The 72,089-nt window shown below is 38.2% G+C and overlaps 2 protein-coding genes and 1 non-coding gene across 5 annotated transcripts; 2 read left to right on the forward strand and 1 right to left on the reverse strand.

The window, feature by feature from the left end:
* The first annotated feature begins 17,668 nt into the window (after positions 1 to 17,668).
* Positions 17,669 to 22,440, forward strand: LOC112710998 (probable prefoldin subunit 4). 3 transcript variants are annotated; one of them, XM_025763504.2, is made up of 4 exons: positions 17,723 to 18,108; positions 19,000 to 19,032; positions 19,139 to 19,249; positions 20,289 to 20,668. In XM_025763504.2, the coding sequence occupies exons 2-4, from the start codon at positions 19,024 to 19,026 to the stop codon at positions 20,544 to 20,546; spliced, it is 378 nt and encodes a 125-aa protein (XP_025619289.1). In that variant the 5' UTR covers positions 17,723 to 18,108; positions 19,000 to 19,023; the 3' UTR covers positions 20,547 to 20,668. The 3 variants fall into 3 exon arrangements, with proteins under 3 accessions (XP_025619287.1, XP_025619288.1, XP_025619289.1); XM_025763502.2 differs by lacking the exon at positions 19,000 to 19,032 and having other exon boundaries at positions 17,669 to 18,108; XM_025763503.3 differs by lacking the exons at positions 19,000 to 19,032; positions 20,289 to 20,668 and adding an exon at positions 22,023 to 22,440 and having other exon boundaries at positions 17,718 to 18,108.
* A 3,121-nt stretch (positions 22,441 to 25,561) lies between these two features.
* LOC112710999 (PRA1 family protein F2) lies at positions 25,562 to 26,227 on the reverse strand. Its single transcript, XM_025763505.3, has one exon. It carries the CDS (start codon positions 26,225 to 26,227, stop codon positions 25,562 to 25,564), a length of 666 nt encoding a protein of 221 aa, XP_025619290.1.
* Positions 26,228 to 55,046: 28,819 nt separating this feature from the next.
* On the forward strand, positions 55,047 to 55,154 carry LOC112714236 (small nucleolar RNA R71). Its single transcript, XR_003159189.1, has one exon. It is a non-coding gene; the product is annotated as a small nucleolar RNA R71 (small nucleolar RNA).
* Positions 55,155 to 72,089: the final 16,935 nt, after the last annotated feature.

Genomic DNA, 72,089 nt, shown 5'->3' on the forward strand with positions numbered 1-72,089 from the left:
AAAATAAATAAGTTCTCCAAGACAAACATAAATCAGATTTCACTAATTCAAATCATACAGTGAAAACAAGTAAACTTGTAAGAAGATAGCTCATGAATGTAGGGAACATAGAATCAAGCATTGAACCCTCACTGGTAGTGTATATCACTCTAATCTCTCTCGTGTATAGGGTAATCACTCTACTCTTCTCTAGTCATGCTCTCTAAAACTTTGTTCTTCATCTAACCAATCAACAAATATTTAGTATACTAATGCAAATATCATGAGGTCTTTTCAGGGTTATAATGGGGCTAAGGTAAAGGTAGGGATATATATATATATATATATAAGGCTAAGTGAGCTAATTAAGTGAATCCTTAATTAGTCTAAGATCTCACCTAACATACATACTTTGTAAAGCAAAGCTTCTTTACCTATTCTCCCATATTTTTTCCACTTTTGATGTTACATGCTCATGCATTAGTTTTAATTTTGTCCCATGTGCATTGCTTTATTTTGCATTTGGGGAATTCTTTTGTATCCCCTTTATTCAAATACTGAATTATATATTTTTTTAATGCACATGGTAATTCAATTATTTTGATTTCACATGAGCATGCTTCCCAAAAATTTTATTTTGAATTATTTCATTCTTTTCAACTTCCCACCCTTTGTTTTTATCATCCATGTTCCCATAGGTTTCCCACACTTAAACAATTACACAATTTTTTTATCTTAAGCTAATCAAGGATTCAACTTGGGATTTTAAATTTGTTTTTCTGCTTAAGGCTAGTGTTGTGGTTTATAGAATAAGAGGGAATTAAAGGCTCAAGGGGGCTAACAAGGGTGATATAAAATGTAGGATAATTTTTGGGATAAGTGAGCTAGAATCAAACAATGGCCTCAATCATATGCAAGCATGTAAATATATTAAATATTGGACATATATAATGGAACAAAGCAAAGATTACAATTATAGAGAAGAAAACACACAAGAATAAAAATTTATGGTTAAATAATGTAACCATGTAAATAAGCTTAAAATCTCATAGGTTGTGTGTTCTTTGGCTCAAAAACCATGTTCCAAATACAACTTCAAACAAATTTAACACAAAAAATTTTCAATTTAAATTAGTGAAATAAAATAAAATCTTGAAAAGAAATTCATTACTTCAACCAAGTGGTAAAATATGCAATCAAACATGCAAATGCAATAACTAACAAGGAAAATAAACCATTGGTGTTGAGATAGAAGAGTAAATAACCCATGGAGATCGGTATCGACCTCCCCACACTTAAAGATTTCACCGTCCTCGGTGCATGCTAAGATGTGCAGGTGGACGGGTTGCTTCAACTGATGCTTTTCTCTAAAGATTGAGCAGATGAACTTGTTTGTCTCCCCAGTAAGAAGCTTTTCCTCTCCCTTTGTGGTAGCCATCCTGAAAGAAGAGGGAAAAGAAGAAAAAGTAACCCAGAAATAAAAATAAGAATATAAATAAAGTCTGGGTGGGTTAATGCCAAATAATGGAGGTCTTAATTACATGGTAGCTACAACATGCAAGTGAGAAAATAGTGGAGACACTTGGCATATCAATAATGTAAAAATTTTCAAAAAATGAGGGAAGAGAGTGTGGGTAAGGAGAGATAATATAAATTCAAGTCAATGCAAAAGTGATACAGGTATAAAAGATTGGCATTGATATAAATAATATTACCTAACCAGAATAAAACAAGTCACTAAGCATTCAAAATAATTCAAGAGAAGATGCAACAGTTAAATAAGAAAATTCAACACCAAAGGAAAAATAATGAATTCAGAAAAGAAGGAAGAATATACACTAAATTAAAATGCAATGAATGGAATATGCAAATAAATAAAATGAAAGATAAGAAGAATGAGAAGGGAAAGAAGTGAGTAAGAAAGGAGGGAGGGAAAAATTAGGATTGGGGAAGAAAAGATAAGATATTTGGCAAATTAGGATAAGCTGTGCGGCGCAAGCGACGCGATCGCGTGGGGCACGCGGTCGCGCGACTTGCGCTGATACTGATTGACGCGGTCGCATCGGTCACGCGGTCACGTGACACGTTTTATGCTACTGGCGCGAGGGCAGCCTCGCGCTCGCACAACTCTCTGTTCAAAATCTTATTTTGCCAAATTTTGGGTGATGCGATCGCGTGGGGCATGCGATCGCGTGAGTGGGCTTTAGAAGGAGATGACGCGGACGCGTGAGCCATGCGTCCGCGTGGGTAGAATTGTGCATTCAGCACCAATCCAGCACCACTCTCGCACAATAATTCGTTGTGCACCCTTTTTACGTCAAAAATCAGGGCACGCGGCCGCGTCGGTCACGCGGTCGCGTGGGAGGCCATTATTTCCATGTGACGCGGACGCATCGGCGACGCGGTCACGTGGGTCAATTTGTGCCACTGGCACGCCTCCAGCCACGCTCCAGCGTGACTCTCTATTCGTTTTTATTTTCTCCCCTCTCGTTGCGATGCGGACACGTCGCTGATGCGATTGCGTCGCATGGTTTTTTTTTATGCAAAATGCAAAATGCACTGCTTATATGAATGTTATGCAAAATTCCAGGTTCAATACAATAAAATAAAATAAAACTCGAAAACAAATAAAACTAAATAAAAATGAAAAAGAAACGATCATACCATGGTGGGTTGTCTCCCACCTAGCACTTTTAGTTAAAGTCTTTAAGTTGGACATTTGAGGAGCTTCCTTGTCATGGTGGCTTATGCTTGTACTAATCCGGGAATCTCCACCAATGCTTGGACTTCCAGTAGCCTCCGGGGTCCCAAATCTTGTTTCTGCACCCGTCTTCTTGTTGATCATCATGATTCCATTCGGGTAGCAAACAATCTGAATTCTCACTGAAGCAGTCAGACAACTTCCTAGACCCATTCAGTTGAGCTCTACACCAACCTTTGCGTTTAAATGTTGAGCACACAACCATGTTGAACCTTGCAGGATAAATCTTATCTCTGACCATCTTCTTCTTACTCTTAATGCCACAGAGAGCTCTAAGTTGACCATCCGTCTCCAGTAGCCCATATTCAAGTGGAATTAGAAAGCTAAGGGATATGAATTTCACCCACTTGAATGTTGTGAAGGATGATGGCAACTTAGGGGGAGGTGTTTTTAATGAACGTGCAAGCTCCACTCCCTTGTGCTCTTCTTTGACATCTTCCACCTCTTTACAAGCTTCTTCAATTTCAACCTCTTCCTCTTGGTAGCTTGCTTCCAATTTAATCTCTTCTTTATTGCGCACCAAGGGCATGGGAGGTTGTGCCTCTTCTTCTTGAATCTCCATCTCTTGATTAACCTCTTCCAAGTCTTCTATTATGACATGCCTTGGAGGTTGTACACCCTCCTCAACATCAATTTCAAATACCTTGAAAGGAGGCTTTATGACTTGAATTTCTCCTGGAGGTTCTGCATTTCCTAAGTCTTCAACCACTTCTTTCTCTGCAAATATTATGGCTTTCTCCACTTGTTCCAGTACAAAGTCATGCTCCTTATTGTCCACTGGAGTCTCTAGTGTCTCCTTCATGCTACGTTCTTCATTAGATTCTCCACATGAAGCCATGGGGGTCCCTTGAGTGTCCGAACGTCCGGAAGGTAATTGACTTATTGCTTGCTCCAATTGATGAGGGGTTGCATGAAATTGATCTACGGTTTCCTTGAAATGATCCCTTGACTCTTGCTCCTCCTTGATGATTACCTTTCCATGACAACTCCCTTCAATTACTCCTTCACCTTCAAGGATCTCTCCTACCTTCACCTTTAGTGCCTCCTCTAGCTCCTTATGAAGTATGGATTTACGAAGATGATCCTCTCTCTCTTGTTCCATATCAATAGCATCATTTGGATCATCTTGCTCTTGGATTGATGGATGGGAGTGCTCTTCCATGGATGGTGGTGATGGGATGGGTGGATCATTATGTGGTTGAAAAGAAAGTGCACTAGAGCTTGAGGGTTGATTGTTGAAGATATTTGATGGTCTGATGCGGGTGGCGAGAGCTTGTATAGTAGAGTTTAGATCGGTAAATGCTTTCTCCATGGAGGTTTGGGGTGGATAGGAGGGTTCATTTGTTGGGAGAAAGGGTTCATGGTAGGAAGGTGGTTCATCTTGATAAGGATATGGAGATGGTGAATATTGAGGTGGTGGTTCTAAGTATGGCTCGTAGGGTGGTTAGTGTGGTGGATAAGGATTAGGGTCATATGGATGTGTTTGGTGGAAAGAGACTTGTGAGTATGGTGGTCCAAAGTCATGTTGAGGATATCTATCATTTTGGTATGCGTTGTAGAATGGTCTTCGTCCATGATATCTTGGAAGGTGTTGTTGCCTAAAGGGTTGATCAAATCCTCTTGTCTCCATCCATCCTTGATTGGTCTGACCTTGATGTATATTCCTGCTGTGATTTCTATTTCCTTCAATAAAGTTAGAACCAAACTCAAAGCGAGAGGGGTGAGAATTCATAGTAGTCATCAGAAATAAGGGGAAAAAGGAGAAACAAATAAACAAGTAAAAGAAAAATATCTTTTTTTTTAAAAAATATTTACAATAACCAATAATAAGGCACACGTTTGCAATTCCCTGGCAACGGTGCCATTTTGAAGAACTGAAGATTGATGGTTTAGAGGTTATAGAGAACTCTCGTTGTAAGTATAGTTACTAAACCACGCAATCAACCTTTCTTACAAACGTTTTGGTTGTCACAAGTAACAAACCCCTTTAAAATTGATAACCGAGTATTTAAACCTCAGGTCGTCTTCTCAAGGAATTGTAGGGAGGTATGTTCTTATTATTGGTTATGAAAAAGTGTGTTTTAGGGTTTTGGATTAAGGTAAAAGGTTAGTTGAATGACAAGTAAAATAAAATAATAATAACTGGAAAATAAATCTTTGGCAAGGTATGAGAACTGGAAGTCCTATCCTAGTTATCCTTATCAACTGTGATGAGAGTTGGATTTTTCTCCCACTTTGTTAACCTCTAACTATGAAGGTAAGTCAAGTGAATGAATTAATTCGAATCCTCAAGTCCCAGTCTTTCCTTGGGAAAAGTCAGAGTTATTGGATCTCGAATCAATTCTTAAAGAATTCCAATTTTCAATCAATAATGAGTTTGATAACTCAAGAGTCACCAATTAATCAACCAAAGCCACAAGGTAGAAAAATCTAAATTATTTATATCATAAATAAAAGAAACAAATCATAGATCTGAAAATATCTCAAATTGTATTTAAATAAGAAAATCAATTCAAACATGGAACATTGAAAATAAATAAATACAAAGAATATTGAACCTGAGATGCAGAAGAAATATTCATAATCCTAATAAAAATCCTAATCCTAATCCTAAGAGAGAGGAGAGAACCTCTCTTTCTAAAAACTACATCTAATCCTCAAATTATGAATTATGAGAGCATCCTTGTGAATGGATGCATTCCCCCACTTTATAGCCTCTAATCTGTGTGTTCTGGGCTGAAAACTGGGTTAAAAACAGCCCAGAAATCACTCTCAGTGCTTTCTGGTCCGTACAGGTCACGGAAGAGTGACGCGGAGGTGTCGTCCACGCGTTAGCGTGGGTTGTGTTCCTGCCAGGCCACGCGGCCGCGTAATCCATGCGTTCGCGTCACCTGGCGTCAGGGCAGCTATGGCAAATTATATATCTTTGCGAAGCCCCGGATGTTAGCTTTCCAACGCAACTGAAATCATCTCATTTGGATCTCTGTAGCTCAAGTTATGGTCGTTTGAGTGGGAAGAGGTCAGGTTGGACAGCTTAGCAATTTCTTCAACTTCTTGTATTCCTTCCACTTTTGCATGCTTCCTTTCCATACTCTGAGCCATTCATGCCCTATAATCCCTGAAATCACTTAACACACATATCACGGCATCTAATGGTAATAAAAGAGGATTAATATTAACAAATATAAGACCAAAGAAGCATGTTTTCAATCATAGCACAAAATCCTGAAGGAAAATGTAAACTCATGCAAATAGTATGAATAAGTGGGTAAAGAGTTGATAAAAACCACTCAATTGAGCATAAGATAAACCGTAAAATAGTGGTTTATTAGCCAGCCTGGGAGTAGAATATTTAGCCAATGCCTAAAGGACTATACCAACTGAAAGTGTGAAAGGCCCACTTTGAGAAACTAGCAAGTACACCTAAGAAGCCAGTGAATTTGTATAAATAGGTGGCACCTTGGATCATTGGGGAGGTTTTTTTAGACATTTTTTACACTTTTTAGACTTTTAGATTTTTATATTTTTTTGACTTTTGGACTTGTGGACTTTTGGAGCTTTTACTTTTTACTCGTCCTTTACATCACTTCCATTTTTCATTTTAGCTTTGTAGTTTTCTTCTTCTTTTACTTTTGCACTTAGTTTAATTTCCCGTTTTGAATTTCTATTTGTACTTGGAGCTATGAGTCACTAAACCCCATTTTCACTAGGGGGGAGGAGCTCTGTTGGTTTTAATGAATTAATATTTTCTTCTTTTATTCTCAATTCAAGTTGGTTTTTCTAATAGGAAACTCTTGTGCTTTATAGATTCAATTACTATCGAGAGAAGGATTGAATTTACTTGAATTGTGTGATAAACTTGAGAAAGGAGTCATAGAACTCAATTTGGGGTTTATCCCTTGATTGATATATTCTGGGTTTTGGTATGTGAGATTTAACCACCTTGAATTGAGATCCTGAGAGTTGTGTGGTATTTGGAATAGCAATTGATCTTCAACTCTTCTCATGAGCAATTAGATCAAGAGATTGGCAATTGTTTGTGATAAGAGAAATTGAATCACCAAGAGATTGGGACCCAATTACTCACAATCCGCCATAGATCTATCCACATGATTGAGAAGGAATTGATCACCATTAATTCATGAGAAATCAATATCTCTGATCCTTAGCGATCTCGCCCATAACAAATCTTCACTTCTATTCCTTCGAGTTTTCTTAATTATCCACATCCCAATTTCCCTTTTACATTACTGTAATTTATAATTTCTGCCATTTACATTTCAACTCTTACTTACTTGCAATTTACGTTTCAGCCATTTACATTGTAGTTCTTATTTTCTTGCATTTCAAGTTTCCGTTCTTACATTTCCAGTCATTTATTTCATCCTTTTACTTTCAGTCAGTTAATTTCTTGTCATTTATATTTTTGTATTTTACTTTCATGTTGAATATACCAAGAAATCACAAATTGTTTGCCTAACTTGAATATCATTTAACTAAAATTGCTTAATCCACTAATTTCTGTGGGATCAACCTCACTCTTGTGAGTATTACTACTTGATGCGACTTGGTATACTTGTCGGTAATTACGTGAAATTAATTTTTTCGCATCAAGTTTTTGGCGTCGTTGCCAGGGATTGGTAAAGATTAACAATGATTAAGTTAGTGGTAGTCTAGATTAGGCATTTTTCTTTCATTTGGTTTAAAACACACTAACTGTTTGACACTTGGTGTCACCTAACTCTCTAACAGCACTCTAGCATTAGAGTGTCCATTTTTCACTTGGTTTGTTTGTGATTGTGCATGCCAGGAGGAAGGAGAGGAGCACTACTTCCTTACTTCCTTTAATTCTGAGCTTGAAAGAACCTTCCTGAAACTTACAAGAGAAGCAAGGGGGAAGGGGGTAATTGGTGAAGAGGATTCAGAAGAAGAAAATCAAGTTATGGAGGACAATATGCATAACCCACTTGAGGAGGTTGCTAATAACAATAAACCACCTGCTAGAAGAATGTTAGCTTCATATACCATTCCTAACCCAAGGAATTGTGGAGGCAGCATACTTACTCCAAATTTCCATGCCAATAACATTGAGTTGAAGCCTCAACTCATCACTTTGGTACAGAATAATTGCTCTTATGGAGGGGGTCCTCTTGAAGACCCTAATCAACACTTGTCTGTCTTCTTGAGGATATGCGAAACGATTAAGACAAATGGTGTGCATCCAGACATATACAAGTTGCTGTTGTTCCTATTTTCTCTTAGGGATAAGGAATTTCAATGGCTGGAGACCTTTTCCAAGGAGAGCATCAATAATTGGGAGGATTTGGTGAGCAAATTCCTAGCTAAATTATACCCACCTTAAAGAATCATCAAGTTAAAAACAGAGGTGCAAACTTTCATCCAAATGGATGGAGAATCACTTTATGAGGCATGGGAAGGATACAAAGCTTTGATAAGGAGGTGTCCACCTAACATGTTCAGTGAGTGGGTAAGACTCCAGAACTTCTATGAGGGCCTAACTCTAGAAGCACAAAAGACATTAGACTACTTTGCAAGACGCTCACTCCAGTTGATAAAAACAGTAGAAGAAGCTCAAAATCTCATAGACATTGTTGCCAATAATCAATATTTCTATTCTTTTCAAAGGCAACGCAACCCAATTCCAAAGAAGGGTGTATTGGAACTTGAGAATGTAGATACTATATTGGCATAGAACAAAGTAATGCATCAACAAATCCAATAGCAAATGGAAATGATGGTCAAAAGAATAGATGGACTTCAACTAGCTGCAGTGAGCACAACAAGCCAACTTTCAATTGAGTGGGGCCAATGTGAAGAAGGTTTTGAGAAATGCAATAACGGGCAGCAGCATGAGCAATTTCAATACATGCACAACACCTTAAGCTCTTCTCAAAATGACTTCCATGGTGATACATACAATTCATCATGGAGGAATCATCCTAACTTGAGGTGGGGCGACAATCAAAATCAATGGCAAAGGAACTCCAACTCTAACAATTTTTGCAACACAAACAACCAGAATCACCCATCCGATAACACTAACCAATACAAAAACCCACAAAACACATATCATCAACCCCACAACAACTCACACGCCCACCAGAATAACTTCTCCACACCACTATTCAACTCACAAAACACCCACCTCAATACCCTAAACAACTTCCAGCAACAACAATCGCACCCCAACCAACCACCTATTGACCACCAAGAAGCCAGAATCTCAACTCTTAAAGCCACTTTGCAAGCTCTCAACCAAACCACACAAGCACTTGCTCAGACTACATAAAGCCTAGCTAAAGGTAGGAACGACAAAATGTCACCATGAAAAACCTTGAAAGACAAATGGGACAAATGGCTAGACAAATCACAGAGATGGGTGAGAAGCGAGCAAATGTCTTTCCTAGTGACTGAAAACAACCCAAGGGACATAGGAAAAGCCATAAAATGGGAGGAGTGTAAAGCAATCACTTTGAGAAGTGGAAAGAAAGAGGAGAAAGAAACCATCACTCAGAAATAGCACAACGAAGAAGGCTCAAAAAAAGAAGTGAAGGAGCAAAAGCAGGAGCAAGGAACTTCTACAAAGAGTGATAGTTCAACTAAGAGGGAGGCAGTGAAAGCATACCAACCAAAGTTACCATATCCTCAAAGGTTCAAGGGAGAAAACAAAGAGAAGCAATACTCCAAATTCCTGGAGATATTCATGACACTGCACATCAACATCCCTTTCATAAAAGCACTTGAACAGATCCCACTATATGCCAAGTTCATGAAGAAAATGTTGACAAAGAAAAGATCCTTGAAAGAAGGACAAATGGTTGTGATGACCAAGGAGTGTAGTACCATCATTCAGATAGAATTGCCAAAGAAGAGAAAGGACCTAGGGAGCTTTCATATGCCCTGCACCATAAGCAACATGATAATTGAGAAAGTATTTTATGACCTTGGTGCAAGCATAAATCTGATGCCTCTATCCTTAATGAAGAAGCTTCAAATTCATTAATTGAAACCTACATAGATTATCCTCCAAATGGCAGACAAATCCGTCAAGCAAGCACTTGAACTTGTGAAAAATGTATTGGTAAAGGTGGGAAAATTTTTCCTCCCAGCTAACTTCGTCGTCCTAGACATGGAGGAAGATTTCAACACTCCCATCATTCTAGGGAAACCCTTCTTAGCTACGGGCAGAGCATTAATAGATGTTGAAAAAGGAGAATTGATGCTAAGAGTTCGTATAGTGTTCCATGTCTTCAAGGGTTTGCAAGATCCCACTCAAGAAGAAGAATGTATGAAGATTGATTCGAGAGATCTATACTTGAAAGAGGCACCTGATGAGTCACTCCCGATGCACTTAAGCTCATGCTGGAAAGGAAAGGAAGAGGTAAAAGTGTTGCAACAAGCTCAAAGAGTCGAGAAGGAACTACAACCAAAGCCTCTATATGAAATCCTCAACAAGAACCTTCCAAAAATTAAGACCCTAAAACATGAACCACCTCCGGAAAAAGAAAAGAATTCCAAGAAGAAAGTGCCAAGAGGGTGGAGAAACAAAGATATTCCTACTGAAGGCTTCATACTAGGGATAAAGTGATTCTAACCTACCAACCAATGGAAACATCTCCACACTTCTTCGGATACTACACGGTGAATAAAATCCTCTCACTTGAACATGTGGAAATCATCAAGAAGGATACTGGGAGAAAACTTACGGTGAGCAGGGAAGGGCTAAGGCACTATGATCATCATCCTCCCTAATAAGGGACAACCGTCAAGCTAGTGACGATAAAAAAGCGCTTGTTAGGAGGCAACCCAATCTTAGGTAACTCTTTCATACTCTTCTTAGAATAAATGGTTAGTTCAATTTTTGTGTACTGCGAGGAACTAAGTTTGGTGTTCCACACCAATGTGATTGGATCAACATAGAAACAAAATCACGGGTGAATGTATAATACTAAGTTTGGTGTTCCACCAGTAACATCAATTGAGCACAAAGTAACCCTTGAGACAATCTTGAATAGTCACAAATTCCAAACAATCATAGAAATTGACTAAACTTGCATTTCACTTGTTTACCTTTTAGTTCTGTAGTTCATCTCCTCTTAGGTTTAAAGCACATGATGTAGTATGCATGCATGAAAGATGCACTCTGTTTTGGCATATAGAAGTAAGCAAGGAACTATGTTTGGTGTTCAGACACCACTTGTAGTTCAAGAATTCATCAGCATACATGCATGATAACTATTTTTCAAGTGCTTGGGGACAAGCAACTTTCAAAGTTCATTGTAGGCAGTCACTTCAGTTTTTGGAAGAACTAAGCATCATCAACCAAAGAGACTAAAAGGGATACAAAGACCAACAATGATGATGATAAGGAGTAAAGCAAGTGAACACCAAGAGGTTGTATTGATAAGTGATTGTCTTGTATTCAAAATTGCTATAATTGAAAGTGATATTGTGCCCTTGTTTGTTTGCTTAGTATAGTTTCCTAGTGGCTTAATAACCAGGATGCTTGATATCTTATAACACCATACTCTTGAAAAATTGCTTGCACCCAATATCTCTAAGAATGCGAACAGAGAAGATTTCTTTGAAAAGAAGGATTGAGGAATATTAAAAATTTTGAGGCAAGCAAAAGATTAAGAGAAGTGGTGGTTCTGATTATATGACTGTGTATTGAGGTTGCATGTTTGTGAAAACTTGCATGGGAGCTCATAGGCAGGAAATAAAGTTTAGAGAAGTATTGTAGAAATTCTCAAACATCTATTGATCCAAGAAGCAGCAATAAAAAGGAACAAAAGAAATAGAAAAACAAAGAACAAGGTCTAAAGCTCTAAGCATCAATTACTAGGAAGAAAAAGAAAGAAATAAGAACTCAAAGAGTTATTATCCTAGTTAAATGCTTGTAGTAGATTTGTGTAAAGAGAGAGGTTGAGCAAGTAAATCCTAAGGAGTGCTTCAACACCTAATACCTTAGACCAACTGGTTTGGGAGTATTGATTGAAAGCTTATCTTAAAAAGCCACTTTGAGACATGACACCTAGAGTCGAGGCCAAGATACAAAAAGAAAAGAAAGATGCGAGTAAATAAATGATGCTTCAAGGTGACTATTTACAAAGAGACTTTCATAATATCATTTGAATGAAAGTCCTAAGACCTAAGACTTCTGAAATGTAGGGACTAATAAGCACTGGAATCCTTGCATGAGCATATAATTTCGAGTTCACACCACTAACACTTAATCACTTCACTCACCAAGGCAATATAAGCTATTCTTCAACCCATTCCAATTAAAAGAAACCTTTGTGCATAGTTCTTTTCTTGCTTGAGGACAAGCAAGGTTTTAAGTTTGGTGTTGTTATGCATTTGCATCTTAGCTAGATTAGCTAGTTAGTTTAATTAGTTTTAACTGAGTTTCATGCATTTTCTTTGAAAAAAAAAGCATTTTGATGAATTTTATCTTCATGCACTAATGTGTCAAGGACTAAGTGAATTTTGATTAATTCTATGCAAATAACTCAAGAAAATTTGGAATGAATAAATTATCAAAATTGGTTACATAGGATGGCAGAGCTTTGATGCAATTCTATTTTGTAATCATGACAGGGGGAGAGCGCCTTTGGCACTACGTTCTCCTCAAAAGCACTACGTTCTCCTCAAGAGCACCATGCATATCCAAGAAGAACGCCTTTGGTGCTATGTTTTTTTTACCAAGAGCGATTGTGATAGCGGAGTGGGAAAATTTAGCTGGTGACACAAACGCGTGGGTGACGCGTACGCGTGGAAGAGCGCCTTTGACACTAATGCTACGGCTTTGACACTAACACTGCGCCTTTGACGCCAACGGTGAAGATGACGCATACGCGTGGGTGACGCGTACGCGTGGGTAATGCGTACGCGTGGAAAGTGCCTGAAAGCTTAATGACGCGCACGTGTCGGTGACGCGTACGCGTGGGTGCACGAGCGCTACGCTTTCCTCAAAAACGCTACGCCAGCCTGGGAGTAGAATATTCAGCCAATGCCTGAAGGACTGCACCAACTGAAAATGTGAAAGATCCACTTTGAGAAACTAGCAAGTATACCTGAGAAGCCAGTGAATTTGTATAAATAGGTGGCACCTTGGATCATTGGGGAGGTTTTTAAGACATTTTTTACACTTTTTTTTACTTTTAGATTTTTAGATTTTTTGACTTTTGGACTTTTGGACTTTTGGAGCTTTTACTTTTTACTTGTACTTTACATCACTTCCATTTTTCATTTTAGCTTTGTAGTTTTCTTCTTCTTTTACTTTTGCACTTAGTTTAATTTCCAGTTTTGAATTTCTGTTTGTACTTAGAGTTATGAGTCACTAAACCCCATTTTCACTAGGGGGAGGAGCTCTGTTGGTTTTAATGAATTAATATTTCTTCTTTTCTTCTCGATTCAAGTTGGTTTATCTAAGAGGAAACTCTTGTGCTTCATATATTCAATTACTATCGAGAGAAGGATTAAATTTACTTGAATTGTGTGATAAACTTGAGAAAGGAGTCATAGAACTCAGTTTGGGGTTTATCCTCTCATGATTCCCTTGATTGATATATTCTGAATTTTGGTATGTGAGATTTAACCACCTTGAATTGAGATCCTGGGAGTTGTGTGGTATTTGGAATTAACAATTGATCTTCAACTATTCTCATGAGCAATTAGATCAAGAGATTGGCAATTGTTTGTGATAAAAGAATTTGAATCACCAAGAGATTAGTATCCAATTACTCACATTTTACCATAGATCTATCCACATGATTGAGAAGGAATTGATCACCATTAATTCATGAGAAATTAATATCTCTGATCCTTAGAGATCTCACCCATCATAAATCTTCACTTCTATTCCTATGAGTTTTTTTAATTATCCACAACTCAATTTCCCTTTTACATTACTGCAATTTATAATTTCTGCCATTTATATTTCAGCTCTTACTTACCTGCAATTTACATTTCAGCCATTTACATTGCAGTTCTTATTTTCTTGCACTTTAAGTTTCCACTCTTACATTTTCAGTCATTTATTTCAACCCTTTACTTTCAGTCAGTTAATTCCTTGTCATTTATATTTTTGTATTTTACTCTCATGTTAAATATACCAAGAAATCACAAATTGTTTGCCTAACTAGAACACCAGTAATTACGTAAAATTAATTTTTCCTTATCAACTTCTCTATAACAAACCATAGAAAATACCACTCTACCCTGTCGTAGGCTTTACTCATATCAAACTTGAGTGCCATTTCGTATTCCAAACCTCGTTTCTTATGTTTAAGGTAGTGCATACATTCGTGTGCTATAAGAATATTATCAGAAATAAGTCTACTTTTCAAGAATACACTTTGAGTAGAATTAATTACCTTGTTCATACACCCTTGGAGTCTATGGACTAGTACCTTCAAAATGATTTTGTATACAATAAAGAACAAACTGATGGGCCTTATCTAAGTCATATTGCTCGCATCTAGGACCTTTGACACTAGATAGATATTAGTGTGGTTAAAACTTTTCAAAATTCTATCTCCAGCAAAGAAACTCCTCACAGTCCGGAAGACGCCTTCTCCCACTATATCCCACTAGAATTGGAAGAATTTAGCCGTTATACCGTTCTCTCCTGGTGCACTTTGAGGGTGGATACTAAAAGTAGCTCTTTTTACCTCCTCCATAAAAACAGGTCTTCTGAGCCTTTGGTTCATGTTAACTGTAACCTTAGGCTTGAAGTTTGTGAAAAATTACTCAAGATTTGCCTGATTAGAAGATGTGAAAATACTCTTAAAGTAATCCTCAGCCACCTTAGCAATATCAGCATTGGTTGTTGCTATATCCCCATTATCCTTCCACAGATGCCATATCTTATTTCTTCTAGTTCTAGATTTAAATTTTTTATGGAAGAAGTTTGTATTTTAGTCTCCTTCCTTCAGCCATTTAATTCTAGATTTGTCTTTCTAATAAAGTTCCTCGTCCAAATATGCTTTTTTAAGCCGCTGTTCAAGCTCAAGTAATTTAGTGTCTTCCATGATACCTAATGCTAGTTTTTGTTCTAGAAGAGTAGTAACTTCTATAGTTTCCTTTTTAGAATTAGTAAAGTTGTTCTTTTGCGAGAGAACTAATCGGTGTCTAACTAATTTAAGCTTCTGAAATAATCTAAATATTGTTGAAACTTCTATATCTGAGTTTCAAACCTCGCTGAAGAACTTACAAATTTATTCTTCACCACACCTGCGGGATTGAAACTTGAATCTCCTCTTTGATCTCTTTGGTTGGTAGTTAGTGTCCAAAAAGAGGAGGACGTGATCAGAACCTATCGCTGATAGTCTAAAAGACCGTGGGATGAGAGTATAATTGGGACCAAAATTCATCAATAAGCACTCTGTCAAGCCTTTTCTGAATTAGTTCACCTTTCTTGCATCTGTTACTCTAAGTAAATAGTCTACCCACCATTCCGAAATTAATCAATAAGTTGTCTCCAATAAAGTAATTAAAGGCGGTGATAAAAGAATGAAATTTAGGATTACCACCAAGTTTCTCACCTTGATCAATAATGAATTGAAATCACAAATAATAATCGATTTACCTTGGAGTTGGGAGAGTACCAAAGAGATTTATTGAAACTAGGATAGCTGAATATTCTCATTGTAATTTAAATAAATGCCTACAAAGTTCTATTCAATGTTGAGAGGGATATCTTTTATCAAGACAGTAATATAGAACTCAGAACAACTGAAATTTTGAACAATAAAATCATCCTTCCATACCAATGCAAGTCCACCGCTCTATTAGAAGGATCAACAATTTTCCAATTAGAGTAGCCACAAACCCTGAATTTTATTTCCACATGTCGAGATTGGTTTTTAGTTTCACAAATAAGAACCAACTCGGGGGAGTGGGATTGAACAATCCTTTTAAGGTTGTGAACTGTCAGGGGTCTCCCCAAATCCTGACACTTCCATAATAACATTCTCATGGGTCTTGGGGTGCCATTGACTGGCTGGGATCCTCCACCCTCTTATCAGTAATTAGCTCTTGTTCAACACATATATTCTTGGCCACAAGATCTATACATGCCTCCAGTCCCTTAGAAAAGTCTTCCTCTGTCACAAACACCAATTCCTCCTCTTCTTCCAGTTTCTTGAATTTGGATGTGGATTTACTCCTCTTTTGGGTTCATGATACAAATGAGGATGTGATGATAGAATGAGAGAAAGATAGAAAGAATCAAAAGAGTGGAAGAAGGAGAGAAAGTTGTAAGGAACGGATTCAGATGAAAAAAGGATTTGGAAGAATAAAAAGAGAATTAAAAAATTAAGGTTGAAAAGAAACCAAAAAAAAAAAAGAAAAACCCATGGTGGTATAGCAAAAATCTTAGCAGAGCAATTTGAAAGAGTACGTACTCCTCGTACTTCCAATAAGCTATAGAGGAGTATGAATTTAAAAGAAGAAAATCCTCTCTCCCGAAAATGACGCAGTTTCAATTTTTTTGGGTGGGGGGAGGGGGAAACAGCAGAAAGGTCCCCTCTCACCGTCTCACCCATCTCCCATTCCTACATCAGAGAAGAGACACTTTACCTAACCTAAACCCTAGCAGCTGCTCACCTCTACCTCTACCTTCTCTGTTGCTGCCGGACTAGCCTCAACCGAGCCTCCTACTTCTCAGGTCGGCATCGCTAACGTGCAAAGAACCCACAGGCATGTTCATTTTCTCATCAACACTCTTTGTTTCTCCACCGCCGTCGTCCTCTTCTCAGTGTTGCAGTAGTTCATTCTTTCCTTGCATCTCTCCCTCTGTAAGCTCAATCTCTTCGCCACTGGTTCACTACTTCTTTGAATCATTTTTCTTAGTTTAATATTTTCTCATTTTTTATCTTTGAGTTAATTTTGTCTTTGTTGATTGTTAATTTTCTTGAGTTAATTGTTGATTGTTGTTGATTTTTTTGAGTTAATAGAGTTGTTTGTTGTTAATTTTCTAAATTAACAAGGGTCTGATTTTGCTCTGAGTTAACGGGATCTATTTTTATTTTGAGTTAATGGGATCTATTTTTGTTTTGAGTTAAAGAGTTGACTATTGTTAATTTTCTGACTATTCTTTTGTCTTCTCCAAATCATGGTATATTTGTTTCAACTCTATCCTAAGATCTGTTATAATATCCTCCGCCTCATTCAATTGCGTTTCAAGCTCTTTGATTTTTCTTTTCTGATTAATTGACGCTGTCTTTGCTTTGGCTGTCTGCATACAAAGAAAACATCGTTTATGGTACTTTGTCTCTTTAAAACAATAAACAAATGTAATATTTGAAAACAAAAATACTCAAAACTGATTCCTAAAGAACATTCATGTTTATAATTCGAGCCATTTTGGTAAACAATTCTACTTTCGATTATAGTTTTTATCCCCCTAATTCATTAAACTTTTAGGATATTGGTTAGTAGGTGCAATTAGATTGCTCAAACTTCATAATAGTTATTATCTAAATTTGAAGTATTTTTTGTCTTAAATTTGTTTCAAATTTGAAGTATTTGAAATTATATATTAAATTTTTAATAATTTTATTTTATATTTAATTAAATCAGTTCAACTATGGTTCGACGTTAGCCAGACCATTGAACCATTGAACCAATTATTTGACAAATTTAATAATCGGTTTGGTTCTCACAACTTTAATTTTTATAGAATGTATATATTATCGATCTAATTATTGAATCACAATAATATACAATGAATATCATTTATATTTTATACTAAATTATTCCAGTGGTACTATCAAATCTGCCTCGATCCGGCCAGTTTGACTAGAAATCCAATTATCTAATTATCTGACCACATCGAACTACTCATCGAATCGAACAAACATTGGATCCAATAAAAGTCGGTTCAACCCGACTGGTTTTCGTAAAACTGGTGACCCGGACAGTTCATTTAACCCCGTCTGGGTCAGGTTTTTTCTTAAGCCTGAAACCGGCGTCGTTTCAGGGTGGGCCTCTTCCGTCTTCTGTTGAATGAAACCCTAACCTAAATGGAACCTCCCAACCCCCAGCCTCGTCTCTTCTCTCTCAACGGTCCCTCACTTACGGCGTCACCCTCACCTCGTCACTCTTTCGTCTCTCCCCTCTCACCTCGTCAGTCATCACTCTCAGTCTCTCACGGCCTCATCTCGTCACTCTCTCGGTCGCGCACTCATTTGAGACTGAAGGTTGTCGTCGCGGTCTCGTGCCCCTGCGTTTGCTTCATCAGCGGCAGAAGCAGACGGAACCAGTCAAGCAGCATCTGCTCCTTTAGGTTGTGGTGGTCGTCGTCTTCTTGTTTCATCGCGGTCTCAGAACCAGTCAACCAGGTGAGCTCCCTTTGAGTTTTTGACCCTGTTCTTTCACTGGCTCAGTGTCAATTTCGGTGAAATTAGAATTGTTGTGGTAGCTGAGTAAAATTTAATTAGAATTATTCTTGAATCTGGTAGTTGTTGCTGTTGTATTTGGTTTTTTTAGAATTGTTGCTGAACTTGAGCAAATTTTTTTGTTGCTAGATAACATCATTGAGTTGAATTTTGTTGCTGGATAACAGAGTTGAATACTTGAATAGTTAAATTTGTTGTTGAATTTGCTGGATAATAGAGGAAATATACTATGCAGAATCCTTGGTGGATTCTATTGCAGATGAAATCTTTTTTAGGCCTGAATATAAATAAAACTCTAAATTCTATGGGAGTTCTGTGATTACATCTTGCACTTAATTATTAAACATTGTTCTAGTGTAAAATTTGGAATTAAGCAACATGGAAAAATTGCATTTTGAGCCTGCAACTCAGTTGGATCTAATAGGCATTCTCAAACTTAAAATTAGAAGGATATTTAAAATAATTGTTTCAAGTCCTCTGTTGATATCCTTAGTAAGACCAATTTTGCCTACATTTGATGGGTTGTGTTGCTTTAAAACATTTGAATATTTCATTTTAAAATGACAAATATACTCAAAATGTTGTATTAGATAAGTTTACTGTTCATTTATGCAAAATGTACATTAACTTGAATATATATATACTCTACCAAGGAGCTTTGCTTTGCTCTTATTTTTATAATTTTTATATTTTTATTTAATTATGATCGGATGAACCAGGTGAGTCTAACTCACTGGTTGGACCGGTGACCTAGTGACCCGGTCGTATAACTGAGTTAATTATCGGTTCGGTTCTGATAACTATGACTGAAAATGATACTGTGATTGGAATCAGGAAACCCTAAATTGAGTCAATAGCATGCAACAGGTAATGAAAAATCCCTAGCTTCAAATCAATGTTACTTTGTGGATCGCAATCTTCTTTCTATTATTTTCCCTCCTAGTTTATGATATTCCATTTTTCATCGTTGAAGGGAGGAGGATCCAACACGGAAGTGACATGGGAGGACCAGCAAAACATCAATAAGTTCGGAAGATTGAACAATCGCTTTCATGAACTTGAGGATGAGATCAAAATCGCCAAGGTAACCATATTTTTTGTTTCTTTTCATTTTTCTTTTGTATTTTTGTTTATTTAGCTCTGATTTGAGTTTAGTTGTTAGTATATGAGTAGAATAAGCACTCAAATGCATCCTTATAGTTTATAACTTGATGGTAGAAATGGATTGAAAGAACAAAAGAAATAATCGAATATGCATTAATTTACTTGTTTAGTTACAGGGTGGGGTTTTAGTTTATTCCTTAATCATCACTATAATAAGTTAAGAACTAGGACCTCACAGAATAAACCATCATTTTGATCTTTAAAGATTGATTAATTTGCAAACAAAAATGGTCCCCCAATGACTAATAATTGTATTCCTAAAAGATTCTTCCACTTGATCAATCTGCCCAAAATAAGAACCAGTATGTCGGCAACCTGATATTGCTTCGGCCAGAATAGTTTTTTACTCAACCAAAATGGAACATCTAAGGGTACTGCTAGAGTGTAACTATGGGCAAAACGCAGTTTACTTGCGAGTGTGTTGGTTTTCATTTGGCAAGAATGTTATGAGTGACGTAGTAGATACAAAACCTAGCTGGATTGATCAGTATCAATATGACATTAGATACTATCCCTAGATAATGTACACTCTTGCAGAGAATACATTAGTGATGAGTTTTATGGAGAACTAGGCATCTAATTGAAAAAAGAGAAGAAAGAAAAATGGTTTAACATTTTGCCTACCTCTCAAACTCATTAACAGTGGGCTAACATGCCGGTTTGTCCAATATACAAAACTGAGAGCAACAGAGTCCTGAGTAATTGATTAGATTATATGAAAAGGTAGAGAGGAAAAATATATTCAATCTTATTACATTATATATCTTCTAAAATTAAGTATGTGGACGACTGGTTGTGACATTTTGTATGTCAGATATGGAATTTATAAACTCATCTGTTCTGCAAGTCCTGTCCTAGTTTGATTTTTGTAGCCATACAACCTTCTTGCAAAGGCAAGCCCCTGGTTGGCATGTTTTTGATGTTGTGATACAAATGCAACGGGATGATTTCTTCTACAGGAAACAAATGATAATTTGGAAGATGCGAGCAATGAGTTGATTCTCACAGATGAAGATGTGGTTTGGTTTCAAATAGGTGAGGTCTTTGCACATGTGCCAAAGGATGAAGTCGAGAATAGGATAGAAAATATGAAAGAGGTGACAAGCCAGAAACTGACAAAGCTTGAAGGGGAGAAACAATTTGTGGTTGCTCAGATGGCTGAATTGATACGGAAATTGACAATTCAATATTCCACCGACAAGTATACCAGGTCGTAATCATGTAATAACTCACTTAGAGTGAGGTCGATCCCACGAGGATTGATTGATTAAGCAACTTTAATCTATTGATGATTCTAGTTGAACAAGCAAGATAATGAGAATTTGGTGAATTATAGCAACAAGAATTTAAGTGACTGAAAATGTAAAGGGGCGGAAGGTAAAGGACTGGGAATTGAAAGTGCATGAAAGTAAATTACTGAAGAATAAATGACAAGGGAATTAAATTGCGGAATTGTAAAGGAAATGTAAAAGAATCACAATCAGGGAGGGGAATAGAATGAAGTAAGGAAATGCTAATGGGTGAGGTTCATTAGAGATTGGAGATGCTTGAATCTTCCTGAATTAATGAACTTCTCTTCTCTCTTTGGCATGCAATGTTTAGATCCATGACAGATCATGTAATTGAGCTCCAATTCCTTAGTTACTCAATTTCTCAATTCATGATCAAATGCTAATTCCTTGATCCAATGCTCATGCAAAGAGATGAAGCACAATCTCTAATCCAAAGCCACACAACTCATAAGATCCCAATTTCAAAGTGATTATATGTCACGTATTAACTTTGGATCAAGATCAAACTCATTGTGAAAAGAGAATTTCAAACTGAATTGCTATGATTCCTTTTCTAAGGTTCACATAGAATTCTAATAGATGCAATCCCTCTTCCGATTGAATTTCTTTTGTATGGGAAGTTCAAGGATTCGATCAATCTCGAGGAGGATTAGTAGCCTTCTTGTCCCATGTTTTATTTCATTTCATGTTTAGAGTATTTTCTTGCTTGAACTCTAGTGGAAATGGACCTCTTTTTCTGCATGTCTTTGGTTTCATTATTCTCTTGTCATTATCTTCTCTAGTTTATCCTAAAGAAAATCTTTAATGACCTTTGTTGATTATGACTATAAAAAATCTGTCACTTTGGATAAGTAACAGCGATAACAGCATGTGTTTTAGTTGCATTACTCTTAAATCTTGTTGAGATAGAAGTGGCTGTCATATGAAAAAATAAAATAAAATAAAAAAATTGTGTTGAGCATTGACTGGTACGTTTTTTAGACAAATATAAGTTGCCATTTCATTTCAGTAATTCAGTTGATTGATATGTTCAACAATTGGACTTGAACTCTTCCATTAACATGATAACTATCAAAAGATTGGGTTAGTTTTGTCTAATTATTCCAATCTTTGATGGATATATATTTTATATTTTTCATTGTTAGAATTGTTTGCACTAAATTTTTCATGATTAAAAATAGTAACTTATCTTACTTCCGTGTACGCTGTTAACAATCAAATTTGAACGTGGGACAGCTGGGACCTTGTATAAAGTACTTAAATCTATTGTTACTAAGGTTGGATTTGGAAAAAAGATTGAGAGACGGAGATTAAGATTAACTTAAATTTTTGTATTGTGTTTGGTGTAGAATATGTAGAATTGAATTATGTCTTATATTGTGTTTGGTATAAAATGTGCAGGACTGAGATGTCTCAGTAACTTGTTGGAAAAGGAAAAATGGAACTAGATTTGGAATTTAAGAAGTTGAATGAGGATAATTTAAAAAATAAATATTATTAAAGTTAAAGTCTTTGTCCCCACAAAAATTAATTCCTTGCAGTTCTACTTTCTGAAGATACTAAAGGAATTGGATTGTGTCTTGAGACTGAAATTTTAATTCCAATCTCTAGTCAGTAAATATAATACTAAGTTTTAGTCCTCTAATATCAGTCCTTGTCTCTATTTTCAGTCTCTACTTCCAAACGCCAGCTAATTCTCTTATTTTTAATAACTTTGTATTAAGACATAATAAACAAGTTATATTTCATGGTCATGTATCTTTATTAGGATCGTAAGTGGAATATTTTATTTTTTAGCATCAGGTGAAAATAGCCATTATTATAATTCTCAAATTAGATTGCTTATATTATACTCTCTAAATGTGTGTTTTTTTTTTTAATCCTACGTTAATGCAAGATGCTTATACACCGAACTATCTTTCAGTCAGATTGCATCGTCTCATCCTCTTTTTTCATAATTTATTCAACTAAAATTAAAGACCTTCATAAAACCCAAAACCATGTACGTTCTTGAGGACGGCAAGATTTAAAAGAGAATATTATCACCTAAAGCCAAGAATATCCTACCAATATTTATATTCTATATTTTTTTATTTTTTATTTTTTGTAGACATAATATGATCAAATAATGAAAGTTGTTCTTAATAACAATGCTCCAGGTTGAGAAATTTCAATAGCAAATAAACACATGATACGTGTGCCCAAAAATATGCCCTATCATACGATATTGCGAAGAATTAAATTGGAAAAAAGAAGAAAAGCAGTATTCTAAAATGTGATGAAGAGACCTAACAGCCGAAAGGAAAGATCGAAACTGCCAAAATAATTGTTGTCCAAGGACAATAATACCAATATTAACTACCAAGTATCGTTAGTACCTCTCAGATGGACAATGTGACCGGTATAGCAATGAGATGATGACTTAGTATATGTAAGTTCGATATAGGATAGCGGTGAGTCATACAAATTTTATCCCAAATCAGACACATTCTTGGGCATCGAACTTATCCCAATATCTTATAAACTGGCAAAAAATGCATATGCGTTACATTTTTATTAGTTACGCATCAATTAAACAACCAAACATAAAGTACATCATTACGATCCGTCCAGGGATAAAAAAAAAAGTATACATAATTAGAGTAACTTTTTCTTTTATCTGAATATAATTTTCATTAGATGAAAAATAAATTACATTAGGGTCTGTAAAGACCAAAGCATGCAAGTTGAAGGGATATACCACCAAAATAACAAATACCCGAGTCCAATATGAAGAAGGGACTAAAAAGAAAACAGAGCCATCTCCAATTAAGCTCTTATACCCCCATCTAAATGGTGAAATTTGATTGGACTAAATATCTATAATAGTCTTTGAGATTCACGATTTTTACTATTTTAATCCTTCAAATTCGACACCATATTGATTCTTGGACTTTTTTCAGCATTGGGTTAATGAACAAAATAATGTGCTAATTTTGACTTGCCTTGATAAACACATGGCTAAATGATATTGTTTCGTTTTAGAACATAAACAAGACAAAAATGCGGTCATTTTGGAGAATACTAAGAAATAAAACGGTTTGCACATTATATAAACTCTTCTTCGTCTTCTTGTTTTTGCTTTATTTAAGTCACAAAACGAAATGATGTCGCTCAGCCATGTGTTTAGCGTGGCAAGTTAGAGTCGATTCAATACTTCATTTGCCAACTCAGTACTAAAAAGAGTCCAAAGATCAATATGGAGCTCAGAACTAAACCTCAGAGACCAATATAGTAAATTTTGAATTTGAGTAAGTAAACTGGTGAAATCTATAAAGAGTCAAGGCATCTCACTAAGGTTATAAATACTGAACTAATAATCAAACCAATACAACTAGAAGTTTAAAAATTTAAAGATTCAATCGGTATTAAACCGGATATAATGAAATAATATTTATATATAAAATATATAATTTTTTAGAAAAATTAACTTTTTTGTATTTTGTTATTTTAAATTGGTTAATTGATGAAAAAAAACAAATCAGTTCAACCAATTAACTAAATTAACTAATTGTTTGACCAGTTTACTATGGATAGGTTTTTACCATGAATCGAACCAATTTGATGGCCAATTTTAGATTAATATAGTCAAACCGGCCAATTCAGTCCGGTTCTTAGAACAGTGCACTCAAGAAAATGATAGATCCTCTTAATCAATCCTGCTAAACATCATCCTAATTTCTAAACAAGAGAATGTTTTCTATATATTGAATGCATTTGAATTCTTACTCTATTTTGGAATTTTGGGGATTGTTGGGCATGCTATTAAAAACCTTCTCACTAATACTCACTCAATACTGGCTCAAAACCATTAAATGATTGCAGTGGACTTCTCTTGCCTAACACATGAGAAAACCAGAAGATAGCAAAGCTCTAATTTCTAATTCTGTTAGACATGTGCTTCTAATCATTTCATCCACAACCACACTATTCCACTTACAATCATCTACCAAACCATGTTTTGGAATTCGCCTTTAAGTAAACTTATAATATTCTGAGAACCTTCTTTCCAAAATTCTCCATTTTCAGATTCCACCCTGTCTATCTCTTCGTCACTTTACCAGCAACTCGCAGCAATGATCAAAATTCACTCTCTTTAGAAAAAACCCAAAAAGAAGTGATAAATAAATGGCTCTACAATAATCACCAATCTGGTTAACAGTGTATAGCATAAGCGAAAAAAAAATACAATCAGAACTAACAGAAATACCTACAACTTTCTTCTGAATGAGGTCGATAGTTACATGGAAAGCAATACATTCCGGTACGAGAACAGATATGCAGTATGCCACTAAAAATTTATGTGAAAATATACTCACTGTATTCCAGTAAACAGATGAAATGTAAATTGGTGCAGTAATTGGTACACCTAAATGGTAAATTCATGTAACTATGGAATGAACTTCAATGACAAAGTAGATTGAAAAGATAACCCCCTAAATCATCGAAACGAGTTTATATCCTTGCTTTCGAGCTCTAATTGAACACAGAAAAAGAACTAGGATTTTGCCGAAAAAATTTTAAAAATAAAATAAAATAAAATTGAACAAGTAAAATAATAGATAAATCATGCATTGAAATTTTCAATGGAGCTTTTCTGTTAATCACTACAGACACCGCCATTAACAACATCCCTACTTTCCATCCTTATTGAACAAAAGATTCAAGGTGGTAGCATGAAACTACTGTAGTTCAGTTAAAAGTAAAAATAGTTAATTAACTAAACAACACACAGAATATCTTGAAATTTCAGAAATTCTCACACTTGAATTTTTTTTCAATTGTAACCTCTCCTCTATTGAAACCAATCATTTTACCTTACAATATTCAGGGAAGAAATTAAAAAAAAAAAGGGGGGGGGGGGGGGGGAAGAAAATCAAACTTTGAGGACTCAATTGCAATCAAATTCTGGTATAACCCGTTCTGAGATGCTGTTGGGTACCAACGACAGAGAGCAACCCGCCTGCTGCCGCATTCTCTTCGTCAAGAAACAAATCCTCAGTAACCCTAAACGCCGCGTGGATCCCAACCACCACAACCCCAACAATGAGCGCCACCAACACGTTGGTCCCAACGTGAGTGGACACAAGCATCACAACCGTCACAAGCGCGAGGGTGCAGAGAACTGTTGTATCGTCAAGAACGGTGCCGAGTACAGAGAGCGGTCTGTCACGAGAGAAGTAGAGGAAGTACCAGGCGACAAGGAGGAGGAGAAGGACGATCATGGAGAAAGGGTGCCATAGGAGGCTGAGGAAGAGAACCAGGAGCATCACTGCGGTGTAGTTAACGCGGAAGTGGGAGAGGTTGCGACGAACGCGGAGCATCGCGTCGGAGTAAGAGTAAGGTCGGGAGAGTGCGGAAGGGTCTAGAAGCTCCCGCCATGGGCGCGTCGTTGCGGCGGTGTTGGAGATTGTCGCTGTCGCGGCGGCGGCGGTGGCGAGGGTTGGGTTTATGGTGGTGGCTTCCTTGGCGCGTGAAATGAACGTGAGGTTGGAGGGACCGGAGGAGGGTTGAGTAGGAGTGAGCGTGGTTGTAGCACCGTAACTGGCGGTGGTTTTGAAAGACATTTATGGGATTGTTTTATAGATCTGAACTCCGAAGGAGTGATAATTGGGAATGTCGGATTTTGTGTAATGTAGGGTTCCAACTTTAGAAATAGGGGATTTTTATTGTTTTTTTTTTTTAGGAAAAAAAATGTGTGGTAATAGTTTAATATTCAATTTGGTCCCAAATTTGCACATGAGTTTAATTTAGTGTATAGAATTTTAATTGTCTTTATTTAATTTTCAAACTTTACAAATTTGACTGATGTTAGTAGGACAATTTTTAAACGTTACAACAACAACAACAAAGTCTTCTTCTACTAGGCGGGGTTGGTTACATGAATCAAATGATGCCATTGTGCTTTGTCATGTATTATGTCTACAGAGAGATCGTTTATATGCAGATCTCGTTTGACCACCTTATGGATAGTCTTCTTAGATCTTCCTCTGCCTTTCGCTCCTTATTCATCTTCTATCTCATCCACCCTCCTGACTGGGTGTTCTATCGGTCTTCTTCTCACATGTCCAAACCACCTGAGATGCGATTCAACCATCTTTTCCACAATGGGTGCTACTCCAACTCTCTCCCTTATATCTTCGTTTTTTATTTTATCCAGTCACGTATGACCCCTCATCCATCTCAACATCTTCATCTCTGTCACACTCAACTTATGTTCGTACTCCCCTTTAGCCGTCCAACACTCCGTATCATAAAGCATAGCCAGTCTTATAGCGGTACGATAAAATTTATCTTTAAGTTTTAAAGGCACTTTTTTGTCGCATATAAAACCAGATGCACTCCACCATTTTAACCGACCTGCTTGGATCCTATAATTTACATCATGTTCAATCTCTCCATTATCCCGTATGATGCACCCAAGATACTTAAAACTTTCAACTTCTCGTAGGATGTTTTCTCCAATCATCACCTCTATATTAGGGTTTTTCCTTCTCAGACTGAACTTACATTCCATATATTCCGTCTTGTTACGGCTTATGTGCAAACTATACCCTTCTAGAGCTTCTCTCCATAAGTTCAACTTCTTATTTAGGTATTCCCTTGACTCTCCCTCATAAGGACGATATCATCGGCAAAAAGCATGCACCATGTCACAGGCTCTTGGATGTGCTCTGTGAGTACTTCCAAGACTAATGTGAAAATGTATGGACTTAAGGATGATCCCTGGTGTAATCTTATACCAATAGAAAATTCCTCTATCACACCACCTTGAGTCTTCACACTAGTTGTGGCCCCATCATACATGTCTTTAATTGCATGAAAATATGCGATCCTTACTCTCCTCTTTTCTAAAACCTTCCATAAGACCTCCCTTGACACCCTATCATACGCTTTTTCCAAATCAATAAACACCATATGTAGATCCTATTTATTACTACGATACCTCTCCATCATCCTTCTTAATAGGTATATCGCTTCAGTGGTAGATTTGCCTGGCATAAATCCAAATTGGTTCTCTGTTACTTGTGTCTCTTTTCTCAACCTCCGTTCTATCACCCTTTTCCATAACTTCTGGTATTACTCGTGAGCTTGATCCCTCTATAATTTTCGCAACTTTGTATATCCCCTTTATTCTTGTAGATAGGTACCAAAGTGCTCTTTCTCCACTCATCAGGCATCTTCTTGACCTTAAAATCTCATTAAAAAGCTTGGTTAACTAGTTGATGCCTTTTTCTACAAGGCCCTTCCAGACCTCAATCGGGATATTATAAGGTCCTACTGCCTTGTCATTTTTCATTTGCTTTAGAGCCTCTTTTACCTTGAAGTCTCGAATCATTCGATAATAGTCAACGTTTTGTTCTTCTTCCCTTGTGGATAACCGACCAAGGCTCAGAAGAGTCTTCTGTCCCTCATTAAATAACTCGTAGAAATAGCTCTTCCACCTTTCATTAATCTTCTCCTCTTGAGCTAACACATTTCCATCCTTATCCTTTATGCACTTAACCTGATCCAAATCTCTCGTCTTCTTTCACGGCTTTTTGCGATTCTATATATACCTATTGCACTTAACAATTTTCAAATGTTAATATAAGCAATAAGATGCCATGCCAAAATTTGTAAAATGACGCTGTTTCGGATTTGACACTCAAATAGCAAAAACACAATGCCATATCACTTTCTTTGGGAGGAAAAATTTTAATAAAAACAACTTATAATTGTTTGGTTATTTGAGTGCCAAAATTAAAACGATATCTTTTACAAAGTTAGTGTGGCATTCAGATTTCCACTGGTGCTTGAAATTGGCTCCGTACGTTTCGCACAGATAGACCGGCAAGTATATCGAGTCGTCCAAGTAATACCTCAGGTGAGTGTGGGTCGATCCCTTGGAGATTATTGGTTTGAGAAAGTAATGGTTACCTTACAGATCTTAGTTAGGTAGATAGAAATTATAATTTGTCACGAAAAACGCATAAAACAAAATAAATAAATAAGACGTTACTAGATAGATGAGAAATCAATGATGATAGAACGGTTAAGGCTTCGGAGATGCTTTGTCTTTCTGGATTAACTTTCTTACTGTCTACTTCAATAACTTTTTGATTCCTTCAATGGCAGCCGTAAGTGATTAACTTATGTCCTCTCATCAAGTTTACCTCTTCCACTACAGCAATCCACCACTTTGAGATGACTCATGTCCTCTCATCAAGCCACCTCTAGGTTTCTCACTGTAGCAGAAGATGAAGCTCTAAGCAATCCACTGCCCTTCACGATCCTACTTAAGGTGCCATAGATAAGGCAGATCTTTCGGATCAGAAAGTGCTGCTTCTCTGACTCTAGCCTTAACGCCACAAAGACCTCACTTGACCACGAACGAGATTGATAAACCACTATTTTATGGTTTATCTTGTGCTCAGTTGAGTGGATTTTATCAACCTTTCATACACTTATTCATACTAATTGCATGAGTTTACGTTTTCCTTCCGAATTTTGTGCTATGATTGAAAACATGCTTCTTTAGCCATATATTCGCTAATATTAATCCTCTCTTATTACCATTAGATGCCGTGATATGTGTGTTAAGTGATTTCAGGGATTACAGGGCATGAATGGCTTAGAGGATGGAAAGGAAGCATGCAAAAGTGGAAGGAATACAAGAAGTTGAAGAAATTGCTAAGTTGTCCAGCCTGACCTCTTCGCACTCAAACGGTCATAACTTGAGCTACAGAGGTTCAAATGAGATGGTTTCAGTTGCGTTGGAAAGCTAACATCTGGGGCTTGGCAACGATATATAATTTGCCATAGCTGCCTCGAAGTTAAACGATGCGAACGTGTGGATGACGCGCCCGCGTCGCATCTGCGAATTTCAATCCATGCAAACGTGTGGACGACGCCTCCGCGTCACTTTACCGCGACCTGTACGAACCAGATTTCACAATCAGCAATTTTTGGGCTGTTTCTGACCCTGTTTTCGGCCCAGAAAACACAGATTAGAGGCTATAAAGTGGGAAAATCCATTCATTCATCACACACATTCATTCATAAGTCACACTTTTTATAATTTAGATGTAGTTTTTAGAGGGAGAGGCTCTCTCCTCTCTCTTAGGATTAGGATTAGGATTTTTAGAAATTAGGAATATTACTTCTTCACCTCAGGTTCAATGTCTTTCTGTTTATTTTTCCTTTTATTTGTTTAATGACCATTCATGTTATGATTTTCTTATTTAAATATAAATTGAGGTATTTTAGACTCATGATTGCTTTTTCCTATTTTTAATTTAGATTATTTACTATTAGTTTTGGTTGAATAATTGGTAACTCTTGAGTTGTCAAACTCATCGTGATTGATAATTATTATTCTTGCTGATTGATTTAGATTCCTATAACTCTAGTCTTTCCTTAAGGAGTTGACTAGGACTTTAGCTATTAAATTAATTTGTCCACTTAACTGACCTTCATAGTTAGAGGTTGACTTAGTGGTAGCAGAATTATAATTCTCATCACTATTGATAAGGATAACTAGGATAGAACTTCCAGTTTTCACACCTTGCCAAGAGTTTTATTAGTGATTAATTTATTAATTCATGCAATCTATTTTCTTTTATTCAAAACCGTTTTCAAAACCCAAAACACTGTTTTCCATAACCAATAATAAAACACACTTCCCTGCAATTCCTTGAGAAGACGACCTGAGGTTTGAATACTTCAGTTTATAAATTTTATTGGGTTTGTTACTTGTGACAACCAAACGTTTGTACGAAAGGATTTTTTGTTAGTTTAGAAGCTATACTTACAAACGCGATTATATTTCTATATTTCTTTACCGATAGAAAATCCTAACGTCATGGATTATATGTCACGTATCCAAAGTTATCCAGGTACTCTATTGGAATCCGCAATGCAATCTCTAGCTTTGGTTCAACACTATTTGAGTCAGGACTAGCACGAAACCCATGTAGAACAAGGATGATTGTCACGGGTCATCCTCAATTCATGAGATGAAGAACGAGAATGCATAAGAGAATAGAATCAGACGTATTCAACTAGAACGGTAATATTATTAATCCATAAAACTCAGCAGAGCTCATAACCTTAACTTTAGGAGTTTAGTGACTCATACTAACAGAAAAATACAATGAAAAACGTAAAAGTGGGCAAGAGTCTTTTAACAAGGGTGAACTCTTGTATATATCTACTAGTCTTGTAGTACGAAAATCCACTTCTGAGGCCCACTTGGTAAGTGTTTGGGCTGAGCTTGAGTGTCTCCCACGAGCTAGTACCCCTTAGGGACGTTGAACGCTGGCTTGGGACACCCTTTTTGGCGTTGGACGCCAGCTGCTCCCCTGTGGGTGTTGGATGCCAGGAGTGGGGCTAGTGGCTGGCGTTGAACGCCAATTTTGGGCCTTTATTTCCAAAGAAAGGTATGGACTATTATATATTTCTGGAAAGCCCTGGATGTTAGCCTTCCATAGCCTTTAAGAGCGCGCCATTTGGACTTTTGTAGCTCTAGAAACGCTCCTTCTTGTGAATGCTAGATGCAAAGGCGCATAATAGATCGATATGAACATGATGAGCTGTCTTGTAATAAACCCAGATGTCACTAATAGTTTCTTCTCAGTCCCTTCTTGCATAATCCGAGCTCGAAGAAGGAAGAGATAAGAGGTCCCTATGGAGAATGTGCTCAGAAATCCATAATAGAGTCCGACTACAATGACCGAATTCATTATCTTCATGCATAAGTATGGAGGTCAGATCCTAACAGCATTTGTAGTCCTTTTTCTATCTCTGAATCAGACTTTTGCTCAAGCTCCTCAATTTCAACAAGAAAATACCTGAAATCATCATAAAACACATAAACTCAAAGTGGAATCCAAAAATGTGAATTTTGCACTAAAACCTATGAAAATATAATAAAACTTAAACAAAACATAATGAAAACTATATGAAAATGATGCCAAAAAGTGTTTAAAATATCCACTTATCAGAACACCAAACTTAAACTATTGCTTGTCCCCAAGCAACCAAAAACAAAGTAGGATAAAAGGAAATAAAATGATGCAATAAATCTCACGGTTTCCAATGAAGCTCAATTTCAATTAGATGAGTGGGACTAGTAGCTTTTTGCTTCTGAATAGTCTTGGCATCTCACTTTCCATTGAAGCTCAAAATAGTTGGCATCTTTAGGAACTTAGAATCCGGATGATATTATTGACTCTCTTAGTTTAGTTATTTTTTATTCTTGAACACAGCTTCTTTAGAGTCTTAGCCGTGACCTGATAAATGGATCTTTGTGTGGTCTAGAATTTCACAATAAGTTCTCGTTGCAAGTATAGTTTCTAAACCAATAATAATCTTTTCATACAAAAATTTGGTTGTCACTAAAACAAACCCCTAAAAATATAAACCGAAGTATTCAAACCTCAGGTCGTTCTCCCAAGAAATTGCAATAAAGAGTTCTTGTTATTGGTTATGAAGTATGTTTGGGATTTTTAAGATAATAGGCAAGAATTATAAATGGCAAAGGAGATAGACTAATAACTAACAAAGCTCTTGGCAAGATATGAGAACTAGAAGTTCCATCCTAGCTATCCTTATCAATTGTGATGAGAATTGTTCATTACTCCCACTTGGTTAACCTTTAACCATGGAGGAAAGTCAAGTGGATGAATTAACTTGATTCCAAAAGTCCTAGCCAACTCCTAAGGAAAGACTAGCTTAGTGGCATTCAAGTCAATTAGCAATCTCTAATTATCAATCAACAAGAGAGTTTGGTAACTCAAGAATCACTAATTACTCTACCTAAGCCAATAGGAGAAAATTCTACTCTAGCATCCTTTCAAGCATTTAATCAAACACTTGGAAGGCATAAAAGGAAAGTAAGATAAAATTGCAAGAAAAGTAAATCTACAATTACTAATAACAAGAGATTAACAATCAACAAATCAAATCAACAATAAAGGAACATGAATCATAAATTGCATTAAAAGAGAAATAGAAGAAACAAGAGTGCATCAACATAGAAGTAAAGAATTACAAGGAGTAAAGTACAAAGCTAGAGAGAGGAGAAGTAGAGGAACAATAAATTGTAAAGGAAAAGTAAATCAAATCATGAATTAAACCTAGATCTAGAGAAGAATTAAACCTAATTCTAATCCTAATTCTAGAGATAAGAGAGAGATTCTCTCTCTAGAAACTAAATCTAAACTAAAACTAAACTAATTGGTAACTAACTAGTTCATTTCCCTTTGGTATGCGAAATTGTGATCAATACTTTTCACAACACAAATAATCCCCGGTGATGAATCCAAAAACTTGGTGTTCAATACCATGGCATAAACACAACTTCGCACAACTAACCAGCAAGTGTACTGGGTCGTCCAAGTAATAAACCTTACGCGAGTAAGGGTCGATCCCACAGAGATTGTTGGTATGAAGCAAGCTATGGTCACCTTGTAAATCTTAATCAGGCAGACTCAAATGGATATGAATGATGATATACGAATAAAACATAAAGATAAAGATAGAGATACTTATGTAATTCATTGGTAGGAATTTCAGATAAGCGTATGAAGATGCTTGTCCCTTCCGTCTCTCTGCTTTCCTACTATCTTCATCCAATCCTTCTTACTCCTTTCCATGGCAAGCTTATGCAAGGGTTTCACCGTTGTCAGTGGCTACCTCCCATCCTCTCAGTGGAAATGTTCAACGCACCCTGTCACGGCACGGCTATCCATCTGTCGGTTCTCAATCAGGCCGGAATAGAATCCAGTGATTCTTTTGTGTCTGTCACTAACGCCCCGCCTTCAGGAGTTTGAAGCTCGTCACAGTCATTCAATCATTGAATCCTACTCAGAATACCACAGACAAGGTTAGACCTTTCGGATTCTCTTGAATGCCGCCATCAGTTCTAGCCTATACCACGAAGACTCTGATCTCACGGAATGGCTGGCTCGGTTGTCAGGCGAGCACTCGGTTGTCAGGCGATCAACCATGCATCGTGTATCAGGAATCCAAGAGATATTCACCCAATCTAAGGTAGAACGGAGGTGGTTGTCAGGCACACGTTCATAGGTGAGAATGATGATGAGTGTCACGGATCATCACATTCATCAAGTTGAAGAACAAGTGATATCTTGGAACAAGAACAAGCGGAATTGAATAGAAGAACAATAGCAATTGCATTAATACTCGAGCTACAGCAGAGCTCCACACCTTAATCTATGGTGTGTAGAAACTCCACCGTTGAAAATACATAAGAACAAGGTCTAGGCATGGCCGAATGGCCAGCCTCCCAAAGAGGGTTCAATCATAAAAACATGATCAAAAGCTCCAAATACAATAGTAAAAGGTCCTATATATAGAGAACTAGTAGGCTAGGGTGTACAGAGATGAGTAAATGACATAAAAATCCACTTCCGGGCCCACTTGGTGTGTGCATGGGCTGAGCATTGAAGCATTTTCGTGTAGAGACTCTTCTTGGAGTTAAACGCCAGCTTTTATGCCAGTTTGGGCGTTTAACTCCCATTCTTGTGCCAGTTCCAGCGTTTAACGCTGGGAATTCTGAGGGTGACTTTGAACGCCGGTTTGGGCCATCAAATGTTGGGCAAAGCATGGACTATCATATATTGCTGGAAAGCCCAGGATGTCTACTTTCCAACGCCGTTGAGAGCGCGCCAATTGGGCTTCTGTAGCTCCAGAAAATCCGCTTCGAGTGCAGGGAGGTCAGAATCCAACAGCATCTGCAGTCCTTTTTAGTCTCTGAATCAGATTTTTGCTCAGGTCCCTCAATTTCAGCCAGAAAATACCTGAAATCACAAAAAAACACACAAACTCATAGTAAAGCCCAGAAAAGTGAATTTTAACTAAAAACTAATAAAAATATACTAAAAACTAACTAGATCATACTAAAAACATACTAAAAACAATGCCAAAAAGCGTACAAATTATCCGCTCATCACAACACCAAACTTAAACTGTTGCTTGTCCTCAAGCAACTGAAAATCAAACAAGATAAAAAGAAGAGAATATGCAATGAATTCCAAAAACATCTATGAAGATCAGTATTAATTAGATGAGCGGGGCTTTTAGCTTTTTGCCTCTGAACAGTTTTGGCATCTCACTCTATCCTTTGAAATTCAGAACGATTGGCTTCTTTAGGAACTCAGAATCCAGATAGTGTCATTGATTCTCCTAGTTAAGTATGATGATTCTTGAACACATCTACTTATTGAGTCTTGGCCGTGGCCCAAAGCACTCTGTCTTCCAGTATTACCACCGGATACATACATGCCACAGACACATAATTGGGTGAACCCTTTCAGATTGTGACTCAGCTTTGCTAGAGTCCCCAACTAGAGGTGTCCAGGGTTCTTAAGCACACTCTTTTTGCCTTGGATCACAACTTTATTTCTTTCTTTTTCTTTCTTTTTCTTTCTTTTTCTCTTTCTTTTTCTTTTTCTCTTTTTTTTTCGAATTTTTTTTGTTTTTTTTTGTATTCACTGCTTTTTTCTTGCTTCAAGAATCATTTTTATGATTTTTCAGATCCTCAGTAACATGTCTCCTTTTTCATCATTCCTTCAAGAGCCAACATTCATGAACCACAAATTCAAAAGACATATGCACTGTTTAAACATACATTCAGAAAACAAAAGTATTGCCACCACATCAAAATAATTAAACTGTTATAAAATTCAGAATTCATGCAATTCTACTCTTTTTCAATTAAGAACATTTTTTATTTAAGAGAGGTGATGGATTCATAGGACATTCATAACTTTAAGGCATAGACACTAAGACACTAATGATCACAAGACACAAACATAGACAAACATAAGCACTAAAATTCGAAAAACAGGAAAATAAAGAACAAGGAAATTAAAGAACGGGTCCACCTTAGTGATGGCGGCTTGTTCTTCCTCTTGAAGATCCTATGGAGTGCTTGAGCTCCTCAATGTCTCTTCCTTGTCTTTGTTGCTCCTCTCTTATGATTCTTTGATCTTCTCTAATTTCATGGAGGAGAACAGAGTGTTCTTGGTGCTCCACCCTTAGTTGTCCCATGTTGGAACTCAATTCTCCTAGGGAGGTGTTTAGTTGCTCCCAATAGTTTTGTGGAGGAAAGTGCATCCCTTGAGGCATCTCAGGGATTTGATGATGAGAGGGGTCTCTTGTTTGCTCCATCCTCTTCTTAGTGATGGGCTTGTCCTCATCAATGGGGATGTCTCCCTCTATGTCAACTCCAACTGAATAACAGAGGTGACAAATGAGATGAGGAAAGGCTAACCTTGCCAAGGTAGAGGACTTGTCCGCCACCTTATAAAGTTCTTGGGATATCACCTCATGAACTTCTATTTCTTCTCCAATCATGATGTTATGAATCATGATAGCCCGGTCTATAGTAACTTCGGACCGGTTGCTAGTGGGAATGATTGAGCGTTGGATAAACTCTAACCATCCTCTAGCCACGGGTTTGAGGTCATGCCTTCTCAGTTGAACCGGCTTCCCTCTTGAATCTCTCTTCCATTGGGCGCCCTTTACATATATGACTGTGAGGACTTGGTCCAACCTTTGATCAAAGTTGACCCTTTTAGTGTAAGGATGTTCATCTCCTTGCATCATGGGCACGTTGAATGCCAACCTTACATTTTCCGGACTAAAATCCAAGTGTTTCCCCCGAACCATTGTAAGCCAATTCTTTGGATCTGGGTTCACACTTTGGTCATGGTTCTTGGTGATCCATGCATTGGCATAGAACTCTTGAACCATTAAGATTCCGACTTGTTGAATGGGGTTGGTAAGAACTTCCCAACCTCTTCTTCGGATCTCATGTCGGATCTCCGGATATTCACTCTTTTTGAGTGAAAAAAGGACCTCGGGGATCACCTTCTTCAAGGCCACAACTTCATAGAAGTGGTCTTGATGTACCCTTGAGATGAATCTTTCCATCTTCCATGACTCAGAGGTGGAAGCTTTTGCCTTCCATTTCCTCTTTCTAGAGGTTTCTCTGGCCTTGGATGCCATAAATGGTTATGGAAAAACAAAAAGCAATGCTTTTACCACACCAAACTTAAAAGGTTTTCTCGTCCTCGAGCAAAAGAAGAAAGAAGAGAGGAGAAGAAGAAGAAATGAGGAAGAAGGGAATGGCTTTGTGTTCGGCCAAAAAAAGGGAAGAAGTGGTGGTTTGGTTGTGTGAAAATGAAGGAGTGAAGATGGGTTTATATAGGAGTGGGGGGGCTCATGGTTCGGTCATGTATGGGTGGGTTTGGGAGGGAAAGTGGTTTGAATTTGAAGGGTGAGGTAGGTGGGGTTTTATGAAGGATGGATGTGAGTGGTGAAGAGAAAGATGGGATTTGATAGGTGAAGGGTTTTTGGGGAAGAGGTGTTGAGGTGATTGGTGAATGGGTGAAGAAGAGAGAGAGTGGTGGGGTAGGTGGGGATCCTGTGGGGTCCACAGATCCTGAGGTGTCAAGGAAAAGTCATCCCTGTACCAAGTGGCAAGCAAAAATGCGTTTTGAGCCAATTCTGGCGTTAAACGTCGGGCTGGTGCCCATTTCTGGCGTTTAACGCCGAATGCTTGCCCTTTTCTGGCGTTTAACGCCAGTCTGGTGCCCCTTTCTGGCGTTAAACGCCCAGAATGGTGCCAGACTGGGCGTTAAACGCCCAACAGCTAGCCTTACTGGCGTTTAAACGCCAGCACGCTCTCCTCCAGGGTGTGCTGTCTTTCTTTCTGTTTTTCATTCTGTTTTTGCTTTTTCAATTGATTTTGTGACTTCTCATGATCATCAACCTACAAAAGAACATAAAATAACAAAGGAAAATAGATAAAATATAACATTGGGTTGCCTCCCAACAAGCGCTTCTTTAATGTCAGTAGCATGACAGAGAGCTCTCATGGAGCCTCAGAAATACTCAGAGCAATGTTGGAACCTCCCAACACCAAACTTAGAGTTTGAATGTGGGGGTTCAACACCAAACTTGGAAGTTGGTTGTGGCCTCCCAACACCAAACTTAGAGTTTGACTGTGGGGGCTTTGTGTGGCTCTGTTTTGAGAGAAGCTCTTCATGCTTCCTCTCCATGATGACAGAGGGATATCCTTGAGCCTTAAACACAAGGGATTCTTCATTCACTTGAATGATCAATTCTCCTCTATCAACATCAATCACAGCCCTTGCTGTGGCTAGGAAGGGTCTGCCAAGGATGATGGATTCATCCATGCACTTCCCAGTCTCTAGGACTATGAAATCAGTAGGGATGTAATGGTCTTCAACTTTTACCAGAACCTCCTCTACAAGTCCATAGGCTTGTTTTCTTGAATTGTCTGCCATCTCTAGTGAGATTTTTGCAGCTTGCACCTCAAAGATCCCTAACTTCTCCATTACAGAGAGAGGCATGAGGTTTACACTTGACCCTAAGTCACACAAGGCCTTCTTGAAGGTCATGGTGCCTATGGTACAAGGTATTGAAAACTTCCCAGGATCCTGTCTCTTTTGAGGCAGTTTCTGCCTAGACAAGTCATCCAGTTCCTTAGTGAGCAAAGGGGGTTCATCTTCCCAAGTCTCATTCCCAAATAACTTGTCATTTAGCTTCATGATTGCTCCAAGGTATTTAGCAACTTGCTCTTCAGTGACATACTCATCCTCTTCAGAGGAAGAATACTCATCAGAGCTGATGAATGGCAGAAGTAAGTCCAATGGAACCTCTATGGTCTCATTTTGAGCCTCAGATTCCCATGGTTCCTCATTGGGGGACTCATTGGAGGCCAGTGGACGTCCATTGAGGTCTTCCTCAGTGACGTTCACTGCCTCTTCCTCCTCCCCAAATTCGGCCATGTTGATGGCTTTGCACTCTCCTTTTGGATTTTCTTCTGTATTGCTTGGAAGAGTACTAGGAGGGAGTTCAGTAATTTTCTTGCTCAGCTGACCCACTTGTGCTTCCAAATTTCTAATGGAGGACCTTGTTTCAGTCATGAAACATTGAGTGGTTTTGATTAGATCAGAGACCATGGTTGCTAAGTCAGAGGTATTCTGCTTAGAACTCTCTGTCTGTTGCTGAGAAGATGATGGAAAAGGCTTGCTATTGCTAAACCTGTTTCTTCCACCATTATCGTTGTTGAAACCTTGTTGAGGTCTCTGTTGATCCTTCCATGAGAGATTTGGATGATTTCTCCATGAAGGATTATAGGTGTTTCCATAGGGTTCTCCCATGTAATTCACCTCTTCTATTGAAGGGTTCTCAGGATCATAAGCTTCTTCTTCAGATGAAGCTTCCTTAGTACTGCTTGGTGCATTTTGCATTCCAGACAGACTTTGAGAAATCATATTGACTTGTTGAGTCAATATTTTATTCTGAGCCAGTATGGCATTCAGAGTGTCAATCTCAAGAACTCTTTTCTTCTGATTGGTCCCATTGTTCACAGGATTCCTTTCAGAAGTGTACATAAATTGGTTATTTGCAACCATTTCAATCAGCTCTTGAGCTTCTGTAGGCGTCTTCTTCAGATGAAGAGATCCTCCAGCAGAGCTATCCAAAGACATCTTGGATAGTTCAGAGAGACCATCATAGAAAATTCCAATGATGCTCCATTCAGAAAGCATATCAGTGGGACACTTTCTGATTAATTGTTTGTATCTTTCCCAAGCTTCATAGAGGGACTCTCCTTCCTTCTGTCTGAAGGTTTGGACTTCCACTCTAAGCTTACTCAATTTTTGAGGTGGAAAGAACTTTGCCAAGAAGGCATTGACTAGCTTTTCCCAAGAGTTCAGGCTTTCTTTAGGTTGTGAGTCCAACCATATTCTAGCTCTGTCTCTTACAGCAAAAGGGAATAGCATAAGTCTGTAGACCTCAGGGTCAACCCCATTAGTCTTGACAGTGTCACAGATTTGCAAGAACTCAGCTAAAAACTGATGAGGATCTTCCAATGGAAGTCCATGAAACTAATTGAGGCTTAAGCTCAAAGTTGTTTGCTCCAATGGAAGGGATGGAGATGCTTCTCCCATAGAAGTCGGGAGTAGGTGCAGTAAAGTTACCCAGCACCTTCCTTGCAGTGTTGGCATTGTTGTTATTTTCGGCTGCCATGGGTTCTTCTTCTTTGAAGATTTCTGTTAGGTTCTCTACAGAGAGTTGTGCCTTGGCTTCTCTTAGCTTTCGCTTCAAGGTCCTTTCAGGTTCAGGATCAGCCTCAACAAGAATGCTTTTGTCCTTGCTCCTGCTCATAAGAAAGAGAAGAGAACAAGAAAATGTGGAATCCTCTATGTCACAGTATAGAGATTCCTTGAGGTGTCAGAGGAAAAGAAAAATGGAAGGCAGAAGTAGAAAATTCGAACTTATCAAAGAAGATGGAGTTCGAATTTTGCATTAAGGAATAGTGTTAGTCCATAAATAGAAGGATGTGAGAAGAGGGGAAGTAATTTTCGAAAATCAAGTAAAAGATTTTGAAAACATTTTAAAAAACACTAATTGATTTTCGAAAATAAAAGTGGGAAAGAAATCAAGTGATGTTTGAAAAAGAATTTGAAATTAGAAATCAAAAAGATTTGATTGAAAGTTATTTTGAAAAAGATGTGGTTAAGAAGATATGATTGGTTTTAAAAAGATGTGATTGAGAAGATATGATTTGAAAAACATTTTAAAAAAAATTTGATTTTGAAAATTAATGACTTGGCTATCAAGAAAAGATATGATTCAAACATTAAACCTTTCTCAACAGAAAAGGCAACATACTTGAAATGTTGAATCAAATCATTAATTGATAGCAAGTATCTTTGAAAATAGAAAGAAATTGAATTTGAAAAAGATTTGATTGAAAAGATATGATTTGAAAAAGATTTGATTTTGAAAAGATTTTGAAAACTTGAAAAAAATTTGCATTGAAAACAAAATCTTCCCTCTTGTGCCATCCTGGCGTTAAACGCCCAGAATGGTGCACATTCTGGCGTTTAACGCCCAAAACTCTACCCTTTTGGGCGTTAAACGCCCAACCAGGCACCCTGGCTGGCGTTTAAACGCCAGTCTGTCCTTCTTCACTGGGCGTTTTGAACGCCCGGCTTTTTCTGTATAATTCCTCTGCTGTATGTTCTGAATCTTCAATTCTCTGTATTATTGACTTGAAAAGACACAGATTAAAAATATTTTTGGATTTTTAATAGTGAGGAATAATCAAAATGCAACTAAAATCAAATAATAATGCATGCAAGACACCAAACTTAGCAATTTGTATACTACTGACACTAATGAGAATGCATATGAGACACATAACACTCAAGTCAAGAGGAATTAAAGATCAGAGTAATGAAATCATCAAGAAAATCTTGAAGATCACAAAGACACATGAATGAATGCAAGAAAAACAGAAACATGCAATTGACACCAAACTTAAAATGAGACTCTAGACTCAAACAAGAAATTTTTTGGATTTTATGATTTTCTAAATTTTTTTGTGCTTTTTCGAAAATTAAGTGGAAAAAGAAAATAAAGATATCAAAATTCTTAATGAGAATTCCAGGAATCATGCAATGTTAGTCTAAAGCTTTAGTCTAAAGAAATTAGACATGGCTGAACAAGCTTCAGCAGGACATTGCATTCAAGAGCTAAATTGATGAAAATCAATCAGCTTTGGTGATGATAAGAACATCACCTTGAAACACTAGAATTCATTCTTAAGAACTCTGAAGAAAAAAAAATACATAATCTAAGCAACAAGATGAACCGTCAGTTGTCCATACTCGAACAATCCCCGGCAACGGCGCCAAAAACTTGGTATGCGAAATTGTGATCAATACTTTTCACAACACAAATAATCCCCGGTGATGAATCCAAAAACTTGGTGTTCAATACCATGGCATAAACACAACTTCGCACAACTAACCAGCAAGTGTACTGGGTCGTCCAAGTAATAAACCTTACGCGAGTAAGGGTCGATCCCACAGAGATTGTTGGTATGAAGCAAGCTATGGTCACCTTGTAAATCTTAGTCAGGCAGACTCAAATGGATATGAATGACGATATACGAATAAAACATAAAGATAAAGATAGAGATACTTATGTAATTCATTGGTAGGAATTTCAGATAAGCGTATGAAGATGCTTGTCCCTTCCGTCTCTCTGCTTTCCTACTATCTTCATCCAATCCTTCTTACTCCTTTCCATGGCAAGCTTATGCAAGGGTTTCACCGTTGTCAGTGGCTACCCCCCATCCTCTCAGTGGAAATGTTCAATGCACCCTGTCACGGCACGGCTATCCATCTGTCGGTTCTCAATCAGGCCGGAATAGAATCCAGTGATTCTTTTGCGTCTGTCACTAACGCCCCGCCTTCAGGAGTTTGAAGCTCGTCACAGTCATTCAATCATTGAATCCTACTCAGAATACCACAGACAAGGTTAGACCTTCCGGATTCTCTTGAATGCCGCCATCAGTTCTAGCCTATACCACGAAGACTCTGATCTCACGGAATGGCTGGCTCGATTGTCAGGCGAGCACTCGGTTGTCAGGCGATCAACCATGCATCGTGTATCAGGAATCCAAGAGATATTCACCCAATCTAAGGTAGAACGGAGGTGGTTGTCAGGCACACGTTCATAGGTGAGAATGATGATGAGTGTCACGGATCATCACATTCATCAAGTTGAAGAACAAGTGATATCTTGGAACAAGAACAAGCGGAATTGAATAGAAGAACAATAGTAATTGCATTAATACTCGAGGTACAGCAGAGCTCCACACCTTAATCTATGGTGTGTAGAAACTCCACCGTTGAAAATACATAAGAACAAGGTCTAGGCATGGCCGAATGGCCAGCCTCCCAAAGAGGGTTCAATCATAAAAACATGATCAAAAGCTCCAAATACAATAGTAAAAGGTCCTATATATAGAGAACTAGTAGCCTAGGGTGTACAGAGATGAGTAAATGACATAAAAATCCACTTCTGGGCCCACTTGGTGTGTGCTTGGGCTGAGCATTGAAGCATTTTCGTGTAGAGACTCTTCTTGGAGTTAAACGCCAGCTTTTATGCCAGTTTGGGCGTTTAACTCCCATTCTTGTGCCAGTTCCGGCGTTTAACGCTGGGAATTCTGAGGGTGACTTTGAACGCCGGTTTGGGCCATCAAATGTTGGGCAAAGTATGGACTATCATATATTGCTGGAAAGCCCAGGATGTCTACTTTCCAACGCCGTTGAGAGCGCGCCAATTGGGCTTCTGTAGCTCCAGAAAATCCGCTTCGAGTGCAGGGAGGTCAGAATCCAACAACATCTGCAGTCCTTTTTAGTCTCTGAATCAGATTTTTGCTCAAGTCCCTCAATTTCAGCCAGAAAATACCTGAAATCACAGAAAAACACACAAACTCATAGTAAAGTCCAGAAAAGTGAATTTTAACTAAAAACTAATAAAAATATACTAAAAACTAACTAGATCATACTAAAAACATACTAAAAACAATGCCAAAAAGCGTACAAATTATCCGCTCATCACCCTTCAATCCTTGAATTAAATAGCATCAGAAATGAGTTGGATTTGGCCAAAAATGCTTCAAAAATCGATGGCCATGAGTTGCCTTTATTGAGTCACGTGCAAGCATCGACGTGTATGCGTACATGACGTGTACGTGTCTCTAAACGCCAGGAAAATATGGCAAATCTTATATCATTTTGAAGCCCTGGAGGTTAGCTTTCCAACGCAACTAAAACCGTCTCATTTGGACCTCTGTAGCTCAAGTTATGATCGATTAACTATGAAGAGGTCAGGATTGACAGCCTTGCGATTCCTTCATTTCTTCATGAGTTCTCCATTTCTACATGCTTTTTCTTCATTCCTTCAATTCCAATCTTTGCCTCCTAAACCTGAAATCACTTAACAAACATATTAAGGCATCTAATAGAATCAAGGTGAATTAAATTTAGCTATTTTAAGGCCTAAAAAGCATGTTTTCACTCTTAAGTACAATTAAAGGAGAATAACAAAAACCATGCTATTTCATTCGATAAATGTGAGAAAAAGTAATAAAATCCTCTAAATTCAACACAAGATAAATCCTAAAAATAGGGTTTATCATGACCCTAAATGCTTTGTTTTTCAGTATTACCACCGGATACATAAACGCCATAGACACTTAATTGGGTGAACCCTTTCGGATTGTGATTCAACTTTGCTAGAATCCACAACCAGTGGTTCCATAGCTCTTAAGCACACTCTTTGCATTGGATCATGACTTTAACTGCTCAGTCTTAACCTTTTCACTTGACGCCTTCACACCACACGCATATAGTTGGGAAAGCAGCTCATTTGAACTATTTAGGCTAAGATATTTCTTTTAAGCCCTCCTAACCATTGATTTTCAAAGCCTTGGATCCTTGCTCTTGCCTTTTGGTTTAAAGAGCTATTGGCTTTTTCTGCTTGCTTTTTTCTCTTTTTTTTCGCCTATTTTTTTTCTTTTATTGCTTTTTGCTGCTTTTTCTTGCTTCAAGAATCAAGCTTTGGATTTTTCAGATTACCAATAATACTTCACTTTTATCCTCATTCTTTCAAGAGCCAACATTCTTTAACTCCGACATCATATGCACTATTTATTCATACATTTAGAAAATAAAAGCAATGGCACCACATCAAATAATTGAACTATTCTTAATATATGACTTGAAATTCATGCATCTTACTTTTCTTTTTCAAATAAAATTTTCTTTTAAGTAAGGTGAGAGATGCATGGAATATTTCATAGCTTTAAGACATAAAGACATATGATCATGTACCAGAAACATATAATAAAACAAAATACATGGAAAACAAAACAAAAAAATAACATAAGCAACAGGAGAGTAAAAGAAACGAATCCACCTTAGTGATGGCGGCTACTACTCCTCTATGTCACGCCCCTGCCTTTGTTGTTCTTCCCTCATGATTCTTTATTTTTCCCTCATTGCTCTTTGATCTTCTCTTATGTCATGGAGGATAGTGGAGTGCTCTTGATGTCCCATCCTTAGTTGATCAATGCTGGAGCTCAATTCTCCTAAAGAAGTGTGCAATTAGTCCCAATAGCCTTGGGAGGAAAATGCATCCCTTCAGGCATCTCAAAAATTTCTTGTTAAGGCAGTTCCACATGCTCTTGCTGTGGTCCATGTGCTGGCTCTCTAGTTTGATCCATCCTTCTCTTGGTGATGGGCTTGTCCTCCTCAATAGGAATGTCTCCTTCTATGACAATTCCAAATGAATTGCATAGGTGACAGATAAGGTGGGGGAAGGCCAACCTTGCTAAGGGGGAAGGCTTTTCAGCTTTCTTGTACAACTCTGGAGGTATTACTTCATGTACCTCCACCTCATTTCCAATCATGATGCAATGAATTATGATGGCTCTGTCAATGGTCACTTCTGACTGATTGCTAGTAGGGATGATAGAGTGTTGGATAAATTCCAACCATCATCTAGCTATGGGCTTGAGGTCAAGCCTTCTCAGTTGGATAGGCTTGCCTTGAGCATCCCTCTTCCACTGAACTCCTTTCACACAAATGTCTGAAAGGACTTGGTCCAGTCTCTGGTCAAAATTGACTCTCCTAGTGTAAGGATATGGATCTTCTTGCATCATTGGCAAATGGAGCGCCAACCTTACACTCTCTGGGCTGAAATCAAAGAGACGCCCTCGAACCATGTATGCCAATTTTTGGGACTTGGGTTCACGCTTGTATAATGATTTTTCATGACCCATGTATTGGCATAGAACTCTTGTACCATCAAGATCCCAACTTCTGGGATAGGGTTGGTTAGTACTTCCCAACCTCTCCTCTGGATTTCTCTTCGGATCTCGGAGTATTCATTCTTTTTAACCTAAAGGGGACTTCAAGAATCACCTTCTTCTTTGCCACTACTTTATAAAAGTGGTCTTGATGAACTTTGGTGATGAATATTTCCATCTCCTAAGATTCAGAGGTGGAAGTAACTACTTTCCCTTTCCTCTTTCTAGAGGATTCTCCGACTTTGGGTGCCATACGTGTGAATGGAAAGCAAAAAGCAAGGTTTTTCCAGCACCAAACCTAAAAGCTTTGCTCGTCCTCAAGCAAAATAATAAGAAAAGAGTAGAAGAAGAGGAGAATAGAGAAGATGGAGGGAGAGAAGAGAATTCGGCCAAGTGGGGCTTTAGTGTATGAATGGAGTATGTATAAAGGGTAGGAAGAAGGGGTTTTTATAGGAGTGAGAAAGGTTGGGTTCAAATGAATGGGTGGGAATTGGGTGGGAAATTTTGAATTTGAAGTGGGTGGGAATTGGTGCTAGTTATGATGGTTTTGGGAAGTGATATGGATGTGATTGGGTTAGGGATTATAGGAAAGAGTATGTGGGGAAGAGTGAAAGTAAGAGAGAGAAGAAGATGGGGTAGGTAGAGATTCTGTGGGACCCACTGATCATGAGAGGCTAAGGAATTCAAGTTTCCTATCCCCTTGTGGGCATTGAACGCCCAGTTCTTGCTCCTGGCTGGCGTTCAACGCTAGGTCTGTGCCTCTGTTGGGGCGTTGAACGCCCAAGTTCTGCCCCATAACTAGCGTTCAACGCCAGCTTCAATCTCCCTGGCTGGCATTTAATACCAACAATGTGCTCCTTGGCTGGCGTTCTAGCTGTTTCCAGCTCCATGGTGTTCTGTTTCTAGGGTTCTGTTTCCAGCTCTGACTGTTTTTGTTTTTGTTCTAACTGCTGCACATGATCATAAACTTAAACAAATATGATAATTAAACTGATATAACTGAAATAAACTTAACGAAAAACATGAATAACTTTAATTATGGTTGGGTTGTCTTCCAACAAGCGCTTTTTTAACGTCACTAGCTGGACGGTTAGCTCCTTATAGAGATGGATAGGGGCTTAGAATTTTGCCCCTTACAGTGAACTTCTTGCCTGTGCTCTCATGGATAAGTTTCACATGTTCCAGAAACAGGATCCTGTTCACAATGTGTGGAATGATTGGATTTTCATTGAAGATGACTTCATGCTAGGTGAGAGGCCTTCAATGGGATTTTCTTATCCCTTCAGCCCTTAGGCACTTTCTTACTGCCATTTGATGAGCGAGAATTTATGTCGGTTTAGAATTGATCAAAATAAGAATCACTTCGTTAGTAGCATAGTCCAAACCAACAACGAACTCTCACAATCAAATTTAGTTCAAAAGGGTAGTCACAATCAAAACGAAATAACCGGGAGTTTGAAGTCCCGGGTCGTCTTCCAAGGAAGCACTTAAGAAGCAATGAGTGTGCAAATTCCGGTTGTAGCAATTAAGGGGTTTTCAATGAAGAAATAAACATATAAAGCAATAAAAGAACATGCAAAATTGTAATGATTGAACTAATAAAGAAATTAATGAACCGACTATGTAATATGAACAAGTAAAGTATAAAAGTTAAAAACTTAAAAAGAGGTCTTGGCTTGGAGTGAGCTAAGGATCCTTTCCTTGTTGGAACCACAACTATGACAATTGTGTTGGATTAGTCTCACTTGATCAACCCTCACATTGGAAGGTAAGTTAAATAAGTATAAGTGTTCTTAACCCACAAATCCTAAATTGCTTTCTAATTGCCTTAGCAACACATTAGCGTTAGTGGGAACAAGAACAATTAACAACCCAAGAAATGACATTAAATGTTGGACATTCCAACTCTAGGAACCCAATTGCTCACTGGTGCACGAAATTGTGATCATCAACAATGGCGCCAAAAACTTGGTAGCGCTCTCAAACGTGAATCACACTTAGTCACAACTCCGCACAACTAACTAGCAAGTGCACTGGGTCGTCCAAGTAATACCTTACGTGAGTAAGGGTCGATCCCAAGGAGATTGTTGGTATGAAGCAAGCTATGGTCATCTTGTAAATCTCAGTTAGGCGGATAGTAAATGTTATGGAGTTTTCGAATAATAAATAAAGCAGAAAATAAAGATAGAGTTACTCATGTAATTCAATGGTGGGAATTTCAGATAAGTGTATGGAGATGCTTGTCCCTGTGGATCTCTGCTTTCCTACTGCCTTCCTTCAATCCTTCTTATTCCTTTCCATGGCAAGATGTATGTAGGGCATCACCGTTGTCAATGGCTACATCCTATCCTCTCAGTGAAAAGGGTCCAAATGCTCTATCACGGCACGGCTAATCATCTGTCGGTTCTCGATCATGTTGGAATAGAATCCCTTGATTCTTTTGCGTTTGTCATCACGCCCAATGGTGGACGAAATTGTGATTCAATAGTTATTCCATTTTGCAAAATTCATTGCTTTTCATTCCCTGGTAATGGCGCCAAAAACATGATGCCAATACCATAGTTCACAACTCCGTTCAACTTAACCAGCAAGTGTACTGGGTCATCCAAGTAATACCTTACGTGAGTAAGGGTCGATCCCACAGAGATTGTTGGTATGAAGCAAGCTATGGTCACCTTGTAAATCTCAGTTAAGCAGATTAAATAGTTTTGGGTTTTGAAAATTAATAATAAAAAGAAAATAAAAGGGATAGAAATACTTATGTAAATTAATAGTGGGAATTTCAGATAAGTGTATGGAGATGCTGTGCTCCTCTTGAATCTCTACTTTCCTATTACAGTCATCCAATCCTTCCTACTCCTTTCCATGGCAAGCTGTATGTAGGGCATCACCGTTGTCAATGGCTACATCCCATCCTCTCAGTGAAAACGTTCCTATGCTCTGTCACAGCACGGCTAATCATCTGTCGGTTCTCAATCAGGTTGGAATAGAATCCCTTGATTCTTTTGCGCTTGTCATCACGCCCAGCCTTCAGGAGTTTGAAGCTCGTCACAGTCATTCAATCCCAGAATCCTACTCGGAATACCACAGAAAAGGTTTAGACTTTCCGGATCCTCATGAATGCCGCCATCTATCTAGCTTATACCACGAAGATTCTGTTGGGGAATCTAAGAGATATGCGCCCGGCCTAGAGTAGAACGAAAGTGGTTGTCAGTCACGCGCGTTCATAGGTGAGAATGATGATGAGTGTCACGGATCATCACATTCATCAAAGTTAAGTGTAGCGTATATCTTGGAATAAGAATAGAAGAGAATTGAATAGAAAGTAATAACAATTGTATTGAAACTTGAGGTACAGCAGAGCTCCATACCCTTAATCTATGGTGTGCAGAAACTCCACTGTTGAAAATACATAAGTAAAAGGTTCAGGCATGGCCGAATGGCCAGCCCTCTCCATGATCAAGTGACCGAATAGTCAAGAGATTAAACTGTCAAAAGATGTCCAATACAATAGTAACTTATCCTATTTATACTAGACTAGCTACTAGGGTTTACATGAGTAAGTAATTGATGCATAAATCCACTTCCGGGGCCCACCTGGTGTATGCTTGGGCTGAGCTTGATCTATCCACGAGCTGAGGCTTTTCTTGGAGTTGAACTCCAAGTTATGACGTGTTTTGGGCGTTCAACTCCGGATCATGATGTTTTTCTGGCGTTTAACTCCAGACAGCAGCATGTACTTGGCGTTCAACGCCATGTTACGTCGTCAATTTCCAAATAAAGTATGGACTATTATATATTGCTGGAAAGCTCTGGATGTCTACTTTCCAACGCCGTTGAGAGCGCGCCAATTGGAGTTCTGTAGCTCCAGAAAATCCATTTCGAGTGCAGGGATGTCAGATTCCAACAGCATCAGCAGTCCTTTTGTCAGCCTTTTTTAGAGTTTTGCTCAAGTCCCTCAATTTCAGCCAGAAATTACCTGAAATCACAGAAAAACACACAAACTCATAGTAAAGTCCAGAAATGTGAATTTAACATAAAAACTAATGAAAACATCCCTAAAAGTAGCTTGAACTTACTAAAAACTACCTAAAAACAATGCCAAAAAGCGTATAAATTATCCGCTCATCACCCAACAATCACGAGTTTGAAGCTCGTCACAGTCATTCAATCCCGGAATCCTACTCGGAATACCACAGACAAGGTTATACTTTCCGGATTCCCATGAATGCCGCCATCAATTCTAGCTTATACCATGAAGATTCTGATTAAGGAATCCAAGAGATATGCGCCCGGTCTAAGGTAGAACGGAAGTGGTTGTCAGTCACGCGTTCATAGGTGAGAATGATGATGAGTGTCACGGATCATCACATTTATCATGTTGAAGTGCAACGAATATCTTAGAATAAGAACAAGCAGAATTGAATAGAAAATAGTAGTAATTGCATTGAAACTTGAGGTACAGCAGAGGTCCACACCCTTAATCTATGGTGTGTAGAAACTCCACCGATGAAAATACATAAGTGATGTAAGTTCAGGCATGGCCGAATGGCCAGCCCCCAAACGTGATCAAAATATCACAAAATACAATCCTAGACTAGACAATCAAAGACGTTATGGTCAAAGACATTTAATATACTAGTAAAAAGTTCTATTTATACTAAACTAGCTACTAGGGTTTACAGAAGTAAGTAATTGATGCATAAATCCGCTTCCGGTGCCCACTTGGTGTATGTTTGGGCTGAGCTTGATCTTTACACGAGCTAAGGCTCATCTTGGAGTTGAACGCCAAGTTGTAACGTGTATTTGGCGTTCAACTCTGGTTCGTGACGTGTTTCTGGCGTTTGACTCCAGAATGCAGCATAGAGCTGGCGTTAAGTGCCAGTTTACGTCATCAAATCTCAAATAAAGTATGGACTATTATATATTTCTTGAAAGCTCTGGATGTCTAATTTCCAGCGCCGTTGAGAGCGCGCCATTTGGAGTTCTGTAGCTCCAGAAAATCCATTTCGAGTGCAGGGAGGTCAGAATCTAACAGCATCAGCAGTCCTTTGTCAGCCTTTTATCAGAGTTTTGCTCAGGTCCCTCAATTTCAGCCAGAAATTACCTGTAATCACATAAAAACATACAAACTCATAGTAAAGTCCAGAAATGTGAATTTAGCATAAAAACTAATGAAAACATCCTTAAAAGTAGCTAGATTATACTAAAAACTACCTAAAAATAATGCCAAAAATCGTATAAATTATCCGCTCATCACAACACCAAACTTAAATTGTTGCTTGTCCCAAAGCAACTGAAAATAAATTAGGATAAAAAGAAGAGAATATACTATAAATCCCAAAATATCAATGAATATTAATTCTAATTAGATGAGCGGGACTTGTAGCTTTTTGCCTCTGAACAGTTTTGGCATCTCACTTTTTCCTTTAAAGTTTAGAATGATTGGCATCTATAGGAACTTAGAATTTCAGATAGTGTTATTGATTCTCCTAGTTAAGTATGTTGATTCTTGAACACAGCTACTTTTATGAGTCTTGGCCGTGGCCCTAAGCATTTTGTTTTCCAGTATTACCACTGGATACATAAATGCCACAGACACATAGCTGGGTGAACCTTTTTAGATTGTGACTCAACTTTGCTAAAGTCCCCAGTTAGAGGTGTCCAGAGCTCTTAAGCACACTCTTTTTGCTTTGGATCACGACTTTAACCACTCAGTCTCAAACTTTTCACTTGGACCTGCATGCCATAAGCACATGGTTAGGGACAGCTTGATTTAGCTGCTTAGGCCTGGATTTTATTTCCTTGGGCCCTCCTAACCATTGATGCTCAAAGCCTTGGATCCTATTTACCCTTGCCTTTTGGTTTTAAGGGCTATTGGCTTTTTTCTGCTTGCTTTTTCTTTTTCTTAATAATTTTTTTTCACAAGCTTTGTTCTTCACTGCTTTTTCTTGCTTCAAAAATCAATTTCATGATTTTTCAGATTGTCAATAACATTTCTCCTTGTTCATCATTCTTTCAAGAGCCAACAATTTTAACATTAATAAACAACAAGATAAAGAATATGCACTGTTCAAGCATTCATTTAGAAAACGAAAAGTATTGTCACCACATCAATATAATTAAACTAAATTCAAGGATAATTTCAAAATTCATGTACTTCTTGTTCTTTTGAATTAGAAACATTTTTCATTTAAGGGAGGTGAAGGATTCATGGAATTATTTATAGCCTTAAGACATAGTTACTAAATACTAATGATCATGTAACAGAGACACAAATATAGATGACATAATAAGCATAAAAACCGAAAAAAAATAGAAAAATAAGAACAAGGAATGAATCCACCTTAGTGATGGTGGCGCTTTCTTCTTGAAGAACCAATGATGTCCTTGAGTTCTTCTATGTCTCTTCCTTGCCTTTGTTGCTCCTCCCTCATTGCTCTTTGATCTTCTCTAATTTCATGGAGAATGATGGAGTGCTCTTGATGTTCCTCCCTCAATTGATCCATATTATAACTCAAATCTTCTAGAGAAGTGTTGAGTTGTTCTCAATAGTTGTTGGGAGGAAAGTGCATCCCTTGAGGCATTTCTGGGACTTCTTGGTGATGAGCTTCCTCATGCGTCTCTTGGGTTCCATGAGTGGGCTCTCTTGTTTGCTCCATTCTTTTCTTAGTGATGGGCTTGTCCTCCTCAATGGGGATGTCTCCTTCTATGATGACTCTAGCTGAGTAACATAGATGGCAAATAAGATGAAGAAAAGCTAGCCTTGCCAAGGTAGAGGGCTTTTCGGCTATTTTGTAGAATTCAAGGGAGATGACTTCATGAACTTCTACTTCCTCTCCATTCATGATGCTATGAATCATGATGGCCTGATCCACAGTAACTTCAGATCGGTTGCTAGTGGGGATGATGGAACGTTGGATGAACTCCAACCATCCTCTAGCCACAGGCTTGAGGTCCAGTCTTCTTAATTGAACCGGCCTTAGGTGCCATCAATGGTAATGGAAAAACAAAAAGCTTATGCTTTTACCACACTAAACTTAAAATATTGCTCACCCTCGAGCAAGAGAAGAAAGAAAAGAAGAAGAAGAAGAGAAAATATGGAGGAGAGTAGGGGAGGTGTATTCGGCCAAGGTGTAGAAGAGGAGGTTGTGTGGTGTGAAAATTAAGGAGAATGGAGGGGTTTATATAGGGAGAGGAGAGGGAGTAGGTTCGGCCATTTAGGGTGGGTTTGGGTGGGAAAGAAATTTGAATTTTGAAGGTAGGTGGGGTTTATGGGGAAGAGTGGATGGATATGAGTGGTGAAGGGGGGTAATTAGGAAGAGAGATTGAGGTGATTGGTGAAGGATTTTGGGGAAGAGTGTTTATTGGAAAAAGAGGATGAATGCTGAGAAGAGGGGAGAATATGGTAGGTGGGGATCCTGTGGGGTCTACAGATCCTGAGATGATCCTGTGGGGTCCACAGATCCTGAGGTGTCAAGGATTTACATCCTTGCACCAATTAGGCATGTAAAATGCCTTTGCATGCAATTCTGGCGTTTAAACGCCGAAGTGATGCATGTTCTGGGCGTTCAACGCCCATGTGTAGCATGTTTCTGGCGTTGAACGCGAGTTCCATGCTTGTTTCTGGCGTTCAGCGCCAGCTCTCCTCAGGGTGCATTCCTGGCGTTTGAATGCCAGGGTGTTGCTTGTTTCTGGCGTTCAACGCCAGATTCATGCTCTGTTCTGGCGTTGAACGCCAGATAGATGCTCCTTACTGGCATTTAAACGCCAGTAAGTCCTTCCTCCAGGGTGTGATTTTTCTTCTGCTGTTTTTGATTCTATTTTTAATTTTAATAATTCTTTTCGTGACTCCACATGATCATGTACCTAATAAAACATAAAAGAATGATAAAATAAAAAATAAAATTAGATAAATAAAAATTGGGTTGCCTCCCAATAAGCGCTTCTTTAATGTCAATAGCTTGGCAGTTGGCTCTCATGGAGCCTCACAGGTGATCAGGTCAATGTTGTATAGTCCCAACACCAAACTTAGAGTTTGGTTTTGAGGATTCAACACCAAACTTAGAGTTTGGTTGTGGCCTCCCAGCACCAAACTTAAAGTTTGACTGTGGGGGCTCTGTTTGACTCTGTACTGAGAGAAGCTCTGCATGCTTACTCTCCCTTGTTACAGAAGGATAGCCGTGTGCCTTAAACACAAGGTAGTCCCCATTCAATTGAAGGACTAATTCTCCTCTGTTAACATCTATCACAGCTTCTGCTGTGGCTAGGAAAGGTCTTCCAAGGATGATGCATTCATCCTCCTCCTTCCTAGTGTCTAAGATTATGAAATCAGCAGGAATGTAAAGGCCTTTAACCTTTACTAAACGTCCTCTACTAATCCATAAGCTTGTCTTACTGACTTGTCTGCCAATTGTAATAAGAATAAGGCAGGCTGTACCTCAATGATTCCTAGTTTCTCCATTACAGAGAGTGGCATAAGATTTATGCCTGACCCTAGGTCACACAGAGCTTTCTCAAAGGTCATGGTGCCTATGGTATAGGGTATTAAGAATTTCCCAGGATCTTGTTTCTTTTGAGGTAAAGTTTGCTGAACCCATGTATCAAGTTCACTAATGAGCAAGGGAGGTTCACTTTCCCATGTCTTATTACCAAATAACTTGGCATTCAGCTTCATGATGGCTCCTAGATATTGAGCAACTTGCTCTCCAGTTACATCTTCATCCTCTTCAGCGGAAGAATAATCTTCAGAGCTCATGAATGGCAAAAGGAGATTTAATGGAATCTCTATGGTCTCTATATGAGACTCAGATTCCTTTGGATCCTCAATAGGGAACTCCTTCCTGCTTGAGAGACGTCCCATGAGATCTTCCTCATTGGGATTCGCGTCCTCTCCCTCCTTCTTGCATTTGGCCATGTTGAGTATATCAATGGCCTTGCACTCTCTCTTTGGATTCTCTTCTGTATTGCTTGGGAGAGTACTAGGAGGGGTTTTAGTAACTTTCTTACTCAGCTGGCCTACTTGTGCCTCCAAATTTCTAATGGAGGATCTTGTGTCACTCATGGAACTTAAAGTGGCCTTAGACAGATCAGAGACTAGATTAGCTAAATTAGAAGTGCTTTGCTCAGGATTCTTTGTCTGTTGCTGAGAAGATGATGGAAAAGGCTTGCTATTGTTGAGCCTAGTTTGTCCACCATTATTAAAGCCTTGTTGAGGCTTTTGTTGATCCTTCCATGAGAAATTTGGATGATTTATCCATGATAAATTGTAGGTGTTTCCATAAGGTTCACCTAAGTAATTTACCCCTGCAAGGGTTATCAGGATCATAAGCTTCTTCATCAGAAGATGCCTCTTTAGTATTGTTGGATGCATTTTGCCATCCATTCAGACATTGGGAAATCATGTTGACTTACTGATTCAACATTTTGTTCTGAGCCAATATGGCATTCAGAGCATCAATCTCAAAAATTCCCTTCCTCTGAGGCGTCCCATTATTCACGGAATTCCTCTTAGAAGTGTACATGAGCTGGTTATTTGCAACCATGTCAATAAGTTCTTGAGCTTCTGCAGGCATTTTCTTTAGGTGAATGGATCCACCTGCAGAATGGTCCAGTGACATCTTAGAGAACTCAGACAGACCATAATAGAATATATCCAGAATGGTCCATTCTGAAAGCATGTCAGAAGGACACCTTTTGGTCATCTGCTTGTATCTTTCCCAAGCTTCATAGAGGGATCCACCATCTTTTTGTTTGAATGTCTAAACATCCAATCTAAGCTTGCTCAGCTTTTGAGGAGGAAAAAATTTAGCCAAGAAGGCCGTGACCAACTTATCCCAAGAGTCCAGGCTATCCTTAGCTTGTGAATCCAACCATGTTCTAGCTCTGTCTCTTACAGCAAAAGGGAAAAGCATGAGCCTGTAGACTTTAGGATCTACTCCATTCGTCCTTACAGTCTCACAGATCTGCAAGAACTCAGTTAAAAACTAATAGGGATCTTCTGATGGAAGTCCATGAAACTTACAGTTTTGTTGCATTAGAGCAACTAGTTGAGGTTTTAGCTCAAAATTGTTTGCCTCAATGGTAGGGATTGAGATGCTTCTTCCATCAAACTTGGAAGTAGGTGTAGTGTAATCACCAAGCATCCTCCTTGCATTATTGTTGTTAGGTTCGGCTGCCATCTCCTTCTCTTGTTCGAAAATTTTAGTAAGGTTGTCTCTGGATTGTTGTAATTTAGCTTCTCTTAGTTTCCTCTTCAGAGTCCTTTCAGGTTCTGGATCAGCTTCAACAAGAATGCCTTTTTCCTTGTTCCTGCTCATACGAGAAAGAAGAGAACAGAAAAAGGAGGAGGAATCCTCCATGTCACAGTAAAGAGGTTCCTTATTATTAGTAGAAGAAGAAAGGGAATAAGAAGAATGGAGAATCCAAACACAAGGGTAAGGATAGAGGTAGTGATTTGAGATGAAGAAAAGTGTTAGTGAATAAATAAATAAATAAATAGAGGAAGATGAGAGAGAGAGAATTCAAAAATTAATTTTGAAAAGCAGTTAATAATTTTTGAAAATTAAAGGTGAGATAGAATTAAAATTAAAATTTAAAACAATTAGTTAATTTAAAAAGAATTTTGAAAAAGGGATGAGATATTTTCGAAAATTAGAGAGGAAAAATTAGTTAGGTGATTTTGAAAAAGATAAGAAACAAACAAAAAGTTAATTAGTTAGTTGAAAAAGATATTAAAATCAAATTTGAAAAGATAAGAAGATAAGAAGTTAGATAAGATATTTTGAAATCAAATTTTTGAAAAAGATAAAATTTTGAAAAAGATATGATATAAAAGATATGATTAAAAAGATATGGTTAGAAAAAATTTAATTTTTAAAATTAAAATTAATTACATAACTAACAAGAAACTAAAAGATAAGATTCTAGAATTTAAAGATTGAACCTTTCTTAATAAGAAAGTAATAAACTTCAAATTTTTGAATCAATCATATTAATTGTTAGCATAATTTTCGAAAATAAAGATAAAATTAAGAAAAAGATTTTTGAAAAATATTTTAAAGATTTTTCGAAAATTAATAAGAAAAATGAAAAAGATTTAATTTTTGAAAAAGTTTTAAAAAGATAAGATTTTTAAAATTTGAAATTTTGACTTGACTAACAAGAAAACAACTTATTTTAAAAATTTTTGACCAAGTCAACCCAAAATTTTGAATTTTTGAGAGAAATAAGGAAAAGATAAATTTTTTTATTTTTTGAATTTTTAATGATGATAGAGAAAAACATAAAAATGATCCAAAACATGAGGATTTTGGATCAAAACACATGATGCATGCAAGAACACTATGAATGTCAAGATGAACACCAAGAACACCTTGAAGATCATGATGAACATCAAGAACATATTTTTGAAAAATTTTTGATGCAAAGAAAACATGCAAGACACCAAACTTAGAAATCTTTAATGCTTAGACAATATGAATGCAAAGATGCACATGAAAAACAATAAAAGACACAAAACAAGAAAGCATCAAGATCAAACAAGAAGACTTACCAAGAACAACTTGAAGATCATGAAGAACACTATGAATGCATGAATTTTCAAAAAATGCAAGAAATATTTTTAAAGCATGCAATTGACACCAAACTTAAAACATGACCCAAGACTCAAACAAGTATCACAAAATATTTTTGGTTTTTTTTGTTTTATGATTTTTTTGTATTTTCTTTTATATATATATTTTTTAGATTTTACTTTGTATTTTTCGAAAAATATATAGGAAAAAGAAAATAAGAAATTCAAAATTTTTAAGAAGAATTCCAGGAATTTTTCAATGTTTAGCCTAAAGCTCCGATCTAGGAATTGGACATGGCTTAATAGCCAGCCAAGCTTTAGCATACATAGTTCAAGCATGTGAAGAGGAAGCCTCAGTTCAAAAGAAATTGGATATGGCTTTACAGCCAGCTTGGATTCAACATGCTTCATGAAACTCTAGAATCCATTCTTAAAAGTTTTGAAGCCATAGAATAATTTATTTTTAATTAAAATTTTTTCGAAAATAGGGATAAATTTTTTTTTGAAAAATTTTTGAAAATAAAACAAAGAAGAAAATTACCTAATCTGAGCAACAAGATGAACCGTCAGTTGTCCAAAGACGTTTAATATACTAGTAAAAAGTTCTATTTATACTAAACTAGCTACTAGGGTTTACAGAAGTAAGTAATTGATGCATAAATCCGCTTCCGGGGCCCACTTGGTGTATGTTTGGGCTGAGCTTGATCTTTACACGAGCTGATGCTTATCTTGGAGTTGAACGCCAAGTTGTAACGTGTTTTTGGCGTTCAACTCTGGTTCGTGACTTGTTTCTGGCGTTTGACTTTAGAATGCAGCATAGAGCTGGCGTTGAGCGCCAGTTTACGTCATCAAATCTCGAATAAAGTATGGACTATTATATATTGCGGGAAAGCTCTAGATGTCTACTTTCTAACTCCATTGAGAACGCGCCATTTGGAGTTCTGTAGCTCCAGAAAATCCATTTTGAGTGCAGTGTGGTCAGAATCCAACAGCATCAGCAGTCCTTTGTCAGCCTGTTATCAGAGTTTTGCTCAGGTCCCTCAATTTCAGCTAGAAATTACCTGAAATCACAGAAAAACACACAAACTCATAGTAAAGTCCAGAAATGTAAATTTAGCATAAAAACTAATGAAAACATCCCTAAAGGTAGCTAGATTATACTAAAAACTACCTAAAAACAATGCCAAAAAGCGTATAAATTATCCGCTCATCACTCACTTCTCCCAAGCCAAGGAGCAAAAATTTAGCCGAAAACCATGTTTGACATTTTGTCAAACACTTGGTGGGAAAAAAGCTTAATCATGAGAAAAATAAGAAAAGACTTGGAATTAAAAGCAACAATTATTCTCAATCAACAATAATAACATAAGAAATCATGAAATAAACATTAAACATCAAACTCATCAACAAGAAAGTGGAATTGCAAAAGAGAAACAAAATTTGACGATATCTTGAATGAGAAGAAAGAATAATGATAATATAACCATAAAAAGTATTAACAAGAGAATACTTACAATGAGATTAGCAATATCCAGTGATAAAAAATAGAAATGGCACTTGGAATATAAAACCTTAATAAAACCCTAATGGAGAAGATGAGAAAACTTAGAGAAAACTAAACTAAAAAAACCTTCTATTCTACCCCTAAAACTATACTAATGCCATGCTATGTTATTTCCTTCATTTCCCCTCTAATATGAGCTCTAAGACTTCAAAAATAGGCCCCCAATGCCCTCAAATCACGAGGCACGTGCTTTTCTAATGAGGTCATGCACGGACACCTATGCGGACGCACAGGCGTGCGCATCCGCACACTTTGCAAAAATTCTCTCTTGTGCGTACGCACAAGAAGCTGTACGCACGCACACTAGGCGATGCTAGGCAGGACGCGCAACACGCTTGAACTGATCTACGCGCTCTGCTTGGGTTCCTGTGTGGGTGCACAGAAGGCTGTGCGCACGCACACGTCTCTGAACTCTTCTCCTTTGATTCTTCATGCTTCCTTCATTTTGCAAGCTCTTCTTCCATTTTCTCCAACCCATTCTTACCTTATAAACTTGAATTCACTCACAAACAACATCAAGGCATTGAATGGAAGGCAAATGGAATAAAAAATAGATCAAATTAAGCATAAAAGAACATGTTTTCAATATCAAGCACAATTTGGGAGGAAAGTTCAAAAGCATGCTATTCAAGGGAATAAGTGCAAGTTTATGTGATGAAATCCATTTAATTCTAACCGAAAAATCATCATCAAATATGGATTCATCACCATTCCACTTAGAGCTTGATGATGGTTGCCCAACACCAAACTTAGAGTTGGTTTTTGGGGGCTCTGTTAGGCTCTGTACTGAGAGGAATGGTTGAAGTACTCCATGTTTATGAATGGTGCTTCCTTCAGTTGAGGTAGAATGAGGTTTATGAACCTTGAACACAAGATAGTCCTCATCTAATTACAGGATTAGTTCTTCTCTGTCTACATCAATCACAAGCTTGGCTGTAGGTAGGAAGGGTCTTCCAAGGATGATGCATTCATCCTCTTCCTCCCCAATATCTAGGATTATGAAGTCAGCAGGGATGTAAAGGTCTTCAACCTTCACCAACACATCCTCTACCAGTCCATAAGCCTTTTTCATGGACTTGTTTGCCATCTCTATTGAGATTCTTGTAGCTTATACCTCAAAGTTTTCTAGCTTCTTCATTATAGAGAGATGCATGAGGTTTATGCTTGACCCTAGGTCACACAGAGCCTTATCAAATGTCATGGTACCTATGGTGCAAGGAATTAAGAAATGTCCGGGATCCAGCTTCTTTTGAGGTATCTTCTGATGAACCAAGGGATTGAGTTCCTTGGTGAGCACGGGAGGTTCTTCCTCCAGTGGCTCTGTGCCAAATAGCTTGGCATTCAGCTTCATCTGAATTCCTAGGTACTGAGCAACTTCGTAACACCCTAATTAGCCTAACCTTTACCTCGCGTCGAAAAGCAAAGGTTAATCAAAGGTTACGACAGTTCTAAGCTCATACATATAGTATATAGAAGAAATAATAAAATAATCTAGAAGCCCGATAAAGGATATAGCTAAAAAGCAGGATTTAAAAAGCACAAAACGTGCAAACAAAGCGTCTAACTTAAAGCACAAGATATAGATATAATGTAACAAAAGATAAGAGAATAATAGTATAAGAATCTAGCCACAGCTCGCGGAGTTTAAGCCAGCTAGTTATAAACAGACAAAACAGAACGAGACAGTAAAATCAGCTTATACAAACTTGTGTCTCTCAAATACAAGCCTCTAAGCAAAAACAAAATACAAAAGCGAGAGATATATATAAACAAAACAACTAAAAAAGACTTCAAGAGTAATAGGATCCTCTGGTTCTGTCACCATCCAAGCAGCTCACCGAGGTGGGTTGCGACCTGCATCTGAAACACAACAACAGAATATGGTGTGAGAACTGGAGGTTCTCAGTATGGTAACAGTGCCCAGTGATGTAGGATATAAGACCCCGGGACACCAAAGGCAATCTTAGACTTCATATCCATCACAAGATTCAATCTTAAGGCATAACTAAAACAGTAAAGCAATATTTAAACCATAATACAATAAAAAGGTAATCTATCTTAGTGGATTTTCTATTCTAACCAACACCACTGTCCTACAGCCTTGACCAATCTATCCTTCATGCGATCCCATCGCCACCACCTTCCGAACCTCCTCAATCCCAGTAGAAAGCACAATTATATACAATGCAAGTAAAGCACAAGTATTGGCAAGTAAGGCAAGTAATTCAAGTAGCAATTAGACATGTTATATAATTAGGCAAGCAATTACAAGTCACAAAGCAAACAAACAGATAGAAGATGAACATGATGAATGCCTGTCCTACTGGCTATGATATCACATTGTCGATTCAACTGCCAACCCGAAACATCTCCATGGAGATGTCGCCCTTCGGAATCATCATTGGGAACCCCCGAGATATGACGCTCGGATCACCGTTCAGGATTTTGTGCCTACACACTCTATTGATCCGAAGGGATGCGAGCGGGATACTCTTGCCTCAGACCTCACATCTCAACGTAAGCGGGATTAACCACCATCCTTACGCCGCCGCTGCTACCTTGACAGGCAGGATTAACCACCGTCCCTGCCTGGCACATAGCATCTCATAATCTCAATATAAAATAGTAGTTCAGTGGTTTTTCCAAAAACATTTTCAATACATCAATGAATCATCATTGCAGATTCGAATCCTCGACTCATCTCAACCACTGTCAAATCAACATTCCCATTATGAGTTCTCGACTCATCTCAACTACTGTCAATTCACATTTCAGTTCCAAACTCAACAATTCATCAGTTCTCATTTCATATACCAATCTACCTTCACATGCCATCAATCCATCCTCAATACACCAAAAACCTAAGCCTCCGTTTTCTAATTTTTCATAATAATATCAACTAAATCCCTTAGGTTATTTCTCATGTTCTCATACTCAAAAATTAGCCCAAGAGTCTTAAAATGGTATCACAAAAGCTTACAATCTTGTTGGGAAGGTGGAATAGTTGAAAACAAAGTTAAGTTTGTGAAACAGGGCGTGCACGTGCGCACGCACAGGAGAAGTTTAAAAACATGTGCATACGCATAGAGGTGTGCGTACGCATAGAGGTGTGCGTACGCAAAGGTACAAAATTTTATAATTCTGTTCGCGTGCACAAGGCGTGCTCGCGCCCTCTACAGATTGCCCTTCCAAACGTGTGCGTGCGCATAGGGCAGTGCGTGCGCACAGGTTGTAAATGTTAATTGGGTATGTGCGCGCACAAGCAGTGCTAGCGCTCTAAACAGATTGCCTGCCTCTGCGTATGCGTGTGCACATGTTTAAAAAGTTGTAGGGGTGAGAGTGCACACAAGGCTGTGCGTGCGCACATACCAGAAATCACAAATTTTTGCAACTTTGCAAAGTTTCAGATTTTGACACCAATCTTTGAATGATCATAACTTCCTCTACAAAAATCCAAATTTTACAAACTTTATATCAATTTGAAGACTTTTCAATAAAATTTAATTCTAAACCAATTTCAACAAATTTTGAAAACTGAGACATAAGTTATGATCAGACAAAGTTCACTAAAAAACCAACTTTTATCAAAAGTTCACAATTTACCAATTTCCTCATTTTCACAACTCAAACCAACCAAAACCAAATAAAACCTTTCCAAACTCCATTTTCCATCATAATCTACTCTTTATAACATATTACACCATTCTCAACCGTTAAACCTCAAATATATGATACCAAAGTCAATCCTCCACCAACACAATCACCAATAATCATTTTATCACTATCAATTCTCATCATCAATCTCATTCTTGCTTTTTATCAATATCCAACAATATACAATCATTCAAAGTCATAAAACATCATACCTCAACATCATTACTTCTCAACATAGCAATATCAATTCAACATACATAATCAATCAACCATCATCAACAACCACAAAAATCCAAACCTATCCTATGGGTCACTAGCCTAAATGTCCATGAGTATTATATACCACATAGAGAAAACCAAAACCATAACTTGGCCGATTTTCAATATGCTAAAAACCTAAATTGGGCACAAGCAACCTTTCAATCATAATCTAAGCCACCAAGAATCTCCAACAAGCATCAACAATCACCAACAAGCTCCAAACTCACCATAATCAAGCTATATATACATAAATCATCATAAATCAACCTAGGGCTCATTATAATTGAAATTTCACAAGGGTTCAAGAGCAACTCACCTTACCCAACAGTTTTTGGAAGCCAAAATCACAAGCAATCAAGTTCTAGAGTGTACCTAAACTCCCAAAACACAAGATTTCTCTCAAAACCAAACCCCAAAATTCGAATTTCACAAGGGCACAAAAACTGGGCAGAAAATTTCAAAAAGCTTACCACAAAGCTTGAATAGAAGTGATGGGCTCGGTGAGAGCTTTGCGTAGCCGCTGACGACACGCGAATCGGAGCACCATAGCTCGAGATATCGCAGATTAAAGTGAGAAGAGAATAGTGCTTCTTCTCTCTTCTCCTTCTTCTCTCAATTTCTGGTGTGTGTGTGTGTGTTGTGTTATGGCTGAAGAGTTCATTAATGAACCTTTATATATGTTGGGCTTGGGCCCAATCCAACCCGTTAGCGTTTTTAGCATGGTTCGCCCAACTTTGGGCCAAACCTTTAAAATTAACGCCCGATTTTTGACTTCTATTATTTTTCTAAGATTTTTGACTGTGTTCACTTTTTCTCGCGCTGTACCGGGCAGACTTGAACCGGTTCTACTGGTTTAGCTATCGGTTTGCGATTTTTCACGGTGTTTTGCAGAAAACATATTTTCTGAATCAGAAAACCCTACTGAGTCCAAAAATATATTTAAATCCTCAAATTCTCATTCTAAATTTTTGGAACCTAATTTGGGCAATATTAATTACTTAATTAAATGATTAATTAAGTTCGGTTCTTACATTCTCCCCACCAAATAAGAAAATTTGCCCTCAAAATTTAATGACTACCTGGTAACAGCTCAGGATAATCCTTCTGCATCTCGGACTCCAATTCCTAAGTATGCTCTTCAATTACTGCTTGCTCCCAAGCTACTTTTACCAACTGAACTTCTTTTCCTTGCAGCTTCTTCACACTAGTTTCATCGATACGCACCGTTGTTACTTGAAAAGTTAAGTTCTCGGTCAACTCGATCGACTCAGGCTCTAATACTTGTGTCGCATCCAACGTGTACTTATGGAGTTGTGACACGTGGAATATGTCTTGCAAGTGGGATAAGTGAGGTGGCAAAGCTACTTGATACGCCACGGGCCCAAATCGCCTTAGAATCTCAAACAGTCCTAGATACCTCGGATTCAACTTCTTGGTTTTGATTGCACTTCCAATCCCAGTTGTCGGTGTAACCCTCAAAAACACATGCTTTCCCACTTCAAATTCTAATGGTTTCCTTCTCTGATCCGCATATCTTTTTTGTCGACTCTAAGCAGTAAGAATTCTATCCCAAATCTTCTTAATCTTTTCCGTAGTCTCTGTCTGGACCCAATACACTTGCTTCACCAGATTCATACCGACAAAGTGGAGATTGGCACTTCCGTCTATACAAGGCCTAATACGGAGCCATCCCAATGCTCGCATGAAAACTATTGTTGTATGCAAACTCCACCAATGACTTGTAATGGTCCCAACTTCCGAGTTGATCCAATACATATGCCCTCAACGTATCCTCCAATGTCTGAATAGTCATTTCCGACTGTCCATCTGTTTGTGGATGATATACGGTATTGAGGCACAACTTCGTACCAAAAGACCTTTGGAAAGCTCCCCAAAACCTTGATGTGAATCGAGGATCACGGTCCGATACTATGCTCGATGGCACACCGTGCAACCTTACTATCTCCTTGATGTACAGCCTTGCTAACTCCTCCATAGAACAGTACTCTCGAATAGGCAGAAAATGAGCGGATTTGGCTAAACGATCCACGATCACCCAAACCGCGTCAAATCCCGACCTAGTCCTTGGTAAACCGGTCACAAAATCCATTGCAACTCCTTCCCACTTCCACTAAGGTATTTCAAGTGGCTGTAGCATCCCCAACTATTTCTGATGCTCTATCTTTATCTTCTGACACGTTAGGCACTTCGATACCGCTGTAGCTACATCACCTTTCATCCTAGGCCACCAGAACATCTTCTTTAAGTCATAATACATCGTCGTACTTTTAGGATGAATGGAAAACCCACTATTATGAGCTTCCAACAACAAGTCTTGCCTCAAACTTCCGACATTCGGTATGCAAATTCTCCTTTTATACCTCCATAATCTTTCATCATTCTTGGTGAATTCTCCATGCCTCTTATCACTAACTGGTTAAAATAACTGCTGGAGCTTTAGCTCATCTTACTGAGCCTTCTGTATCTCTATTTTGAACGTACTCAAAATCTATAACTGATTCAAGCAAGCTCTTCCGACAACTTTACCAATATCCAGCTTAAGAACAACAAATTTATCCAGTAACTCTTCTTCCTTGATTCTCATCCAAGCAATTATCAAGGACTTTCGGCTCAATGCATCTGCCACCACATTCCCCTTTCCAGGGTGATAACTTAGTTCAAAATCATAATCCTTTAGCAACTCCATCCACCTCCTCTGACGCATATTAATTCCTTCTGATCAAAGATGTACTTGAGACTCTTATGATCAGAAAAGACGCTAAACCTTACTCCATACAAGTGGTGTCTCCAAATCTTCAATGCAAACACAATCGCCGCTAATTCCAAATCATGAGCTGGGTAATTTACCTCATGCGATCTCAACTGACGCGATGCATAAGCCACCACATTCCGGTGTTGCATCAACACACAACCCAAACCCTTCAGTGACGCATCACAATATACTTCAAATAGTTCATGCGGTTCCGGCAAGATCAAAACAGGCACCGAAGTTAACTTCTCCTTTAAAGTTTGAAAACCTTTTTCACACTCCGACGTCCACACAAATGGTACCTCCTTCCTTGTCAACTTAGTCATCGATAGTGCAATCCGGGAAAACCCTTCAATGAATCTCTGGTAATATCCGGCTAAGCCTAAGAAGCTTCTGACTTTCGTCACTGTTGTTGGTCTTTCCCATTCCATCACCGCTTCTACCTTAGAAGGATCTACTGCTATTCCTCCTTTACTCACCACGTGACCTAAGAACTTCACTTCCTCATTTCAAAACTCACACTTGGACAACTTAGCATACAATTTCCGCTCCTTTAAGATTTGCAACACAATCTTTAAGTGTTCCTCATGCTCCTTTGCCGTCTTAGAATAAACCAAGATATCATCTATGAAAACCACCACGAATTTGTCCAAAAAGGGACGAAATACTCTGCGCATGTAATCCATGAACACAACGGGTGCATTCGTTAACCCAAAGGACATCCCCACAAACTCGTAGTGTCCATAGCGCATCCTAAACGCAGTCTTAGGGATATCATCCTCTTTCACCCTTATCTGATGGTAACCGGATCTCAAATCAATCTTGGAAAATACTCTAGCTCCTTGCAGTTGATCCATCAAATCATCTATCCTTGGCAGCGGGTACTTGTTCTTCACAGTCACTTTATTCAACTGTCGGTAATCCACACAGTCGCATTCGTCCATCCTTCTTCTTCATCGGAGCCATCCTATAAGGCGCAATTGACACTGCTCCAGCTCTTGGCACCAATTTAATCGCAAATTTAATCTCTCTTTGAGGTGGAAACTCCGGGATATCTTCCAGAAACATATACTTCCAGAAAGTCTTTAACTATCGGGATCTAATCTAAGTTCTGGGTATCACCCAAAGCATTAGCAGCCAACAAGATATAACCCTGACACTCTTCCCCACTACAGTGCACCATCACAGAGTTCAGGTAATAACCCTCAGCTATCACTGCTCCATTTTCTCTTTCCATCATAAACTGAATCGACCGCTCAAAGCAATCCAACAAAACTCGGTTCTTTGATAACTAATCAAACCCCAAAATAATCTCCAACCTAACCATGGGTAAACAGATCAAATCATGCACAAAGTCTCTACCCTCAAGTTTGAATCCTATTTGCCTACACCCTGACTTAGTCACCACCGTCTGATGTGGGGTATGTACATGCCTATCACCAATTAAACATATACCTCTCATCAACAGATCCGCCTTAGAAGCATCTTTGGCATTCACAGCAAAGACTCGACCTTGATGCTAACTCTGACCCACATTTGGGTTCTTCCAACGAGTGCAATCACTCGTAATATGACCAGGCAATCCACAGTTGAAGCAACCACTCTGATTTGCTCTTCCTTTGGCGTACTGAAACTGATTCTAAGTGTTCTTTTTGAAACTGCCTTGACCTTGAGGCGCATATCCTCCTCTCTTAAAACTCTGACCCCTCGGATGAAAATACTCGCCACGTCCCTTGCTAGTATTCCCTTCATGATTGTCTTTGCACGCAGCTACTATTTTGGCATACTCCTCAACCACCCTCGCCTTATTTACCAGATCGGAAAAGGTACGAATCTCCATAGGAGCCACAACAGTCATTATTTTGTCCTTCAAGCCCCTCTAGTACTTGATATATTTCCAGCTCTCGTAGGTCTCCGGGGCACCCTGACACACCCTAGAAAACCTACAAAGCTCCTAAAATTTGCTTGTGTAGTCTGCCACAGACAAGGAACCTTGCTTCAGCTGCATAAGTTCCATCTCCTTGGCTTCCCTTGCAGACTCATGAAAGTACTTCTTATAGAAGGCCGTTTGGAATACATCCCAAGGAACATCGGCATTCTAAAGTTGTAGCAAGCGGGACTCGGCTTGCCACCAGTGTTGGGCCTCTCCCAGATGCTGATATACGGAAAACTCTACATATTGGTTATTCGGAACATGCTGCGCCTGTAAAGCACACTCCATGGCCTGAAACCAATTGTCTGCTTCCGTGGGGTTAGTTAATCCTTGGAAAATTGGTGAATGAATCTTGAGAAAAGTTGCCAAGGTCATTGGAGCACCTCCCGTGTTATTGCTATTTCCCTCAACATTCTCATTCGTGTTTCCTTTGCCATTTCTGTTTCCATTCCCAGCCGATTGGCCTAACCTCTGCACAGCCTGCAGAGTCACAGCGGTATTAGTTTCTACGGTGTTTGCCAGATTAGCCATTGCCGCCATAAATTTTGTATGGTTATCGGCTGGCTGCTCATTCTTACTTTCTCGTGAATGTGCTCGACCTCGCCTGCGAGTGGCCATTAGGGTTCCTGTCTACACAAACAATCGATATCAAGGTGATCAGTCTCAATATCAAAAGCCTAGTGCTTCAATTATCCCAAACAGGCACTCACAAACAAGCATGCTTTGCAATACCAAGTAGATAACCTAATAGCATCAAAGAAAAAGACATACAGAGTATGCAATGAAGTACAATCGGTCCATCTCTCAGGCTTACGAGGACGAACCGCTCTGATCACTAAATGTAACACCCTAATTAGCCTAAACTTTATCTCGCATCGTAAAGTAAAGGTTAATCAAAGGTTACGATAGTTTTAAGCTCATACATATAATATATAGAATAAATAATGTAATTTACAAGCCCGATAAAGGATATAGCTCAAAAACAGGATTTAAAAAGTGAAAAACGTACTAACAAAGCTTCTAAATTAAAGCACAAGATATAGATATAATGTAACAAAAGATAAGAGAATAATAGTATAAGAATCTAGCCACGGCTCGCGGAGTTTAAGCCGACTAGTTATAAATAGACAAAACAGAACCAGATAGTAAAATCAACTTATACAAATTTGTCTCTCTCAAATATAAGCCTCTAGGTAAAAACAAAATACAAAAGTGAGAGATATATATAAACAAAACAAATAAAAAAGACTTCAAGAGTAACAGGATCCTCCATTTCTGTCACTATCCAAGCAACTCACCGAGGTGGGTTGCGACCTGCATCTGAAAAATAACAACAGAATATGGTGTGAGAACCGGAGGTTCTCAGTATGGTAACAGTGCCCAGTGATGTAAGATATAAGATCCCGGGACGCCAAAGGCAATCCTAGACTTCATATCCATCACAAGATTCAATCTTAAGGCATAACTAAAACAGTAAAGCAATACTTAAACCATAATATAATAAACGGGTAATCTATCTTAGTGGATTTTCTATTCTAACTAACACCACTGTCCCACAGGCTTCACCAACCTATCCTCCATGCGATCCCGTTGCCACCGCCTTTTGAACCTCCTCAACCCTAGTAGAAAGCATAGTTATATACAATGCAAGTAAAGCACAAGTATTGGCATGTAAGGTAAGTAATTCAAGTAGTAGTTAGGCATGTTATACAATTAGGCAAGCAATTACAAGTCGGCAAAGCAAACAAACAGATAGAAGATGCACACGATGAATGCCTGTCCTACTGGCTGTGATATCACATTGTCGGTTCAACTGCCAACCCGACACACCTCTATGGATATGTCGCCCTTCGGAATCATCATTGGATACCCCCGAGATATGGTGCTCGGATCACTGATTCACCACTATTTTGGGGTACATCTTGTGCTTAATTGAGTGGATTTTATCCACTAATCTCACAATTATTCATAGAAATTGCATGTTTTACATTTTTCTTCCTAATTTTGTGCTATGAAATAAAACATGCTTCTTTGGTCTTAATTTAGCCAATTTTAATCCTCTCTTATTACAACTCGATGCCATGATTTGTGTGTTAAGTGTTTTCAGAGATTACAGGGCAGGAATGGCTTAGAGGATTGGTGCACGAAATTGTGATCAATACTTTTCACAACACAAATAATCCCCGGTGATGAATCCAAAAACTTGGTGTTCAATACCATGGCATAAACACAACTTCGCACAACTAACCAGCAAGTGTACTGGGTCGTCCAAGTAATAAACCTTACGCGAGTAAGGGTCGATCCCACAGAGATTGTTGGTATGAAGCAAGCTATGGTCACCTTGTAAATCTTAGTCAGGCAGACTCAAATGGATATGAATGATGATATACGAATAAAACATAAAGATAAAGATAGAGATACTTATGTAATTCATTGGTAGGAATTTCAGATAAGCGTATGAAGATGCTTGTCCCTTCCGTCTCTCTGCTTTCCTACTGTCTTCACCCAATCCTTCTTACTCCTTTCCATGGCAAGCTTATGCAAGGGTTTCACCGTTGTCAGTGGCTACCTCCCATCCTCTCAGTGGAAATGTTCAACGCACCCTGTCACGGCACGGCTATCCATCTGTCGGTTCTCAATCAGGCCGGAATAGAATCCAGTGATTCTTTTGCGTCTGTCACTAATGCCCCGCCTTCAGGAGTTTGAAGCTCGTCACAGTCATTCAATCATTGAATCCTACTCAGAATACCACAGACAAGGTTAGACCTTCCGGATTCTCTTGAATGTCGCCATCAGTTCTAGCCTATACCACGAAGACTCTGATCTCACGGAATGGCTGGCTCGGTTGTCAGGCGAGCACTCGGTTGTCAGGCGATCAACCATGCATCGTGTATCAGGAATCCAAGAGATATTCACCCAATCTAAGGTAGAACGGAGGTGGTTGTCAGGCACACGTTCATAGGTGAGAATGATGATGAGTGTCACGGATCATCACATTCATCAAGTTGAAGAACAAGTGATATCTTAGAACAAGAACAAGCGGAATTGAATAGAAGAACAATAGTAATTGCATTAATACTCGAGGTACAGCAGAACTCCACACCTTAATCTATGGTGTGTAGAAACTCCACCGTTGAAAATACATAAGAACAAGGTCTAGGCATGGCCGTGAGGCCAGCCTCCCAATGATCTAAGAACTAGATGTCCAAAGATGAAAATACAATAGTAAAAGGTCCTATATATAGAGAACTAGTAGCCTAGGGTTTACAGAGATGAGTAAATGACATAAAAATCCTCTTCCGGGCCCACTTGGTGTGTGCTTGGGCTGAGCATTGAAGCATTTTCGTGTAGAGACTCTTCTTGGAGTTAAACGCCAGCTTTTGTGCCAGTTTGGGCGTTTAACTCCCACTTTGGTGCCAGTTCCGGTGTTTAACGCTGGGAATACTGAGGGTGACTTTGAACGCCGGTTTGGGCAAAATATGGACTATCATATATTTCTGGAAAGCCCAGGATGTCTACTTTCCAACGCCGTTGAGAGCGCGCCAATTGGGCTTCTGTAGCTCCAGAAAATCCACTTCGAGTGCAGGGAGGTCAGAATCCAACAGCATCTGCGGTCCTTTTTAGTCTCTGAATCAGATTTTTGCTCAGGTCCCTCAATTTCAGCCAGAAAATACCTGAAATCACAGAAAAACACAAAAACTCATAGTAAAGTCTAGAAAAGTGAATTTTAACTAAAAACTAATAAAAATATACTAAAAACTAACTAGATCATACTAAAAACATACTAAAACAATGCCAAAAAGCGTACAAATTATCCGCTCATCACAACACCAAACTTAAATTGTTGCTTGTCCTCAAGCAACTGAAAATCAAACAAGATAAAAAGGAGAGAATATGCAATGAATTCCAAAAACATCTATGAAGATCAGTATTAATTAGATGAGCGGGGCTTTTAGCTTTTTGCCTCTGAACAGTTTTGGCATCTCACTCTATCCTTTGAAATTCAGAATGATTGGCTTCTTTAAGAACTCAGAATCCAGATAGTGTCATTGATTCTCCTAGTTAAGTATGATGATTCTTGAACACAGCTACTTATTGAGTCTTGGCCGTGGCCCAAAGCACTCTGTCTTCCAGTATTACCACCGGATACATACATGCCACAGACACATAATTGGGTGAACCCTTTCAGATTGTGACTCAGCTTTGCTAGAGTCCCCAACTAGAGGTGTCCAGGGTTCTTAAGCACACTCTTTTTGCCTTGGATCACAACTTTATTTCTTTCTTTTTCTTTTTTTTTTCTTTTTCTCCCTTTTTTTCGTTTTTTTTCTCTTTTTTTCTTTTTTTTTGTATTCACTGCTTTTTCTTGCTTCAAGAATCATTTTTATGATTTTTCAGATCCTCAGTAACATGTCTCCTTTTTCATCATTCTTTCAAGAGCCAACATTCATGAACCACAAATTCAAAAGACATGTGCACTGTTTAAACATACATTCAGAAAACAAGAGTATTGCCACCACATCAAAATAATTAAACTGTTATAAAATTCAGAATTTATGCAATTCTACTCTTTTTTAATTAAGAACATTTTTTATTTAAGAGAGGTGATGGATTTATAGGACATTCATAACTTTAAGGCATAGACACTAAGACACTAATGATCACAAGACACAAACATAGACAAACATAAGCACTAAAATTCGAAAAACAGGAAAATAAAGAACAAGGAAATTAAAGAACGGGTCCACCTTAGTGATGGCGGCTTGTTCTTCCTCTTGAAGATCTTATGGAGTGCTTGAGCTCCTCAATGTCTCTTCCTTGTCTTTGTTGCTCCTCTCTTATGATTCTTTGATCTTCTCTAATTTCATGGAGGAGAACAGAGTGTTCTTGGTGCTCCACCCTTAGTTGTCCCATGTTGGAACTCAATTCTCCTAGGGAGGTGTTTAGTTGCTCCCAATAGTTT

Source organism: Arachis hypogaea, chromosome 9, assembly GCF_003086295.3.
Source record: "Arachis hypogaea cultivar Tifrunner chromosome 9, arahy.Tifrunner.gnm2.J5K5, whole genome shotgun sequence".
Taxonomy (NCBI): Eukaryota; Viridiplantae; Streptophyta; class Magnoliopsida; order Fabales; family Fabaceae; genus Arachis; species Arachis hypogaea.

What these genes read in the sequence shown, in the direction of transcription:
- LOC112710998 (XM_025763502.2), top strand. Translation starts at nt 17,791, where the DNA reads ATGGAACCTCCCAACCCCCAGCCTCGTCTCTTCTCTCTCAACGGTCCC. An exon ending in TCTCAGAACCAGTCAACCAG is followed by an intron (nt 18,109 to 19,138) that starts GTGAGCTCCCTT and finishes TCATCGTTGAAG; the next exon opens with GGAGGAGGATCCAACACGGA. An exon ending in ATGAGATCAAAATCGCCAAG is followed by an intron (nt 19,250 to 20,288) that starts GTAACCATATTT and finishes TTTCTTCTACAG; the next exon opens with GAAACAAATGATAATTTGGA.
- LOC112710999 (XM_025763505.3), bottom strand. Translation starts at nt 26,227, where the DNA reads ATGTCTTTCAAAACCACCGCCAGTTACGGTGCTACAACCACGCTCACT.